General features: G+C 40.8%; 3 protein-coding genes and 1 long non-coding RNA gene across 4 annotated transcripts; 3 read left to right on the top strand and 1 right to left on the bottom strand.

Moving 5' to 3' along the window:
- Positions 1-5091: 5091 nt before the first annotated feature.
- Positions 5092-13113, top strand: LOC120032964 (uncharacterized protein KIAA0754-like). Its single transcript, XM_038979241.1, has 11 exons — positions 5092-5223; positions 5616-5727; positions 5859-5940; positions 6119-6188; positions 6354-6465; positions 9663-11046; positions 11801-12015; positions 12116-12172; positions 12277-12376; positions 12476-12649; positions 12770-13113. Exons 2-10 carry the CDS (start codon positions 5713-5715, stop codon positions 12646-12648), a joined length of 2208 nt encoding a protein of 735 aa, XP_038835169.1. The 5' UTR covers positions 5092-5223; positions 5616-5712; the 3' UTR covers position 12649; positions 12770-13113.
- Positions 13114-13778: 665 nt separating this feature from the next.
- LOC120032970 lies at positions 13779-15900 on the top strand. The gene is made up of 4 exons (XR_005473878.1): positions 13779-14399; positions 14498-14572; positions 15102-15372; positions 15633-15900. It is a non-coding gene; the product is annotated as an uncharacterized LOC120032970 (long non-coding RNA).
- Positions 15901-32752: 16852 nt separating this feature from the next.
- On the bottom strand, positions 32753-41885 carry LOC120032966 (zinc finger protein 502-like; the record flags this gene model as incomplete). The annotated part of the gene is made up of 2 exons (XM_038979243.1): positions 32753-33342; positions 41345-41885. Coding segments are annotated over 2 exons (1131 nt in total), but the record flags the coding sequence as incomplete, so codon positions are not given.
- Positions 41886-56782: 14897 nt separating this feature from the next.
- LOC120032759 (zinc finger protein 2 homolog) lies at positions 56783-57987 on the top strand (the record flags this gene model as incomplete). Its single annotated transcript, XM_038978941.1, has 1 exon — positions 56783-57987. A coding segment is annotated over one exon (996 nt), but the record flags the coding sequence as incomplete, so codon positions are not given.
- Between the last annotated feature and the right edge of the window lie 14102 nt (positions 57988-72089).

The raw sequence follows: 72089 nt of genomic DNA, 5'->3' as shown, positions 1-72089 counted from the left end.
CATCAGACCAGAGAATGTTGTTTCTCAAGGTCAGTCCTTTATGTGCCTTTTGGCAAACACCAAGCAGGCTGTCATGTGCCTTTTACTGAGGAGTGGCTTCCCCATGGCCACTCGATCATAAAGGCCTGATTGGTGGAGTGCTGTATAGATGGTTGTCCTTGTGGAAGGTTCTCCCATCTCCTCAGAGGAACTCTGGAGCTCTGTCATAGTGACCAGCGGGTTCTTGGTCACATCCTTGAACAAGGCCCTTCTCCCCTGATTGCTCTGTTTGAAGAGTCTTGGTGGTTCCAAACGTCTTCCATTTAAGAATGATGGAGGCCACTGTGTTCTTGTGGACCTTCAATACTTCAGCCATTTTTTGGTACCCTTCGCCAGATCTGTGCCTCGACACAGTCCTGTCTCGGAGCTCTAAGGACAATTCCTTCGACCTCATGGCTTGGTTTTTGTTCTGACATGCACTGTCAACTGTGGGACCTTTATATAGACAGGTGTGTGCCTTCCAAATCATGTCCAATCAATTGAATTTACCGCAGGTGGACTCCAATCAAGTTGTAGAAACATCTCAAGGATGATCAATGGAAACAGGATGCAGCTGAGCTCAATTTTGAGTCTCATAGCAAAGGGTCTGAATACTTATGTAAATAAGGTATTTCTGGTTTTCGCTTTGTCCTTATGGGGTATTGTGTGTAGATTAATGAGGAACATAATATTATTTAATACATTTTAGAATAAAGCTGTAACGTAACAAAATGTGGAAAAAGTCAAGGGGTCTGAATACTTTCTAAATGCTCTGAATATGCTGTTGGTTTACTGTTAGAATAAGTCGTATGACTACACCAATACTGTTAAATCAACAATGCATATAGACCTAGAAAATGCATGGCCAACCTTGCTGCTAGAGATCTAGCTACTGGGTGTGCAGGTTTCTGTTCCAGCCCTGCACTAACACCTGCCATTGTGCTGATTATTTGGATTAGACACTATTCAACTATTCAGTCATGTCTTGTTTTGGAGTCAGATGGATGTCTAAACCCACTGCCCATTTCCACAGGTGTTCTTTATGATAGGAAATAAAGGGCTGATTCACAGAATGAACTAGTGTCTTTATGGGTCATTGAACATTTCCTGTTTGCCTGTTTTATTTGGTTGTTACTCTAATTTAGTCTGATGATATTGATGCACAATCACTGTCTGGCTGACAGTCTGTGAACTGAGTCAATCTAGTACCCACAAACGTGGATATCCACGGTCACACTAAGGCCTTCGGTGCAAGATGAGCTGTCATGGTGGGGGGGAATAGTTACAGACCGACTGACTGTCACCACACGATATCATGCAGGCTCAGTTAAAGGACTGAGAATCTTGGAACGAGAATCGAGAATCTTGGAACTGAAAAGTCAAAGGACTAAGCCTAAACCAGCAGAATGTCAACAAGAGTCATACAAAGTCAAACAGTTACTGCAAGAGTGGAACAGGCTCCATGTCTCACCAGATGGATTATTACAAAGGAAAACAGCAGAAAGGAAACAAGTTGTGGTACCAAGTCAGTATAGAACACTGATTTACAAGTACTTACACACTGAAATGGCCCATCTAGGAACAGAAAGAGTGTTGAACTTAGCACGAGAGCGCTTTTATTGGCCGCGCATGCAACATGACATTGAACACTTTATCACCAAAGTGTCTAAGTGTATCAAACAAAAGAAACCCAGTGTAATAACTAGGGCCCCAATGCAACATGTACGAGCTACAGCTCCTTTCCAGATGATTTCAATTGACTATGTGCATTTGGAGAAAAGCAGAGGGGGCTAAGAGTACATTTGAGTTATTTTAGATAACTTTACAAAAATTGCACAAACCTACCCCACTAGAAATAAGTCAGGGAAAACTGCAGCAGAAAAGCTTTTCGATTACTTTTTCCCAAAGTTTGGCTCTGTGTCAAAAATCCATCATGATCATGGAAGAGAGTTTGAAAATCAGTTATTCAGAGCCTTGCAGAACTGTACGGGAATAGCCAATTCCAGAACCTCTCCATATCATCCACAGGGGAATCCGAGATTTAACCGTACACTGTTGTCAATGTTGCGCACACTAGATGAAGAGAAAAAGCCAACTGGGGTAATTATCTGAACAAGGTCATTCATGCATATAAGTGTACCACCAGTGATGCTACTATGTTCTCACCGTATTTCCTGCTATTTGGAAGGGCTCCACTTCTACCTGTTGACCTTGTCTTTGAGTTACAGATAAAGGAACAGGAGAAATCATACCAGGATTATGCTAAGAAGTGGCAGCAACAGATGGCTGAAGCCTATGACATCGCCAGTAGAAACATGGAGAAATCAACAGCAAAGGAAAAAGCCAACTACGATCGGAAGAAAATGAGTTCGGTTCTGGTCTCAGGGGATCGTGTACTGGTGAGGAACATGTCAGAGCGTGGGGGTCGGGAAAGCTAAGATCACACTGGGAGGACCAAATACATGTGGTGGTAACCAGGAAAGGTGATGACAGCCCTGTCTATGAGGTCAAACCCGAGAGGGATACAGGCAGGGCCCGGGTTCTGCATCGCAATATGTTCATATCATGTAATTCTCTACCATTTGAGGAACCTGTTGAAACACTCAGTAGAGGTCTGTGGAGAAGGGATCCACCCCAGCAAAATCAGCAAAATAGGGAGAGCGCTGAGTCTGAGAGCTCAGATGAGGATTCTTATCCAGTATTCATCAATAGGCCACGTAGGGATGAAGAGAGCAGACAGAGTAGCACACAACTAGTATCAGATAATAGTGAGGAACGGCGTCAGACTGATAGAAACTTCACTGTGAAGTAGTGCCGGAGAGGACAGGGGTAAATATGGAAACAGCTGAGGGCTCAGAGACTCAATCATCTCATGATGAAGTGGACACTGATTCATTGGGGTCACCCATGACCTTGCCCCGCCGTTCAGCCCGGCAGAGGAATCCCAAAGACATTCTAACCTATAACACTTTAGGGCTGCCAAGCTCTTATCAGGATACCAACTAGAGATGTTCTGATGTGTATATATTTTCTTGTTTACCTTTACTAATCACAGTGTGATAATGTTTAGTGGGGGTTGCGTCTTTGCCCATAAAGGCAGACTGGACATGTCTAGATAGTTATATGGCTGTTAGGCCAGTTTTCTCCGTTGTTCTCATGACCAGTACTTACATCTTCTGTTTGTTGAGGCCAGTGAAATGTTTGGGACAACATTTCGTTTTTGCAGGGGGGTGTTGTAAGGGGCTTAATACACTTGTATTCCAGCCACTAGGGGGTACTCTGGTGAAGCCCATGGGAAATAAAGAAATATAGTTTAAGTGAATTGGGAAGAGTAAGAATTAAAAACTAAAGAAAGACTGTAAACGGCTGTTACCTGTGCTGACATGATTAAAAGTGAAGTAAACCGTACTTTTCGCGTTGTAGTTTATATGATAAGCTCATTGGAAGGGTAACATATACAGAATGTACATAAATGGGCATAAACACGTGACACAGAAAATACAAATATTGACATTTAGGAATTCAAAATGCATCTAAATATATTTAGTTCTGTCTATGGAATACATCAAAAAAATTGAATTAATACTCATTTCAGTTCTGGTCCCAGAGGGGATCTTAATGCTGTTACACGTAGCCATGATAACCAAGCTACCCTGACTTAATAAAACCTCAATTCAAAAAGATCAAGATGTGCTTGTCATTATTTTATTTTAACTTGTATTATAGTATACCCACATTTCTGTCCACAACTTTTGAATCAGGTAGTAATTAAACAGATACATGTGCTGCCTTTCCAACTGATGTAAAGTTCCAACACAAATATTCATTTGAAAAAGAAATAGACTTTCATATTGTAGGCCTGTTGTTTAAACGATGTAATCATAATATATGCCATTTAGCAGATACTTTCATCCAAAGCGACTTACAGTATTTTACGTATGGGTTGCCCCGGGAATCGAACCCACAACCCTGGTGGTGGGATCGGCATGCTCTACACAGGATCATCATTTATAATGTAATATGTGTTTATAACAGTGAATTACATTGATAATAAGTCTATAGCAGTGTAATAAGTGTTTATAACAATGTACAGCAGCACATCTACCAACGCACCGATGCGTTTCAAGAGCCTAAACTATTTTGTTTCAGAATCCTCAGACCCCTGACAGGGAGTAGCATAGGGGATAGTGCCATCTAGTGGAATGGAAATTAAACTATTATTCCAGATATTATTTAATAAAGACTGAAAACCTAAATTACTTTTCAGAGATCAGAGAAACGAAACAGAACGCATCTTGAAACAGGGAAATATACTACAATTTGTGATGTGTTCAAGTTAACGAAGGACTTTTAATTTGAAGCTTTTTCGATTTGGACCCGTTAATGTTGCTGATTTCATGGAGCTCTCCTGCGCATCAATTACTTCACAAAATCCCGCAAACGTGAAAGCGCCAGAAATAATCATCGCGAGATTGTAAATATGTGTGAGAGTCAGAGATTTGAAAGCAGACGCTTTCATCCAAAACGATGTACAGTAATGCGTACATACATTTTACTTTTGGGTGGCCCAAGGAAATGAGACTTTTTCGAGCTTTTCGAAGCAATTTTTGTATCTCTTTCTTTGTAATACTGTATGTATTCAATCATTTCGAATTGATCCCTTCCCAATGGGCACATACATCAATTCAACTTGTATTCCACATTGGTTCAACGTAATTTCATTGAAATTACATGGAAACAACATTGATGCCCAGTGCGTTTATTGTGTCACAGTGAATTGTATAATCTGCAGTCAATTTAATTATGTTTTCATGTGCCATGATTCTGACATTTCACATATGATTCTCATAGGATTAGGCTACATAATTACAGTGGTGCAGTAAATGTAATCTCAATTCAATACGATGTGTATATACTGTACATATAGCCAATATAGCTATTAAACCCACGTTCAGTGACTGTAATCTGTGACGCAAATGGCCTAATATGTTTGTGACGTTCCATGGAACCCACTGTATTGTTTAAAACTAGATTCTGATTGGCTTGCAGGTCATTCTACAGTGTAAATTATAAACGAAAACGTGCTTTTATATCAGTGTTACAGATTCACAATACCGAGCGTGTCTCAACCCGTACCGCGCATTTATCTGCCTAAAGGTATCTTCACGCATGACTGGATAGGCCTTTTGGATATGCTTGTCCAAGGTAAGGATATGCGTCAAGCTATAGCCTACTTTCAATGTTTTAGGTCCGAACTCAAGTTACTCCAGTCAAGTGATTAATCGTAAAAGTGAGTTGTTTTGACTGAGCAGTCCAATGGCCAATGCTGTTTTTGGACTATGAGACCCTCGGCTATATACTATGATGAGCCAATAACATGCATAGATTATGCATTAGGCATTGCACAAGTCAGTGTCTAGGTCAGAATATAAAGTTGCTATTTCCGTCAACTCAAGTTACTCAAGTCAAGTGATTAATCGTAAGAGTTAGTTGTTTTGACTGTCAAAACAAATAACTTTGATGGAATATTCCAAATTACAATGGCAATTATGCATCACAAATTCACAATATTACTTGTATTTCAATGATTCATCCAGGCCCAAGACATAAAGTCGCCTGAAAGCTGTGTAGCAATCATTCCATTGCTGACCCATAGGATGGTAATCGCATACATGATTGGCTTAATCTAGAATCATGGATACCTTTCATGTGAGTACTCACACACCAGATTGTTTTTTACATACACACTGTCTCATGTACACACTGCACTGTCTCATGTACAATTGTTATTGCTATCTTTGAAATGTCTAACAAAATGTTGACTTGATCGTTTCATCAAGACCCTCTCATCACAAGTTGGAACTAGTGGTCAACATTGGGACAATGCAGCCATAAATAACATGGACCAATATTTTCATGGAGGTAAGCACTACACTTCTGATGGGTTTAAAGATTGTATTACATTATCTAAAAGTGAGAAAGTAAACCCCAGCTGTTATTATTCTTTTCACAGGGGACAATCCCCATTATGCCATGAATGTTTCATTGCCGAACAACTATAGATATTTTTCCTCTAATTTGGCTCCCGTTCCTCCCACAGTGAGCAAGACCTGCCAGCAGAGCTCACTGGAGCAGGGAGACATCCCGTCATCCTTTAGGCACCTGACAAAGTACACTTTTTCCCTTCTAAATAACACTATAGTAACATCTTCTGCACAAAGTTACATTCCTAATAAGATTGGTGTTAAGTGAGAAAGAATCCTAAAGATGGTCCAATGGGCATGGTCTGAAGCCTCTCGTCATCTCAGTATGTTGAACCGCCTGATTTCTTGCAGGCCTGAGATTCAGATCCTGCTGAACGATGTTAAGCAGTCGATTAACCACATGCAGGGGACGCTGAACACCATGCAGGGGCAGTGTATTGAGTTGCAGACTGCCATATCTAAGGTAGTGTCAGATGAGTCTCAGATACAGAAGAATAAGTATATGATGGTATGGTGATAATGATTGAGATGGTGATTATAATAATGATGACTAGCGATACCCCAGCCTACGGGCGGTAAATCATTGGATCTGATTAATTCAATTCAATGCAATTCAATCTTTGAGGACTGCAACCATAGAAATAACATTTATTTACACTAATAATAAGCTATTGTCAACTCCCCGTCTATGCTTATCTTGCTCATTGCTCACTGTCAATTGCTGACTGTTACCCTATGTGTGCAACTATTATTGATTTCTCACAGAAAAATTATTTGGTTGCAAATGTACCTGAGGCCATGTAAATAATTGTTAGGCTACTCATTTTGAATCCACCGATGGCAACTTGTGTGACCATAAAAGTCTGTGCGCGACTGGGCACAGTAAAATAATTTGGTTACTGACCGGCCCTACATTATAGAAGGCCCTTCAAGTCGGAACTAGGAAATTCTGACATTTCTGACTCGCTAACTCGTTATGGAATGATGATTTCAAGTTTCCCACTTGTGAAGTATCAGAATCAACCAGTAGGAAGCTCTACGCTAATTTCTTACATTAATTTTAACTCTGAGGTTCCAAGTTTCCGATGGCATGTGAATGCGTCAATAATTGCCATGGTAATTTTGAATGTTCAGTCAGTGAGCATTATGGGTAATTGCCCTACATACTTACATCAAATGCTGTAGTAACAGTGCCATTCCAAACACAATAAATGTGAAAATTAACAAAGATACAAAATATTGCTAAAGTGAAGAAAATCAGCTCAAAATTGTAGGAGGAAAAGCCCCTGCAGCAGGGAGGCTTACGGTATTATAATATATTGTAGATAACATTAATATAATTTGTGTATTTACAGTATCACAAATGAAAGTATATGCTAGGGATTGATCTACACTGAGTGAACAAAACATTAAGAACACCTTCCTATTGAGTTGCCCCCCCCTCCCTTGGTGGTGGACCATTCTTGATACCCAACAGCATTGCAGTTCTTGACACAAGCCGGTGCTTCTGGCACCTACTACCATACTCTGTTCAAAGGGACTTAAATCTTTGGTCTTGCCCATTCACCCTCTGAATGACACACATACACAATCCATGTCTCAATTGTCTAAAAATCTATCTTTAACCTGTCTCCTCCCCTTCATCTACACTGAGAAGAAGATTTAAACTTCTTCTGGCTGCAAGCCCTAAGTCGGGATCAATATGACAACAGCCACTTCAAGTGCAGGGCGCGAAATTCAAAATATATTTTTTAGAAATATTTAACTTTCACACATTAACAAGTCCAATACAGCAAATGAAAGGTACACATCTTGTGAATCCAGCCAACATGTCCGATTCTTAAAATGTTTTACAGCGAAAACAGCACGTATATTTATGTTAGCTCACCACCAAATACAAAAAAGGACAGACATTTTTCACAGCACAGGTAGCATGCACAAAGCCAACCTAACTAACCAAGAACCAACCAAACTAACCAACAAACAACTTCATCAGATGACAGTCTTATAACATGTTATTCAATAAATCTATGTTTTGTTTGAAAAATGTGCATATTTCAGGTATAAATCATAGTTTACATTGCAGCTACAATCAGAAATTGCACCGAAAGCAGACAGAATAATTACAGACACCAACGTCAAATACCTAATTACTCATCATAAAACATTTCTGAAAAATACATAGTGTACAGCAAATGAAAGACAGGCATCTTGTGATTCCAGCCAATATTTCCGATTTATTAAGTGTTTTACAGCGAAAACACAATATAGCGTTATATTAGCTTACCACAATAGCCAGAAACACAAGCCATTTCCCAGTAGCAAAAGTTAGCGATCGTAACAAACCAGCAAAGGATATATAATTTTTGACTAACCTTGATATGCTTCATCAGATGACAGTCCTATAACATCAGGTTATACATACACTTATGTTTTGTTCGAAAATGTGCATATTTAGAGCTGAAATCAGTGGTTATACATTGTGCTAAGGTAGCATATTTTTCCCACAACGTCCGGATATTTTTCTGACACTTTTTCTGACACACATATTCTGACCAAATAACTATTCATAAACATAACTAAAAAATACATGTTGTATAGGAAATGATAGATACACTAGTTCTTAATGCAATCGCCGTGTTAGAATTCTAAAAATAACTTCATTACGACATACAGCTTCGGTATAGCTAGAGAGTACCCAAAAGCTGGGCGCCAACGACTAGTTCACATGTACGACAGATATATGAAATAGCATCATAAAATGTTTCCTACTTTTGGTGATCTTTCATCAGAATGTTGGACAAGGGGTCCTTTGTCGGGAACAATCGTTGTTTGGATTTAGAACGTCCTTTTTCCCTCTCGATTTAGCAAGCACACTAGCCAAGTGGCACGAATCTCTCCATGTCAACAAACGGAAGAGAACGGAACACGGCAAAACTCCCGAAAAAATTTCAATAATCTGATTAAACTATATTGAAAAAACATACTTTACGATGATATGGTCACATGTATCAAATAAAATCAAAGCCGGAGATAGTAGTCGCCTATAACGACAGCTTTTCATAAGGCAATCCCCGGTTCCTTCTCGCGCCTTCCTGAAAACAGGAAATGGGTGACACGTCATTCCAAGAGGATTTATTCCACTTCAGACCAAGATAAACACTCCATTTCTTCTCTCACTGCCTCTTGACATCCAGGGGAAGGTGTATGACGTGCATGTATACTAATACGTATCATGCCCATTTATAGGCAGGACCTAGAACAGAGCCTCGATTTCAGACTTTCCACTTCCTGGTCAGGAAGTTTGTGCCAAATGAGTTCTGTTTTACTCACAGATATAATTCAAACGGTTTTAGAAACTAGAGAGTGTTTTCTATCCAATAGTAATAATAATATGCATATTGTACGAGCAAGAATTGAGTACGAGGCCGTTTGAAATGGGCACCTTTTATCTGGCTACTCAATACTGCCCCTGCAGCCCAAACAGGTTAACAATTAACATCAATAAGGGATTATAGCTTTCACCTGATTAGTCTATGTCACGGAAAGAGAAGGTGTTCTTAATGTTTAATACACTCAGTGTATGGTGTCAATGATGTTATAGATTCCAAGTGGTTGATTTTTTAGGGAATGACTATATGCTCTATATTATACCTGCAGATCATCACAGCAGCCAAAGTTGCCGTGCAGAGGGAGGAGATCCTCCGAGCATCTGGCCTCATCCCGTCACAGAGGGAGGGATTTCTCTCTGCAGCTAGCATCGCTGCACAGAGGGAGGGGATCCTCCAAACAGCCAGTGTCCCTGCACAGAGGGAGGGGATTCTCCCAGCAGCTAGCATCACTGCGCAAAGGGAGGAGATCCTCCGATCATCAGGCCTCATCCCTGAAGAGAGGGAGGACATCCTCCTCACAGCCAGTGTCCCTGCACAGAGGGAAGGGATCCTCCAAACAGCCAGTGTCCCTGCACAGAGGGAGGAGATCCTCCGAGCATCAGGCCTCATCCCTGCACAGAGGGAGGGGTTCCTTCGTGCATCAGTTCTCAACCCGTCACAGAGGGAGGGGATTCTTCCAGCATCTTCTATCACTGCGCAGAAGAAGAAGATCCTCAGAGCATCAGGCCTCATCCCTGCACAAAAGGAGTTGATCCTCCTGATGGCCAGTGTCACTGCGCAGAGGAAGAGAATCGTGCCAATGGCCAGCGTTCCTGCGCACAGGGAGGGAATTGTCCCAAAGGCTAGTGTCTCTGCTGAGAGGGAGGGGATCCTCCAAACAGCCAGTGTCCCTGCACAGAGGGAGGGGATTCTCCCAGCAGCTAGCATCACTGCGCAGAGGGAGGAGATCCTCCGATCATCAGGCCTCATCCCTGAAGAGAGGGAGGACATCCTCCTCACAGCCAGTGTCCCTGCACAGAGGGAAGGGATCCTCCAAACAGCCAGTGTCCCTGCACAGAGGGAGGAGATCCTCCGAGCATCAGGCCTCATCCCTGCACAGAGGGAGGGGTTCCTCCGTGCATCAGTTCTCAACCCGTCACAGAGGGAGGGGATTCTTCCAGCATCTTCTATCACTGCGCAGAAGAAGAAGATCCTCAGAGCATCAGGCCTCATCCCTGCACAAAAGGAGTTGATCCTCCTGATGGCCAGTGTCACTGCGCAGAGGAAGGGAATCGTCCCAATGGCCAAGGTCCCTGCGCACAGGGAGGGGATTGTCCCAAAGGCTAGTGTCCCTGCTAAAAGGGAGGAGATCCTCCGAGCATCAGGCCTCATCCCTACACAAAGGGAGGGGATCCTCCAAACAGCCAGTGTCCATGCACAGACGGAGGGGGTTCTCCCAGCAGCTAGCATCACTGCGCAGAGGGAGGAGATCCTCCGAGCATCAGGCCTCATCCCTGAAGAGAGGGAGGAGATCCTCCTCACAGCCAGTGTCCCTGGGAAGAATGGAAACAATCATCCACAACCACCTCCCATCATCCCCATGGTGTCACCACTGTGGAAATGGGATGGTGGAGCGTGTACTCCACCTGTGGATTTCTATTCCAAGAGAAGAGGTCACTTAACCTTACCTAATTAGTAAAGAAATTACCATTGTGATAACGTAATTAGTTGTGATAGATCAAATGTATGGCTCATGTGAGTGTATAGCTGTAATACTTTCATGCATTTTCTACATACAACAGGTTTAGCTCCATTTTACTTTTACATTTTAGTCATTTAGCAGACGCTCTTATCCAGAGCGACTTACAGTAGTGAGTGTATACATTTTCATACTCTGATGAATCTCTTCAGGATTTCGCATGGATTTTTTTGATATTAGTTGATAAATATGCTCGATTTTGCAGCGACAATTATGACATTTTGCATAGCAATGTGCAATTGTTTTGTCCAATTTGTTGCAAAAATGTGCTGACAAGGGAAAAAACTGTGTTGACGTGTGGCTTGATTGAACCATATTATGCAGTAAATGTGCGGTGATTGGTTGAAATTTCGAGCCCTCATTTTGTACTGTGGTAATGGGTCAGTTCTATGCGATAATATTGTGATGTGACTATTTTATGCATAAATAGTTTGGTGATTGGTCAAATTTGCAAGCCCTCACATAATATGCAGGGAATTGTTGATTTTGCAACCAAAACAATGCGATGGCAGAGTCCTGGAGTAACCTCCCAGTAATCCCTGTGACTGCGTGTAGGTTAAGATTGGGTTGTAACAGAGTATCAGAGCGAGACATTCCTACCTGTCATCTAGTAATTGTTCTGTGTGGTGACATGAGCAGAGTGGCCTGACTTTTCACACTTATTACAGATGTCCGACTTAGATATGTTGAGCATCTTGCTATGATGTCCATCACCAAGCCGGAACACTCCGAGGCCAACCCTCAGTGCCAGACTGGCAGCCGGCCGGTGGCTGAGCCCGAGACCCCTGCTGTTCACAATAACAGTGGAGGCTGGCTCAGCTGGGTCTTTGGGAGTGGAAGAGTTAATAAGGAGGTTCATCTACCTGAGGACAAAGACAGATCTGTAAGGAACTGGTTCTTAACACTATATTCTATGTAGAGACAATTGAGTTGATTAAAAAAAATTGTGGCTTGCTTCACATTGCTAATATCTTCTTCCTCAGATTGTCTGGGATCCAACTCTGCACAGATGGGTTAACAAAACTGAGCCCAAGGCTGAGGTACACACTTAAATTCAATGAAATTAAAAACAGTGAACAACCATTGTATTTCAACTGTGATAATATTACTAACAATTTGGAAAATGTGTTGATGTGTTTTACAGAACAAGTGTGTACCACCACCTTCACCGAAGGGGACATATGGATATCAGGGGAACACTGGCAATGTCCCCAAAGGAGTGAATCCTTACTCTATGAAAACAGGTGAATATTGCTTTTGAATACATGTGGTTTAACCAAGACTGTGTCAGCCGATCATAGATGTCCCTGGTGGTCTCCTGCTAACACCTTTCCCACTACCAGCAGGTCTATGGGGCAGCAGATACCCTACAATGCATGACAATGATGGGACCAACTCAAAGCCTCCAAGCCATGGGCCTGGACTGCTTCCTAGACAGCTCTCTGGCTTGCTCCCTCCTTCACACTTTGACCTCATGGCACCAATGGTTGTGCCACCTGACACTCTACCCTACTGAGGTATGACTCTGGAAAATCCTTCCAAATTGTATCTATTCATCATTAACTGAGATTTTACTTTAACATAGCAAATGGCTGAAGTAGCGAGGATGTTAACTATTTTTTATTTTTGTCCAACAGGCCATTTGCCCAGAGTGGATTTGCCATACATAGATTTTTTCAGCATTAAAAAACTTCAGCATTAAAAATGTATTAAAAGATGATCTTTTAATTAAATCTCTCCTTTGTGTCCTCATGTTCACATTAATTTGATGTGTTCTACCATCATTTACAATGCTTATTGCTTCTGCATTGCTTTACGTTACAGAGAAGTATATATTATACACATATTTTATTTTAGACATTACAAAAACATATTTTTGAGCATTTTGGATTTCCTACATTTACTTACTTACTGTACTTACTGTATATATTTTATACATATATATATATTTTTTTAACTACATTTTTTAATGTATTCCATAGACAGAACTAAATATATTTAGATGCATTTTGAATTCCTAAATGTCAATATTTTTATTTTCTGTGTCACATGTTTATGCCCATTTATGTACATCCTGTATATGTTACCCTTCCAATGAGCTTATCATATAAACTACAACGCAAAAAGTACGGTTTACTTCCCTTTTAATCATGTCAGCACAGGTAACAGCTGTTTACAGTCTTTCTTTAGTTTTTAATTCTTACTCTTCCCAATTCCCTTAAACTATATTTCTTTATTTCCCATGGGCTTCACCAGAGTACCCCCTAGTGGCTGGAATACAAGTGTATTAAGCCCCTTACAACACCCCACTGCAAAAACGAAATGTTGTCCCAGTTGCAGCCTAGTATCCAAACTGATATGCCATTTTCAGTTTTTTTCAAAACAGCGTTTATAATTTGCGATTCCTGGCTACTGTAGTGTTGTGGTTTCTTGCAGGTAACCTGCTGTTCCTGGCTGTGGTCAGCCATTTTGGGGTGAAGCTGCACCAGCCCAGGCTCATTGCTATGGGCTGTTTACTCATGGCTGTAGGATCCTTCCTCACAGGCCTGCCACACTTCTTCATGGGACGGTGAAACAACTGAAATACTGGTTAAACTTGTACTTGTAGAGATACTCCAATGCGGAGGATAGTTTCACTTTAGAAATAAAGAAATGTACCAAGTTGTTGATTAATCTCAGTTAACTTAGAACTAAAGTCTTGTGTAATTGGTCAGCTGCTTGATTATGTTTTGGGGCCATACATGTTAAGAGAAGGGATTAAAAGATGATATAACTGTGATGTGGTAAAGTTGGACCCAGATGCAGAGAAGAGACCAGAAGATGAAGCAGTGGTTCCAACCAGTGTCTCCACCCCTCAAGGGCCCACTTAACTGCCAAGAGCTCCCGGTTGCCTACATCGTAGTTGCCTTCCGCTGGCGAGAACCACTTGGAGAGAAAGGCGCATGGGTGCAGTTTCTTGTCCTCCTCGTTCCGCTGTGAAAGTTCTGCCCCAGCTCCGGTGTCCGAGGTCGTCCACCTCTACCACAAAGGGGCGAGTAGGATCAGGATGAACGAGGATGGGTCTGGAGTTGAAACGTCCCTTGTGCTCTATGAATGCCCTGTCAGCCTCGGGATTCCTGCAAAAACCTGCTTGAGTGAGGTGGGACAGGGCTGTATGTGTTCCGGAAGGGTTTTTGGAGAAGATCAGGATGTCGTCGAGGTAAACAAAGACGAACCGATTCAACAAATCCCTAAGAGTGTCATTGATCAATGCTTGAATGACTGCCGGTGAGTTCGATATTCCAAAGGTCATGACTAAATACTCAGTGACCACTAGGGGTGTTAAAGGGAGTTTTCCACTCATCTCCCTCCCTGATTCTCACCAGATTTGAAGCGTTGCGGAGGTCCAGTTTGGTGAAGAATTGGGCTCCTAGGGCCAACTCCAAGGCGGCGGACATCGGGTAGGGGGTAACGATTCTTGATCCTAATCCTTTTCAGCCCTCTGTAATCGATGCAAGGACTGAAGTTTGGGTCAGAGACAGAGAAACAAGGGATGCGTTTAGACTGGCAGCACAATTACGATATTTTTCCACTAATTGTTTTTTTGACCAATCACATCAGATATTTTCGCATCAGCTCTTTTTCAGAGCATATCTGATTGGTCAAAAGACCAATTACTCAAAAAATTACTGAATTGGGCTGCCTGTCTCAACGAAGCCATAGAAACCTGGAGATGCTCCAACCGAATGAACTTCCGGCGCCGACAGAGATGGCCGCCTCGCTTCGCGTTCCTAGGAAGCTATGCAGTATTTTGTTATTACTGCATTGTCGGAACTAGAAGCACAAGCATTTCGCTACACTCGCATTAACATCTGCTAACCATGTGTATGTGACAAATAAAATTTGATTTGATTTGAAATGTTCCATCCTGTCAGTATTGATGTTGAATGGCATTAAATACACTTTTTTGTTCTCTCCCATACCCTGTAGATTTGTTGAACATGAGTGGAAATGAAACTCCAGCACACTGGTAGCACTATAGACGTGTGAGTATAACTTTTCCAGGTGAGTTGAACCTGCCTGTGGGTGCGGTGGGGATATTCCTGGGAGGTCTACTGATGAAGAGGTATAAGCTTGGCGTTGTGTCTGGAGCCCAGCTGTCTTTCGTCACCTCCTTCATGGCCGACCTCCTCCTCCCTCTCCATTCTGACACTAAGTGTGACAACGTTCAGGTGGCTGGTCTGACCGTGTCCTACAACGGGTAAATATGACATCTGATTGGTTGGTTGGTTGGTGGGTGGGTGGGTTGATAAAACCAAAAGTTTTGATCAGTGGAATATGAGTGAGAGTTAGACCAAAACACACATGGGCTTGTGCCGGGGCTCCCTCTTGTGGGAATATACAGTATGGTTGTTACTGAGCCAGGATTCCTGGCTGTTTTGTCACTGTGCCTATGTCAATGATAGTTCAGCAACAATTATTTAAACATCATTATTACCAGCCTATTTCTCTGTCCCCCAGGTCCACTGATGTACGATGGCAGCCTGTTGTCAGAGTGTAACAGAGACTGCTCCTGCTTGGATGGGGAGTGGGACACTGTGTTCAGACAATGGCATCACCTACACCTCCCCCTGCCTCGCAGGCTGCTCCAGCTTTACAGGTTACGGCAAGAACACGGTACCAATACTATTAATGTACTGAGTGTACAAAACATTCACAGGGATGCTGAGCCATGTTGACTCCAATGCCTCCCACAGTTGTGTCAAGTTGGCTGTATGTCTTTTGAGTGGTGGACCATTCTTGATACACACGGGAAACTTGAGCGTTAAAAAAAACAGCAGCGTTGCAGTTCTTGACACAAACTGGTACCCCTGGCACCTACTACCATACCCTGTTGAAAGGCACGGAAATATTTTGTCTTGCCCATTCACCCTCTGAATGGCACACATACACAATCCATGTCTCAATTGTCTCAAGCCTTACAATATTTTTTAAAACCTTTCGCCTCCTCTTTATCTACACTGATTTCAGTGGATTTAACTAGTGACATCCATACGGGATTATAGCTTTAACCTGGATTCACCTGGTCAACATATGTCATGGAAAGAGCAGGTGTTCTTAATGTTTATACACTCAGTGTAACTCATTGGCACTGAAATAACTTTATTTTTAAATATATTTTTTTATTAACAAATATCAACAAAGAGGAATAGTCACATGCAAACAAGCATACAAACAAACTATTTACATTGCTGCCAACATACTGACTCAACTCCAGCCACTTTAATAATGGAAATTGATGGAAATTGATGGGAAAATATATCACTAGCCACTTTAAACAATGCTACTTAATATAATGTTTACATACCCTACATTACTCATCTCATATGTATATGTATATACTGTACTCTATATCATCTACTGCGTCTTTATGTAATACATGTATCACTAGAAACTTTAAACTATGCCACTTTGTTTACATACCCTACATTACTCATCTCATATGTATATACTGTACTCTATACCATCTACTGCATCTTGCCTATGCCGTTCTGTACCTTCACTCATTCATATATCTTTATGTACATATTCTTCATCCCTTTACACTTGTGTGTATAAGGTAGCTGTTGTGAAATTGTTAGATTAGATTACTCGTTGGTTATTACTGCACGGTCGGAACTAGAAGCACAAGCATTTCGCTACACTCGCATAACATCTGCTAACCATGTGTATGTGACAAATCAAATTTGATTTGAAAACAAACTAATCATCAAATCAAATCAAATTTTATTTGTCACATACACATGGTTAGCAGATGTTAATGCGAGTGTAGCGAAATGCTTGTGCTTTTAGTTCCGACAATGCAGTAATAACCAACAAGTAATCTAACCTAACAATTCCACAACTACTACCTTATACACACAATATTACACAATATTCATTAATAATACAACAAGTTTGAATTGCCTTTTTGATTTTCATTTTAGTTAAAGTGGTGCCATATTGTTTAAACTAATTTATAAAGTGAAAAAAGTTAGGTTTTGAATTAGATCATTTGCATTTGTGAAAATGAAATTTACCTAGTATTATTAGCAGTTGAATTAAATATACTACATCTTTATCTATGTCAGAATTTCTGAAATAAATCATTATATCAAAACCATTAAATAGTACAACCGGTCCTATTTTTTTGTAACAAAATTCTGTATGTCAATCCAAAACATTTTTCTATAAATACAGGCAAAAAACAAATGCAAAATGGTCTCCTTCTCCATTCCACAGAAATCACAGTTATATTCAATATTCAGCTTGAATCTTTCCAAAACATGTTTCACAGGATACATTCTATGTAACATTTTAAATAAAACTTCCTTTACTTTGTTACTGGTACAATATTTGTTAGCAATTTTCCATGCTTTCCCCCATTGTATATCACCATAGATATCTGACCAAAATAATCTTGCTGAGGGAATTGTAGTATCACAAACAATATTCCTAATCTGTTTATTACTACAATAATCTGTAGTATTGTAGTATCACAAACAATATTTCTAATCTGTTTATTACTACAATATTATGTTTATTACTACAACTTGACCAGCGATAATATAGCAAGCAGGAATGAGTTGATGGAGAATCCATGCATCAGGCGCGACTCTCACTCTCTCGCTGCAGTGTCCCTGAGCAGGGACCAGGTCAGTCAAAAACACACACACTGATACACACACACTGATACACACAGCATGGCTAGCTAAGTAGCTTAGCTAGTAATAGTGACACAACGGCCGGTAGGCTAAACAGTTTGCACGTCTTACGTCTTCGTGGAGGAATTATATCATAGCAATGAGTGCAACATAGCGATCATAATGACATTGAAGGCAATATATTTCAACTAATAGTCAAACCTAGACTATGGACTTGCCGGCATTCGGTCATGACTCATGCCACATAAACTGGGGAAAGTGCACATACACTGTACAGCGAAACAGGCTACAGTAACGTAACCATAATACATCCATGGACGTAACACAGTAGCCTGTGTGACACAGCACAGGCAATGACAAATATCCTTAACACCATTAGTACCAGCATTACAAGTTACAATAATATGCAGCTCTGGGAAAAATTAACAGACTACTCCAAATTAACAGACCATTCTTAATTTTTTCCAGAGCTGTATTAATGTAGCCTACTGCTACACTACTGATAGTATGATAATAGAGTGTTTTCTTTGTAAAGCTGTATTAATGTAGCCTACTGATACACTACTGATAGTATGATAACAGAGTGTTTTCTTTGTAAAGCTGTATTAATGTAGCCTACTGATACACTACTGATAGTATGATAATATAGTATTTTCTTTGTAGAGCTGTATTAATGTAGCCTACTTCTACACTACTGATAGTATGATAATAGAGTATTTTCTTTGTAGAGCTGTATTAATGTAGCCTACTTCTACACTACTGATAGTATGATAATAGAGTATTTTCTTTGTAGAGCTGTATTAATGTAGCCTACTGCGACACTACTGATAGTATGATAACAGAGTATTTTCTTTGTAAAGCTGTATTAATGTAGCCTACTGATACACTAATGATAGTATGATAATAGAGTCTTTTCTTTGTAAAGGTGGAGAAGGAAGCAGCAGCAGCACTAGAGCTTCAGGTGCTCCTGCAGAACTGGAGATGGTGGTCAGTTCAGAGTCAGACTCAGAGCAGGAACCTTCAGGTGCTCCTGCAGAACTGGAGACGGTGGTCAGTTCAGAGTCAGACTCAGAGCAGGAACCTTCAGGTGCTCCTGCAGAACTGGAGATGGTGGTCAGTTCAGAGTCAGACTCAGAGCAGGAACCTTCAGGTGCTCCTGCAGAACTGGAGACGGTGGTCAGTTCAGAGTCAGACTCAGAGCAGGAACCTTCAGGTGCTCCTGCAGAACTGGAGATGGTGGTCAGTTCAGAGTCAGACTCAGAGCAGGAACCTTCAGGTGCTCCTGCAGAACTGGAGATGGTGGTCAGTTCAGAGTCAGACTCAGAGCAGGAACCTTCAGGTGCTCCTGCAGAACTGGAGACGGTGGTCAGTTCAGAGTCAGACTCAGAGCAGGAACCTTCAGGTGCTCCTGCAGAACTGGAGATGGTGGTCAGTTCAGAGTCAGACTCAGAGCAGGAACCTTCAGGTGCTCCTGCAGAACTGGAGATGGTGGTCAGTTCAGAGTCAGACTCAGAGCAGGAACCTTCAGGTACAACTTCACAGCACAAACCTAAACATGGAGGCTATGATTTTAGATTCATAATGATTTTAGATTCATATGTGCTTTATTTATGAGATTATCAGTAGGACTGTAATTGGCGGGAGGCATACAATCGATGACTGCACAAGCAATGCAAGTTTAAATTGCGGTTATTTACAATGTTAATCTCATTCTTGTCATGCCTGCTCCCGCTCTTCCTCTACGCACTCAAGCCACTTTCAGTACGCACACCTGCCTTTCCCCGTCACGCGCATTAGCGCACATTGGACTCATGTGGACTCAATTACTTTACTTATATCTGTCTGTTTTCTAGCTCTGTTCCCTGCTTCGGGATTGTTTGTCATAGTTCTTGTTTGTCCGTGTGCTGACGCTGTTTCTGTCGTGTTCTTTGTCCGTTCCAGAATAAATGTTTGACTCCCCGTACCTGCTTCTCCTGTCCGGTATCGGTTCTTACAATTCTGCAGAGCAACCAGATGTGCATAGAGAGAGAGAGAGAGAGAGAGAGAGAGGTTCAGAGCCCAGTACAGGGAAAATAGAAAGGGACAGCGAATGCACTGAAAATCCATTTTATTATTTTTCCCGTCCTCAGTCCAAGGATTTTGACTTATTTTTTCAGTACCAAAACAACCCCTCAGAGTCATTCCCAATGTATTCCACTCAAAAGATGGAACAAACAGAAAATGGCTGACATACAATGAAGTAACTCACTCCTTGTTCTGCTCAGTATGTCTTGCATTCGCAAAACCTTCAGCCAGTGATAGTGCATTTGTCAAAGGAGGCCTGGAAACATGTCCATCAGAGAGTACAGGAACATGAGAGAAGCAAGACCCATAGAGAAAGTGCAGAAGCCTTTTCCCTCAGAGCCAGCAAAGTAGACATCCGTACCCTTCTGAGTGATAATGTCTGTTCAACGAGACCAGGTTAGAAAGAGGAGGCAGGTCATGGAACGTGTGATTGATGTCGTTAAAGTTATTGGTAAATGTGGGCTTAACTACAGAGGACACAGACACAAAGCTGCATATAACTTGGGAAACATGGCTGTCAATCATAACAAGTTTCTTGAGCTTATATTGTTACTAAGCAAATATGATGTCTGCCTACAAGAGCATGTTAGTGGAGCATTGAGAAGAGCAAGAAGCAGATGGGAAGTAAAGGAAGAGGGTCCTTGGTAACTATGACGTCCAAAACAACAGCAAATAAAGTCATTGAAGTCATCAGAATGTTGATTCAGCAGACAGTTGCTGTTGAAGTGAGAAAGGCAGGGATGTTCTCAATACGAATGGACACAACACAGGATTTAACATCCAAAGACCAGTGTGCAGTAGTTCTGTGATTATGTCACTGATGTTGTCCACCAGAGACTCATTGAGGTCATTGACTGTGAGTCATCGACTGGACAGTACTTTGTGGACCTGGTGAAACAGACCCTTGAGAAGATGGACATAGATATCAAACAGTGTGATGGTAATGCAACAGACAGAGTAGCTAATATGCAGGGACAATACAGGGGCTTCTCTGCATCACTCACAGGAGAGTCTCCTAACCAAGTACACATATGGTGTTACTCACATGTCCTCCTTGTGCTAACTGACACCACTGGGGTTGTTGTGGCAAGTGAATCTCATTTCTCACTACTGAATGACATTGCAGTGTTCAATCGAGATTCCTACAAGCACATGAATCTATGGGAGGAAATCAGTGAGGAGAGGAGACACGGACGGCTTGATGTAATTGGTGAAACACGCCGGTGGGCCAAAGACGAGGCCTTGAGGAAAGTATTTGGAAGCTTTGCAAAGCCTGACCGTGTACTTTACATGGATGTGGTCATCACTATGGAAAGAATTGAAAAGGATGTGACCATAAAACCTGCCATCCGACCAAGAGTACAAGAATGCTCTCCTAAAATATGAAACCATACTTACAGCTGAGGTTTTTCTCAGGAATTTTGAGCAGATGTCCCCTCTCTCTAAATACTTGTAAACAAGTGGCATGGATATCGTAACAGCACAGCACTTGGTGACGGGAACGGAGGATAACCTGAGAAAGTGTGCCGGAGACTTTGAGGGTGTGAAGAGGGCAGCAGACGACTTTGTTGAGTGGGCCAATGGCATTCTGGAGGAGCAGCAGGACTGTGATGCCGAAGCTCAGACTGCTCTGCCAGAGAAGAGAACAACAGAAAAATAAGAGAAAACCAGGTGAGTTGGCAGAAGACGAGCCCATTGCTAATGCAGACATGGACTACAAAATCAAGATCCACAATGTGGTACTGGACACTGTTGTTGAAAGTATTCACCGCCGTTATGCAACAAATGCAGAGCTGTGTGCAGATGTCTCCTGCATGAATCCCAAGCCTTTTCCTGAGATCAGAGAAAGGGCCTTCCAAAGACAGCCATGAAGGTGCTCAGCAAATGCTTAATGGAATTTGATGAACATGCCACTATTGAGGCATTGCAGGCTGAACTGATCAGCCTTGCACAACAGTGGGAAAGACTGAAACAGTCAGCATTGGAGGAGTACAACACCACGGTCACTGCCGCCAGTGATGAATCAGGGGAAGGCTTTGAGGATCCTGATGAAAGTGTGGAGTTGGTGAGCAGAAGTTGTTCATCATGTAAAAACTTCCCGATATGCTGCTATCTTCTCCTGTCTCAGTACAATCTGCTCACGGATGCGTATCACATCATTGATTTGGGCTACAAGTTCCTCCTCAACCTATCCATCACTCAGGTGGCTTGTGAGAGGAGTGTCTCCACCATGAAATTCGTGAAGAACTGCATAAGAACCTCCCTCACTCAAGAGAACCTTGAAGCGTTCCTTTTGATGGCAACAGAGAAGGAGATTCTTATGGGACTTGGCAAAGATGATATCATGTACAAGATGTCAGAGAGCAGTGAGTTACTGCGCCGCCTACTGGTTTACTCGTGGTAATTACTTCCTGGTTACACTGAAGTAGCTATGCTATGACTCTTCCTTAACACTGCCTCTTAGTGTCATTCAAATGTACTTTTTATTATGTTTTATTTAGACTTTTTTTTGTTGACTTTTATCTTTTGACCATCATTCTATCTCTTATCATCTATCACGAGGTAGTCACCTGGAATGCATGTCAATTTACAGGTGTGCCTTGTTAAATGTTAATTTGCTGAATTTCTTTCTTTCTTAATGCATTTGAGCCAATCAGTTGTGTTGTGACAAGGTAGGGGTGGTATACAGAAGATAGCCCTATTTGCTGAAAGACCAAGTCTATATTATGGCAAGAACAGCTCAAATAAGCAAAAAGAAATAACAGTCCATCATTACTTTAACACATGAAGGTCAGTCAATGCGGAAACTTTCAAGAACTTTGAAAGATTCTTCAAGTGCAGTCGCAAAAACCATCCATCGCTATGATGAAGCTGGCTCTCATGAGGATTGCCACAGGAAAGGAAGACCCAGAGTTACCTCTGCTGCAGAAGATAAGTTCAAAAGAGTTAACTGTGAAGACAACACAACTGCCTATGAGATGGTTTGGGATGAATCGGACCGCAGAGTGAAGGAAAAGCAGCCAACAGGTGCTCAGCATATGTGGGAACTCCTTCAAGACTGTTGGAAAAGCATTCCAGGTGAAGCTGGTTGAGAGAATGCAAAGAGTGTGCAAAGCTGTCATCAAGGCAAAGGGTGGCTACTTTGAAGAATTTCAAATATAAAATATATTTTGATTTGTTTAACACTTTTTTGGTTACTACATGAATCCATATGAGTTATTTCATAGTTGTGTTATCTTCACTATTATTCTACAATGTAGACAATAGTTAAAATAAAGAAAAAACATTGAATTTCTCTGGTAAGAAGAAGGGAGGGGGTGTATGCCTTATGATTAACGAGACTTGGTGTGATCATAACAACATACAGGAACTCAAGTCCTTTTGTTCACCTGACATAGAACTCCTTACATTCAAATGCCGACCGCATTACCTACCAAGAGAATTCTCTTCGATTATAATCACAGTTGTGTATATCCCCCCCAAGCAGACACATCGATGGCCCTGAAAGAACTTCATTGGACTCTATGTAAACTGTAAACTACATATCCTGAGGCTGCATTTATTGTAGCTGGGGATTTTAACCAGGCTAATCTGAAAACAAGGATCCCTAAATTTTATCAGCATATCGAATGCGCGACCCGGGCTGGCCAAACCCTGGATCATTGTTATTCTAACTTCCGCGACACATACAAAGCCCTCCCCCGCCCTCCTTTCGGAAAAGCTGACCACGACTCCATTTTGTTGCTCCCAGCCCATAGACAGAAACTAAAACAGGAAACGCCCATGCTCAGGTCTGTTCAACGCTGGTCCGACCACTCGGATCCCACGCTTCAAGATTGCTTCGATCACGTGGACTGGGATATGTTCCACATAGCGTCGGACAATAACATTGATGAATACGCTGATTCAGTGAGCGAGTTTATTAGCAAGTGCATAGGTGATGGTGTAGCCACAGCAACTATTAAAACCTTCCCCAACCAGAAACCGTGGATCGATGGCTGCATTCGTGCAAAACTGAAAGCGCGAACCACTGCTTTTAAGCAGGGCAAGGCAACTGGAAACAATAACATAGACCTACTGTAGATCACCAGATAATTTTGTGAATAATCCCACTAGGCTACTCTGTAATGTGTTGTCATTCTAAATGTCCTGAATAAAGGAAAATAGCTCTGTGTGTTGTACAATAGCCTATCCATCAAGGAACAGTTCTCTACACATTATGAGCTAAGTATCTCTGTGTCCAAACAGACTAATGAGACCCTACAGTAAATCAAGCAGACAATAACATTATAAACATCAATTTGTTAGGGATGTTGGATCCAACGTGGAGCACGGCATAACTGTCTTTACCAGAGTAATGAATGAAGAAGCACTTTGGTTGTTGTTGCATGTCGTGATGTTTGTCATTTGACTGTCATTCAGAAAATTATTTCCTGGATCAGCTGATGATAGTTGAACATGTGACTGTAACTAAACAGCTACAGTATTAAGAATTATGTGTAATTATTGAAGAACCACATTCATGACAGTATCCATTTGGGTGTTGTGAATCAACTTAAGGTGACTCTCGGTTAGAACCACTGGATTTAGCAAACTCTGAAATTATTTAGGATTTCTGTGCCCATGAAAACTGTTTTCCCAGCGTAACATAAGGAGACACTAAATGTTATGTAGTTAGAGTGAATTTCAGAATAGAAAAAAACTGTCCCACTTACATAACACACTCCCCTTTATGTAAATGATTAATACCCTTTAGCCTTGGCCACCCTTATCTTTTTGCTTAGTTTCCATTCTCTGATTGGCTCAGACATTCGGGCATAGATTCTATTGGTGGCGTGACCATTGCAATGACACAAAAATAAACAGACATACACACTCCTATTGCAGGTGCCTATAACTGATTAACTAATGTTCCTGTCCAAAGGCCTTCACAAGTCCAAGCCTATGGTGCTTACAAATGATTAACCAATGTTCCTGTCCAAAGGCCTTCACAAGACCTAGAATGCCCAGGTGTGTTGATCCAGCTTTGCACAATCACATGGATTCTGCTTCCATATGTTTAATGGTTAACCCTATATTGATTCTGCTTACTACTTCTAAGAAAACAGTACAGATACTGGAAAATTCTAAAGGTACTGGAAAATGTCCAATAAACTCCAGAAATGTAAAATAGGAATGGGGTTGCCCTAACGCCGGGGGAATACCAGTAAGGTTAATTCACTGGAAGTTATGCATGCCAACGTTAGTCAATGTTGGGCTCCCATGTGGCGCAGCAGTCTAAAGCACTGCATCTCAGCGCTTGAGGCGTCACTACAGACACCCTGGTTTGATTGCAGGCTGTATCACAACCGGCCGTAATTGGGAGTTCCATAGGGCGTTGCACAATTGGACCAGCGTCGTCCGGGGTAGGCCATTAGTGTAAATAAGAATTTGTGTTTAACTGACTTGTCTAGTTAAATAAAGGTTCAATTTTAAACAAATTAAAATAGTGTTTTATGATAAACCGTTTTTTACAAAACCGTCAAGGCACTAACTTTGAGAAGGTTTTAAAACAAACGTTTCAAACCAATTCTTGGAATTAAACAAAGAATGAATGTTATTGAATCTAGGTATGTTTCACTTTTAATGTAAATGGTATGAATAAATTTAGCTGAAAATTATATAATGACTTATAAACAGCTCTAACAATTTGGCCCACACAGGAAATCTACACTGGCAGTTATAGAATATACTTTATAGCCTAGAAACCTGGTTAAACTATCATTATGACATCATGGATTAATTCTAGAATATACTATATAGCCTAGAAACCTGGTTAAACTATCATTATGACCTCATGGATGAATTCTAGAATATACTATATATCCTAGAAACCTGGTTAAACTTTCATTATGACATCATGGATGGCCAGTCCTTGTATTCATAGTGTAGTGAATTCAGGGGGTAGCCCTGAGCTGAACTCAAACCTGGGTCCACTGACTGTCAAACCAACACCTTATAACTGTTACGCCAAGATGGCCGAACCTTTTGACGAGATCGCTAGGTTTTGGGTTACGGTTGCTACAATAGCTTTCTCTATGAATTTGAGAATGGTAACATTTCTCCAGCCCCCATCCCTCAGCTGTTTACCAAACCAAGTCTCTGGGCAGCCATTTTGTTGTTGTTTAAACCAAATCATAGGTTGTCCCTTTAAAAAAGCCACATCAATCAATCTGCAGTTCAAACAATAACAAAGCTGTAATTCCACCACTGTTTTGGTAATAAGATGATGGACGGGGCTGGAGAAATGTAACTACTCTCAAATTCATAGACAGACCTATGGAGGCAAGGACTGACCATCCATGATATCAACATTATAGTTTTAACTATGTTGAGGCTATACACTGTTAGTTAACATTGTTTCTAAACATTGGAGTAAGAAAAGCTTATTTGGGGTACTGATGGGGTACAACAGTTGAACTAAGCTCATGAGGCATGTGTTATATTCTTCAAGAATCAATGGCTATAAATAAATAATTTAAAAAGTCTAAATATGGATGAAGCTATTGCATATTTCCCCTTTAACACCACACATCAGTTCAACAATTGCAGAGTTTGTGCCTCTGTTTTTAAGACAGTACTTACAAGAGTTAACCAGGGCCCGTTCATCCTTAGAACCATTAGATGCCTTAACATGCCTTTGGGAAACCGAGCCCAGATATCCAGTTTCATCCTCTTCTTCCTCCTCCCTTTTCACCCCCAAAACTGCATCCCCCTCTTTCTCTGCATCCTCCTCTTTCACTCTGAACGCGTCTTCCTCTTCTTTCACTTCAACGTCTTTCTCTTCTTCTTTCACGGTAACAGCCTCACCCTCTACTTGTTTTTGTAGTGTGACATCTTTCTCTTCCTCCTCCTCTTTGACGAGAGCTTCTTTCTCCGTCCAGCAGACCCTCTCTTCTTTAGCAGGAGGAGAGTAGTGAACTCATGGTCGGGGATGTTAGCTACCTAGGCTAATGCTAACTTAACCAGCCCGCTAGTTGACTAATAGCAACAACACCGTAAATATGAAATTAAATCGTATAACTAACTAGACGACAGAAGTGGGTTTTAAACACAGTGGCTAATATAGACGAAAGCGTCTAAAGAGCTTTATTGGATCGGCTATTTTGTCTAGCAAGCTACTGAGGTGTCTGACTAACTGTTGCTGCTGCTGAAAGAAGCGTTCCGTCTACTAGATTATACGTCACACCAACCGCCCTCTGCTGACTGGAGTGGGTAACGCAGTTGAGTAAAATGTATATTTTAATTTTCAGACAAGTTAAAGGGTAGGAAGCATGAGTTTTTACTCACCAGTGTAACAACACAGTGTGGTTAAAGACTTAGTAACTGAGTTGTATCCATGATCTGGTTCCCTATAAGGACAAACAGTTATGTTTTAATGTTATTACATATTTATTATATAACATAATATACCCTACTGGTCAAAAGTTTTAGAACACCTACTCAAGGGTTTTTCGTTATTTTTACTATTTTCTACATTGTAGAATAATAATGAAGACATCAACACCATGAAATAACACATATAGAATCATGTAGTAACCAAAAAAGTGTTAAACAAATCAAAATATATTTGAGATTTGAGATTTTTCAAAAAGCCACGCTTTGCCTTATTGACAGCTTTGCACACTCTTGGCAATCTCTTAACCAGCTTCACCTGGAATTCTTTTCCAGCAGTCTTGAAGGAGTGTCCACATATGTTGAGCACTTGTTGGCTGCTTTTTCTTCACTCTGTGGTCTGATTCGGGGAGCCGTCAGTTGGACTCATTTCTCAATGTGTCCACCTGACCCGTCAAACAGTCATTCAAGTCATTTGCAATGTCAGGTGGTTTTGGTAATGAATGTTACAATGGGTAGGAATTCAAACATGTCTGCCACTTGTGTTGAATCAAAGCTGTCCATAGATGTTTTCCATCAGCCTTGATTTAGTGATAATATCCTTTCTTTTGACCTTATTACCTATTACCTATTTATCTACAATAACTGGTCTAGCTTGGTCACTAGATGTATTCATCTACAATAACTGGTCTAGCTTGGTCACTAGATGTATTCATCTACAATAACTGGTCTAGCTTGGTCACTAGATGTATTCATCTACAATAACTGGTCTAGCTTGGTCACTAGATGTATTCATCTATAATAACTGGTCTAGCTTGGTCACTAGATGTATTCATCTACAATAACTGGTCTAGCTTGGTCACTAGATGTATTCATCTACAATAACTGGTCTAGCTTGGTCACTAGATGTATTCATTTACAATAACTGGTCTAGCTTGGTCACTAGATGTATTCATTTACAATAACTGGTCTAGCTTGGTCACTAGAAGTATTCATTTACAATAACTGGTCTAGCTTGGTCACTAGATGTATTCATTTACAATAACTGGTCTAGTTTGGTCACTAGATGTATTCATTTACAATAACTGGTCTAGCTTGGTCACTAGATGTATTTATCTACAATAACTGGTCTAGCTTGGTCACTAGATGTATTCATCAACAATAACTGGTCTAGCTTGGTCACTAGATGTATTCATTTACAATAACTGGTCTAGCTTGGTCACTAGATGTATTCATCTACAATAACTGGTTTAGCTTGGTCACTAGATGTATTCATTTACAATAACTGGTCTAGCTTGGTCACTAGATGTATTCATCTACAATAACTGGTTTAGCTTGGTCACTAGATGTATTCATCTACAATAACTGGTCTAGCTTGGTCACTAGATGTATTCATCTATAATAACTGGTCTAGCTTGGTCACTAGATGTATTCATCTACAATAACTGGTCTAGCTTGGTCACTAGATGTATTCATTTACAATAACTGGTCTAGCTTGGTCACTAGATGTATTCATTTACAATAACTGGTCTAGCTTGGTCACTAGAAGTATTCATTTACAATAACTGGTCTAGCTTGGTCACTAGATGTATTCATTTACAATAACTGGTCTAGTTTGGTCACTAGATGTATTCATTTACAATAACTGGTCTAGCTTGGTCACTAGATGTATTTATCTACAATAACTGGTCTAGCTTGGTCACTAGATGTATTCATCAACAATAACTGGTCTAGCTTGGTCACTAGATGTATTCATTTACAATAACTGGTCTAGCTTGGTCACTAGATGTATTCATCTACAATAACTGGTTTAGCTTGGTCACTAGATGTATTCATTTACAATAACTGGTCTAGCTTGGTCACTAGATGTATTCATCTACAATAACTGGTTTAGCTTGGTCACTAGATGTATTCATTTACAATAACTGGTCTAGCTTGGTCACTAGATGTATTCATTTACAATAACTGGTCTAGCTTGGTCACTAGAAGTATTCATTTACAATAACTGGTCTAGCTTGGTCACTAGATGTATTAATTTACAATAACTGGTCTAGCTTGGTCACTAGATGTATTCATCTATAATAACTGGTCTAGCATGGTCATTAGATGTATTCATTTACAATAACTGGTCTAGCATGGTCACTAGATGTATTCATTTACAATAACTGGTCTAGCTTGGTCAATAGATGTATTCATCTTCAATAACTTTGCTCATCAGACAGATCTGTCCGCTACCTTTTTGGTTTCATTACGTTGAACCGTTACATTTCAGGATAAACCTCACTACACACTTCCAGCCATCGCACATTCTTAACCTCATCCACAAATGAGTCCTGACTGAACCTCTTGTAGGGCCTTGGGAAGGTTACTTTAGGATCAGTCTTTGGTATATGAGTCCTGACTGAACGTCTTGTAGGGCCTTGGGTAGGTTACTTTAGGATCAGTCTTTGGTATATGAGTCCTGACTGAACGTCTTGTAGGGCCTTGGGTAGGTTACTTTAGGATCTTTGGTATTTGTGTTTTTCTCTTGAGTGTCACCAAGTTATGATCACCACTGCTACAGCTTCAGAATAATGTTCAGCCATGTTGGTAAAAATATGATCAATACAGGTTGATGATGTGGTATCAGACTTAGTGAACATTCTGGTTGGTAGTGTCACCTTGGGGTTTGTTACAACCATTGGCCACAGAAAGAAGCTTTTTCCTCAGTGGACAGTTGGTGATAAACCAGTCAATATTGAAATCACCCCAAAAATAAATTTCCCTGTTTTCATCAGATACATTATCCAACATTTGACAGATTCCATCAAGATGTTTCCCATCAGCACAAGGAGGCCTGTAGCAGCAGCCAACTAGTATATGTTTCATATGTGGTAAATGTACCTGGAACCTCTTTTTCATTCAGCACTAAAGGGGGGCCCCGTGTGGCTCAGTTGGTAGAGCATGGCGCTTGCAACGCCAGGTTTGTGGGTTCGATTCCCACGGGGGGCCAGTACAAAAAAAGTATGAATGTATGTACTTGTAAGTCGCTCTGGATAAGAGCGTCTGCTAAATGACTTAAATGTAAATGTAAATGTAAAGGTGCTACATGTAGAATGTCTCCCCCTGTGGAAGTTAGGTGAACTGCAACAACTAGTCTGTATTCCAAACTCCCCCCATCACACTTCCTTGTAACATGGTGAACTGCAACAACTAGTCTGCATTCCAAACTCCCCCCATCACACTTCCCTGTAACATGGTGAACTGCATCAACTAGTCTGTAACATGGTGGAGAGGTCAGTGGGGTAGGAAGTCTGAAGGATCCCAGATAGCACAGACCATGGTGGAGAGTTCAGTGGGGTAGGAAGTCTGAAGGATCCCAGATAGCACAGACCATGGTGGAGAGTTCAGTGGGGTAGGAAGTCTGAAGGATCCCAGATAGCACAGACCATGGTGGAGAGGTCAGTGGGGTAGGAAGTCTGAAGGATCCCAGATAGCACATACCATGGTGGAGAGGTCAGTGGGGTAGGAAAGTGTGAAGGATCCCAGATAGCACAGACCATGGTGGAGAGGTCAGTGGGGGGTAGGGACGTCTGAAGGATCCCAGATAGCACAGACCATGGTGGAGAGGTCAGTGGGGTAGGAAGTCTGAAGGACCCCAGATAGCACAGACCATGGTGGAGACTATTTTACTTTGTTTCATCCACAAACTTCAAACAGCTGCAAAAACGACTTTTTTATTGAAAATATATTTCACGGCGATTTAGATGGTATAATGATTCCCTCACTATTCAGTACTTGTTTTCTCACATAAACTGAAATTGATTGAAGAGTGTAGATTTCTACATTGACTGCTTGTCCCAGTCGGCCATTGTTGGTTGAGAAGGAGATGACCACGGCTTTTGGTGACACCGATGGCAGAGAGGGAGGGTTTCCCATCTTGACAAGAGAAGCCAGTCTGGCTTTTGCTGTCAAACAGAAAGAGATTATGACACAAAATAAAATAAAAATGTGAAGTTATATTGTGAAACACGATCATTCCAATATTAATGCAGATATTATGGACATTTAAAAAATGTTATTAAAATATAATTGTAGCTCCTTTAATTTTGACCCAAAATGTATTTGCTATAATGTGTGCCATTGCCCGGCTATTAAAAGGGACAGGCGACTATTTGAGACTCAGCCTTTAAATGAAATTTTATGGAATGTTAACTTTGATTGTCTTCAATGAAAATTATAGACCTTTCAAACATGGAATGCTGTTCCCAACATTATTGTCAACTGACTTGATGTCTACGGTACCAAAGAGATTTATAGTTGGGAGTGTTGGGAGTGTCGAGTGTGTTGATATAACGGTAATAATGTCAAAATTCCACTTTTAACAACCATCAAAATTGGTTAAAAAAAAGGTTATGCCCGAGTGGCGCAGCGGTCTAAGGTACTAGATCACAGTGCTAGAGGCGTCACTATAGACCCGAGTGGTGCAGCGGTCTAAGGTACTGTATCACAGTGCTAGAGTTGTCACTATAGACCCGAGTGGTGCAGCGGTCTAAGGTACTGTATCACAGTGCTAGAGTTGTCACTATAGACCCGAGTGGTGCAGCGGTCTAAGGTACTGTATCACAGTGCTAGAGGCGTCACTATAGACCCGAGTGGTGCAGCGGTCTATGGTACTGTATCCCAGTGCTAGAGGCGTCACTATAGACCCGAGTGGTGCAGTGGTCTATGGTACTGTATCCCAGTGCTAGAGGCGTCACTATAGACCCGAGTGGTGCAGCGGTCTAAGGTACTGCATTGCCGTGCTAGAGGCGTCACTATAGACCCGGGTTCGATCCCGGGGTGTACCACAACCTGCCGTGATCGGGAGTCCCATAGGGCGGCACACAATTGAGCAAGCGTTGCCCGGGTTAGGGGAGGGTTTGGCCGGGGGGGGGGCTTTACTACTCTAGCGACTCCTTGTGGCGCCTGCAGTCTGACCTCGGGCGTCAGGTGAACAGTGTTTCATCCTACACATTGGTGCAGCTTCCGGGTTAAGAAGGGAGGTGTTAAGAAGCGCGGATGGCGGGTCATGTTTCAGAGGACGTATGACTTGACCTTCACTTCTCAGTGTCTCTACTGCAGTGGTAGATGACAGTTGCAGCTATGAGACAAGATCGAAATGGGGGAGAAAAAAAAGGGATAAAATGATACAAAATATATTTTTTAAATATAATAAAAAAAGGTGGCATCCCAACGTGACAATAAACAAAGTGACAAAATTAACTCAAAAGTTTTACCATTGGAACACTAATTAAACCAAACGTTTTGCTAGAAACACAAGCATTTCGCTACACCCGCAATAACATCTGCTAAACAAGTGTACGTGAAAAATAAAATGTGATTTGATGTATAGAGGTCTGGTGTTGGAGATCATTCTACACTCTGTGTTCTACTACCCAGGTCTGGTGTTGGAGATCATTCCACACTCTGTGTTCTACTACCCAGGTCTGGTGTTGGATCTTCTGCATGTATTTTCTGATGTTTAATCAGACCACTTGAATGAGAGTATCTCTTGTCACATTGATCACAGCTATAAGGCTTCTCTCCTGTGTGTGTTCTCTGGTGTTGTGTCAGGTTTCCTAGGGAAGCAAAGCTCTTCCCACAGTCAGAGCAGTGGTAAGGTTTGTCTCCTGTGTGTGTTCTCTGGTGTTGTGTCATGTTTCTTAGGTAAGTAAAGCTCTTCCCACCGCCAGAGCAGTGGTAAGGTTTGTCTCCTGGGTGTCTTTGCTTATGTTCAGTCAGATAATAAGTTCTGCCAAAGCTTTTCCCACATTGATCACAGCTATAAGGTTTCTCTCCTGTGTGTGTTCTCTGGTGTGATACCAGGTTGGTTGACCGAGTAAAGCCCTTGCCACACTGATTACAGCTATATGGCTGCTCTCCTGTGTGTGTTCTCTGGTGTGATACCAGGTTGCTTGACTGAGTAAAACTCTTGCCACACTGTTTACAGCTATAAGGCTTCTCTCCTGTGTGTGTTCTCTGGTGTGATACCAGGTTGCTTAACTGAGTAAAACTCTTGCCACACTGATCACAGATGTAAGGCTTCTCTCCTGTGTGTGTTCTCTGGTGTATTTTAAGTTTTGATGAAGATGTGCAATGTTTCCCACAGTCAGAGCAGCAGTGAGGTTTCTTTCCTGTGGTTCTCTGCAGGTGTTTCTTGAGGAGTTCTGATCTGGAGAGACTCTTCTCTGCCTCGTCAGCATCATGAAGTTGTTGAGGCTCCCCAGAAGATCCACGATGGTCCCGTCGCTCTCCTGTGTGAACAAAAAGTCAGACAGTGAATGTAGTGAATGTTTAAATGTTTTTACAAACATTGACAAATGTCTTCTAAGTCTTGTTTTAGTTTGATTTTGGTCCACCAGCCAGTGTGGTAGGCAGATGAAAGAATATACCAGCCACTGTAGCAGGCAGATGAAAAAATATACCAGCCACTGTAGCAGGCAGATGAAAGAATATACCAGCCACTGTAGCAGACAGATGAAAGAATATACCAGCCACTGTAGCAGGCAGATGAAAGAATATACCAGCCACTGTAGCAGGCAGATGAAAGAAAATACCATCCACTGTAGCAGGCAGATGAAAGAATATACCAGCCAGTGTAGCAGGCAGATTAATGAATATACCAGCCAGTGTAGCAGGCCGATGAAAGAATATACCAGCCACTGTAGCAGGCAGATGAAAGAATATACCAGCCTGTGTAGCAGGCAGATGAAAGAAAATACCAGCCACTGTAGCAGGCAGATGAAAGAATATACCAGCCAGTGTAGCAGGCAGATGAAAGAAAATACATCTAGTGACCAAGATAGACCATTCTGATTTTTAACCAGCACCAATATTTTTCATTCCGATTGGCTGGGCCTGGCTCCCCAGCGGGTGGGCCTATGGCAGCTGTCATGGTAATTTCCTGTATTACTCAATAAAGAGAGAGAGAGAGAGCCAACCACACACAAGTCAGAGTTAAATTATATATTCCATCTTTAATATATATACAAGCTTCACCAAAGCCCTTTAATGACTCTCAGATCAATTCAGTGTCTATAAATGAATTCTCTGAGAGTGCTTACAAAACAATTCTTAGTTTCATTTATAGCCAAGATACACCCCTCTCAACTTACAAAGAATCCTTTACCCGAAAGAGGAGTATCCTATCGCTAGACAGCATCAGCTATAAATCATCGTTCAGTTTGATCTCCCAAGACAAGGTTTAAATCTCATGCTTGATACTTCACTGTCTACCAACCATTACCTCATCCAATGGCATATATCAATTGTCATTTCTAGATATTCTCAAACCTGGACAAACTCAAAATCAGACAGTGAGCCCCTTAGGTCAAATACTAGGTCAAGATAAGGGCAACCTCAGAGGGGACATACAATGGTTCCAAACACGGCCAAACTCCTTCCCCCTATGAGAAAAGTAGGGAGTGACTGGCGTACAGACATTGTATGAGATAACTAACTGGTTCCCCAATTAATAACTCCATCCCTTCACATGGTTTAGGAATAGTTACAAACAACGTTCCCATAAGAAACCAACGTTCCACTCTGTCCTCCTCCCCTTCTAATATTCTACTTAGCACCACATGGTTTAACAGATACATTGACTTATGAAGACAAGCCTGACCTCTCCTCTCTCTGGCCCCAAGTTACCAATCCCTAGCTCAGAAGATTCTAATGACAAGTATCTCACAAGCATATGATGAAAATAACATCTTATCTATCTATGTTACCTTGCTAAATCTGATTCTGCCACGACACAGCGCGCCTGCCCAGTCTTGAAATCCATAGAGTAGGGCCAAAATAATTTATTTCAATTTACTTCTATGAACTGTAACTCAGTAAAATCTTTGAAATTGTTGCCTGTTGCGTTTATATTTTTGTTCAGTATAGTTAGGAGCTGGGCAATTCCACAGTAACAGAATTACACGAGACTCTGATTTTTTTTTTTTTTAAATGTATGCAAAACAAAAACAATAGCTGCTTTAAAACCACGTTTGTGTACATCACTTCAACAACTGCAGAGTTTGTGCCCCGTTATTAAATATTAGTATTTACTGGTATTAATCTGACCTGTATCCTCCTCCTCTTTCTCTTCCTTCTCTTCTTTCACAGTAACACCCTCCTCCTCTTTCACTCTGAACGCGTCTTCCTCTTCTTTCACTGAAACGTCTTTCTCTTCTTCTTTCACTGTAACAGCCTCACCCTCTACTTCTATTTTTACTGTGACATCCTCATCTTCCTTCACGACAACCAGAGCTTCTTTCTCTGTCCAGCAGACTACCTCTTCTTTAGCAGGAGGGGAGTAGTTTAGGGAGCTCATGGTCGGGGATAATAGCTAGCTAGCATTAGCGTAGTGCTAGGCTAATTTATCAAGACAATAAGTTAGCTGACTAACAACAACTTAAATATGAAATGAAAAGTAGATACATATAATTGTGTTGATTACACAGTGGCACATCGCCATCTGCTGACTGGAGTTGGTATCGCAGTTGAGAAAATACTTTCAGACAAAAAGCTAAAAAGCGACTGCCTCTAAAAACCAACGATACCCTTTGAAAACGCACGATGTGGCATCAGAAACATTTATTATAGTGTACAAATGTATTACAAAGTGTAGCTAAATAGAATAACTTTGGTCATACCCAGTCAGCACGTGACGTCCAAGGACGTCGAATTATGGGCGATATCAGGTCTGTCTGTTGTGGTCGCTATTTCGCCCCAAAATAGTAATCCCAAATTGGGCTGTGAATAACTATGGAAATGTCTCTCGGACAAGGTGACTTTTATCAATATACACTCTAAAAAGTAAAGGTTCCTTGAGTATCCTTTAGGGGTTCTTCAAATTGAAACTGTGGGGGAACCCCTAAAAGTTATTTGAAGAACCCCTTATCATGGTTCCTCTAAGAACCTTTTGGGGTTCATTTTTTTAACTCCCTGTCCACCCTCCCTCCATTATAAAAACATATTTTAATAATAACAATATTGACAATATTGATTTAATTAAGTCATTGTTTATTTAGTGGCACCACAAATGTAAATTAATATTTACAAAACAATTTACCAAACAAAACACATTACAAAATTGCAACATTTCTGCAGACATGTCAGAGCATAATAAATAATACATTTACTTTGTATAGTGCTTTTCATGACATAAAAAAATAACAATAATGATGTACAATAAAAACAACATACATTAAAAATGAATCATAGGTAAACTAACAATATTGTAGACTTGATGCTAAATACAGATTTTTCAGCTTTAGTGTGTATATCATATCCACTTAGTTATGTTAGGAAGTTTGCCATCTTTATGACCGGCCCTGGTAACTTCACCCCGACTTCTCTTATCCCCAGAACACAGTAACTTAAGAACATAAGTGTTTTTCTGACATTTTAGGGAAATTTAAGGGAAAATAAAAAATACAGCCCTAGCAGAGCCCCAAGTCCCATGGGGACGTCCTCGAGGGCGTGGATGTTCTCCCCATCAAAGGCCAGCAGGATTTCATTCTCATAGTGAAATGGATTTCCGCCGATGTGCAGTAAAGGAGTGAAGAGCGGTGAAATCTGTGTCAACAAAAGTAAGAAAAGATGATTACACATACAATTAACAAAGAACATAACAAATGTTCAGCTGTAGTTTTATATAAGCATGCACACCTATGTTTATGAAGAAACAGATGATTGGTGCATAGGCATACCTTGTCACGGACATAAAGGCCACTCGGGTCCTTATTGAAGAGGTTGGGCAAGAGCAGAATCGCTGCTGTGGTCTCCAGTCCTAGTAAAGTAAAGCAATTATATTACTACACTTGCTAATTTTATAACAAAATACATTAGAGAAAGGGAAGGAATAAGAGCAAATACCTCTTCTGTATTGTCCTTCAGGGACTGTCAAAATAGCAGGATGATGTCCTCACCCCTGCCTCGCCTCTCTACCTCTGATAGTCCTTGAATTATCTTTCTTCTCTGTATCCATTCCATGGACTTGATTCATTTCTGAGAAGATCTGAAAAGATCATTTGCACACATTTGTATGCTAATAGATGTCAGTTTTATATTGACTGCTATGTAGGTTAAATGCACACATCAAATGCAGCTGTCCTTCAACATATCTGTACCTTCTTCTTGATCCCAATTGCATTGTGTCCATGTTTTGTCCTATAAGAATTTAAGAGGAAGAGAAAATGTGTCAAAGAATAGGCTTACAAGCATTAAAAGATATATATATATAACCTTTTTAACTGTTGTCGCATCCAAACTTGTCACCATCGTTTTCAGTTGTAATTGCGAAGTTCCCGGAAGAAGTCCAGCAACAACGGAGGTTCCTCGATGAACCCACCTTCTAACAAGTCCTTTGAAGAACCTTTTGGGGCTGTTTTTCACTGACCAAGAACCCTACGGTTCTTAGGGGATCCGAGAACAACTCCAGTTGAACCCTTCATTTTTAGAGTGTAGTCGGCTCTATTTACTCTCAGATTCAAACATGCTGATTAACATCAACGATCAAGTCAGCTGCTGCTGCTCCAATACAGTATGAGGTGAGACGGTGAACTGACGTTGAACTGGGCAGTCAGCTGCTGCTGCTCCAATACAGTATGAGGTGAGACGGTGAACTGACGTTGAACTGGGCAGTCAGCTGCTGCTGCTCCAATACAGTATGAGGTGAGACGGTGAACTGACGTTGAACTGGGCAGTCAGCTGCTGCTGCTCCAATACAGTATGAGGGGAGACGGTAAACTGATGTTGAACTGGGCAGTCAGCTGCTGCTGCTCCAATACATTATGAGGTGAGACGGTGAACTGACGTTGAACTGGGCAGTCAGCTGCTGCTGCTCCAATACAGTATGAGGGGAGACGGTAAACAATGTAGAACTGGGCAGTCAGCTGCTGCTGCTCCAATACAGTATGAGGTGAGACGGTGAACTGACGTTGAACTGGGCAGTCAGCTGCTGCTGCTCCAATACAGTATGAGGGGAGACGGTAAACAATGTTGAACTGGGCAGTCAGCTGCTGCTGCTCCAATACAGTATGAGGTGAGACGGTAAACAATGTTGAACTGGGCAGTCAGCTGCTGCTGCTCCAATACAGTATGAACACACAACACTATGTGTGGAGACCAAAAGGCACAGCACACCAACATCAAAACCTCATCCCAACTGTAAAGTCTGGTGGAGGGAGCGTCATGGTTTGGGGCTGCTTTGCTGCCTCAGGGTCTGGACAGCTTGCTGTCATCGACGGAAAAATGAATTCCCAAGTATATCAAGACATTTTTCAGGAGAATGTAAGGCTGTCTGTCCGCCAATTGAAGCTCAACAGAAGTTGGATGATGCAACAGGACAACGACTCAAAACACAGAAGTAAATCAACCTTAGTCTATCATTGTTGGTATTGAAAAAGCCTATTGCACATTGCGGTGGAAATTCTAACCAATCGGGAGAGACTTTTCTTCAAACAATCAACCTCTTTTTGATAAGAATTGCAGTAATGTGGCTGGTCAGCCCTAAACTCTGAGGTGGAAGGCCGAGAGCTCGATGACACAAGGAGTTCAGAAGCCTTATATAGTCAAACTATCTTGTGCATATAGAAAACACGTGATCTTGGTATGTGTCCGTGTGTGGAGAATGAGACACAGACTAACTGTGAATTGGTCGTCTCGTTTTGTAGCAACAGCTAGTTTTTCTAGTTTTCCAGTGAGGTGTCAAAACAGGAAATCACTCTAGACACAGTTCCTCTGCAGTAGATCAACGGTTCCCTTAATTGGGGCAAGCATCTGATCAGATGACAGAAGTCACATTTAGGTGCCAGGTGTAACTGAGGCTGTAGATGCTCCATATCCATTACTTTGAGTGTTTTATATAAAATGACTAAATGTTTTTCTGTGTTGCAGGGGCAGTCAAGAAATGGAACAGCAAGGCCACAGAACATGACATAAGCAGAGCTGTGGGAGACCACCTCAAGCCCCTGGTAGTGGGGGTGGTGTTTACCACTCTACCACACCTTCAGCAGGCTTGAAAAGTGGGATTGATACTGTTTTTCATACTAAAAGGGACCAAGAGTTTGTTGATTGGTCAGTCATTGGGTTAATTTGTTGAAATCAAATCAAGCTTTATTTATACAGCACATTTCAGACATGGATGCAACACAATGGCTTCACAGGAAAAAACAATGAAAATAAACAGAAATATTTAGTACACAAACATAAGATAAAAAAACAATAACTTAAAGACTAATGAGCATCCTAAGGAAATGCCATTGATTAAAAAGTTAAAATATCCAACCCAAAATATAAGCTTGTTTTTTAGGATGGGCTCTGAAAGACACTATGGGGGTGTCCAATGAAAGTTGACTAGTAACAACAACTGGGACCTACAAGACACCCACCATGAGACCCACTAAATCTGCCCAAGAAGAGGCAAACTAAAGAAAAACCCACAACAAACTTAAAGACAGGAAGCAAACCAAAAAGGTGGATCAACTAAAGGTGTTGACTCTCCACATCTATCAAGACAACTGGAGCACTGGGCCAGACACTCTTAAATAGAACCTGGACCAGCTCAGGTGAAACACCTTCCCACTAACGAGATGGACAAGCCAGCACAGGTGTAACACATACTGACTAACGAGGTGACACCAATCAGTGCATTCTACGTGCTGACGAGCTATAAGAGCGAAAGTCCAACCTCAAAACATAAATGGAAAAACCAAAGCCTGTAACACCTCCCCCCTTAAGACAAATATATCCTATATTTTTGTTGGACAAGTTTGCTCACCCCCAATAGAAAACAACTTCCATTTCACATAATCAACTACAATACTTCTACAATATAAACCTAGTGTCTGCTGGCTGTCAACAATTAAAACCAAGAAAAAACAAGTATTTCTAAATAATAATATACAATCGTATTATTTTTTAAATCCTTTTTCTTTCAATAGAATCCTAAAACTAACTAGCTTCTAGAACTCTCATCCCCTTGGAACGAGCCCCCAAAAAACTAGTCTCCAATACGAAAAACGTGTAGTCAAAATAAATTGTGATCCATGGCAACGCACTGGCTAAACGCAAAACTTGTTAACTGCCCACCCTTGAGACAATCAGCAACCAACTCCTGCAATATCCGTAGTAACTTTCCACCTTACTTCTCTCTCTCTTTTCAGGGTTCACTCGATAGGCATGTTGTTGGATCGGGCCCAGTCCCCAATGTCATGCATTTGGGTTAGCACATCTGAGAATGAATCCTGATATTCTAAAAGCAGGGCAACATTGTCAATATAATTGTACCCAAAATGGTCAGCTGGTTGCATAAATAATTATGAATACTAAATGTTACATAAATTGTAAATATGAAAATCAAATGTTCACCCCTTTGTTAATGTGTTGGGTGAGGCATGGAATAATAAAACATATTTTGTCAGGCTGACTGTTTGAAATATGAGGTGATTTGAGTCATGCTTCTTCAGTAGTGGAATAAAGACAATTAGCATTTGAATGTTGTCAAGAAATACTGGAGTGATGTCAGATTGTTAATAAAATTGATTATAGACCAATTTATTATACTGCTTTCATGTGTGTATATACACAAACATCTGCAACAATTATCATATTACATGTATTTTTTTTAAACAAGCTGCTTTTTCAACTTGTAGAAAACAGCTAGCTACATTTTGAAGTGCTACATTTTGATTAAAGTGGGTCACCAACGCAGTAAGTGTAACACAGCTCTTTTTTTGTTAGTCACTTTTTGTTAAATTCAGAGCCTGGATTTTCCCCTGAGGCTAATATCCATATCATGCTCCAATCAATTGAACAGGGCAAAGGATAAGGCAGAACATCATTAAAATACTCCTACTACAATGTTAAAACATTCTACATTGTGACATCATTAAAATACTCCTACTACAATGTTAAAACATTCTACATTGTGATATCATTAAAAAACTCCTTATACAATGTTAAAACATTCTACATTGTGACATTAAAATACTCCTACTACCATGTTAAAACATTCTACATTGTGACATTATTTCATTGATATCATGAAACAACTTCTTCATGTATGCATTTTCTGATGTTTGATCAGAGATCTTTTATCAGAGTATCTCTTGTCACATTGATCACAGCTATGAGGTTTCTCTCCTGTGTGTGTTCTCTGGTGTGAAGTCAGCTGGCTAGATGAAGGAAAACTCTTCCCACATTGATCACAGATATAAGGCTTCTCTCCTGTGTGTGTTCTCTGGTGTCGAATCAGATGGCTTGATGTAGTAAAACTCACCCCACATTGATCACAGCTATAAGGTTTATCTCCAGTGTGTGTTCTCTGGTGTGAAGTCAGCTGGCTAGATATAGTAAAACTCATCCCACATTGATCACAGCTACAAGATTTCTCTCCTGTGTGTGTTCTCTGGTGTCGAATCAGATTGCTTGATGTAGGATAACTTTTCTCACGTTGATCACAGCTATAAGATTTCTCTCCTGTGTGTGCTCTCTGGTGTGAAGTTAGCTGGCTAGATGTAGGAAAACTCTTCCCACATTGATCACAGTTACAAGGTTTCTCTCCTGTGTGTGTTCTCTGGTGTCGAATCAGATGGCTTGATGTAGTAAAACTCATCCCACATTGATCACAGCTATAAGATTTCTCTCCTGTGTGTGTTCTCTGGTGTATTTTAAGTTCTGATGAAGATTTGCAACCTTTCCCACAGTCAGAGCAGCAATGAGATTTCTTCCCTGTGGGTCTCTGCTGGTGTTTCGATGTGGAGAGACTCTTCTCTGCCTCGTCAGCATCATGAGGTTGTTGAGGCCCCCCAGAGGATCCACAATAGTCACGTCTCTCTCCTGTGTGAACAACAAGTCAGACAGGTGGTTAAAGGCCCACAACAGCAAAAATCTACTGTAAAAAGGTGATGCCAACAGCGTAGCCATTATGTTGTACAAACATTGATTATTTGACATTTGTCTTAAGACAGTCACGTGAACAACAATAGTCATATTTTGTCTTGTTTTTCCTTTAGTAGTAACATCGACGATTGTATGCTAGAAATACTTTTTTAAAGTTGTTGAAATCCTAAGCAGTGTGCCAGACAACTTTTGGTCTCCAATATAGGCACCTTTCTGTAGGTCTGTGTTGTTGTTAGGTGAAGTAATGGGTCCTACAGTAGGTCTATGTTGTTGTTAGGTGAAGTTATGTGTCTTACAGTAGGTCTATGTTGTTGTTAGGTGAAGTTATGGGTCATACAGTAGGTCTATGTTGTTGTTAGGTGAAGTTATGGGTCCTACAGTAGGTCTATGTTGTTCTTAGGTGAAGTTATGGGTCCTACAGTAGGTCTATGTTGTTGTTAGGTGAAGTTATGGGTCCTACAGTAGGTCTATGGTATTGGTATAACTAGGCATTTCCGCATTAGCATGGAGGAGTTTCTGCAACCGAATTGCGTTTTAGCAAACAGAGGGCAGAGAGTGATGCAGAGAGCGATGCAGAGAGCGATGCACCTATTTGGGGATGTCTGATAGTATTTACGCACCACCACTAATGATTTGTGGAGCTTCTCAAAGTAATTTTTTCTTCACCTCAAACAGCAAGTAAACAAAGTCTTTCTAAAATCAATTGGCGAATGACAATAGTTCCTCAAAGTATTTGTAAAATATTTCCAGCTCTCAGTCTTGATAACCATTCAACATGAAAGGGAAAAATGTAATGCTCTGATCCAGTGGAAATGTCATAAAATACCTGATTACTTCTTATCCCTTACACAAATAGCCTACAGCTGTGTCTGTCCCAAACTCACTGGCGCGGGAAACTCTCAAGGCCCAGAATATTTCATATCAAGTTTCGGACCAACCTAGGTGATAGAGCTTGAAACATTGTATCAACTATGTAGACAGGCAATGAGCAGCCAATGTGATTTATTTTTATCTGGATATGTTCTAGCTGTTTTTATTTGTTGGCTTTATGTAGGCTATTTTTACATAGTTGGCAATGGCAATAAAAGTTATTTAGATTTGTATAATTTTAATTTAGATAGAATTTAGATTAATCATAGAAAATGATTTTGAGATACAAAGACTATTATAATTATTATTACTATTGAAACTGTTCCAGTAAAATGTGAATATGAAAATCATAACTGGCACCAGATCAGTAGAAATGGTCAGATAAATTGGCACTACAAATGGAAAAGGTTGCCGACTGCTGTTGTAGCCTATTACTGGAAACTTCAGGAGCATAACGTCAGAATGTACGAAGGCCAGCAGCAGCGGGAGGAGAATGCTAAGGAAGAGTTTTTTTCTTATGGTTAGGCTATCTTGATCTCTGGTTCCCTCAAGTCATTTGTGTGTCTCAAATATTTAATAAAACTGGGGATTCCTATGTTGATGTAAAGAATATTTGCTGCTCTGTGGTATGTAATGAGGAGCAACCAGACGCTGCACGCATTTATGAAATTGCTTATTCCAGTTACTAATAAGCATGCACTCATTAAGAAAATGACTGTAAAAGCTGTTAAATCCCAGTGGATTGATGAGGAGTTGAAAAATGGTATGGTTGAGAAGGATGAGGTAAAAGGAATGGCAAATTAATCTGGCTGCACAACCGATTGGCAAACATCCTGCAAATTGAGAAATCATGTGACTAAACTGAATAAAAAGAAAAAAACGACACAATGAAACAAAGATAAACGACATAAAGAATGATAGTAAAAAGCTTTGGAGAACCTTACATACAATTTTGGGAAAAAATGTACTGAATCAGATTGCTAATTCATCACAAAGCCCATTACTTTTATGATCTTTTCATTGGCAAGATTAGCAAATTTAGGCATGACATACCAGCAACAAACGCTGACAATACACATCCAAGTATATCTGACCAAATTATGAAAGACAAGCATTGTAATTTAGAATTCCGTAAAGTCAGTGTGGAAGAGGTGAAACAATTATTGTTGTCTATCAACAATGACAAGCCATCGGGGTCTGACAATCTAGATGGAAAATTACTGAGGATAATAGCGGACTATATTGCCACTCCTATTTTCCGTATCTTTAATTTAAGCCTACTAGAGAGCGTGTGCCCTCAGGCCTGGAGGGAAGCTAAAGTCATTCGACATGCACTATGCTCTGCATAGTTAGCTCCAGGTAAAATGTTGCACTTATTCAGCCATTCTGTGACCAAAAAAAGCTACATATGGACAGTACCAAAATAAACTGACTCTGGAAATGTCAAAGCGCCTCGTAACCTTGCTGGAAATGGGACAAACGGACCCCTTCTGTGGTAACAGACTGGGGCGATTTGTAATCAAATCTAATTCCCAGGAACGGGGTTCAAATGAACCACAGAGACTGTGTGGGATAATAACATGGCCGTGTCCAACCCTGCTTGTTCCCTCGACTCCGCTACTAACCACCAATCTCCAACAGGGCCCTTAACCTGTATCACTAGACACTTCATAGTGAGCTACAGGTAGGAATCAGCAATGAATCCCAATAATGAGCCACCTATGGGAGGGGTACCCCTTTGTGGACAAATCTCTCAACGTATTACTGCTACCCTGGGGAGATTGATATACCCCTTGAACACCGGCTCCGACCCTCATCGGATGTGGCAGAGCTTGCCACAGACTACAAAGGGAAGCACAGCCGATAGCTGCCCAGTGACACGAGCCTACCAGACGAGCTAAATTACTTCTATGCTCGCTTCGAGGAAAGTAACACTGATACATGCATGACAGCATTAGCTGTTCCGGACGACTTTGTGATCACGCTCTCCGCAATCGATGTGAGTAAGACCTTTAAACAGGTTAACATTCACAAGGCCACAGGGCCAAACTGATTACCAGGACGTCTACTCCAAACATGCGCTGACCAACTGGCAAGGGTCTTCACTGACATTTTCATCCCCTGTCTGAGTCTGTAATACCAAGATGTTTCAAGCAGACCACCATGGTCCCTGTGCCCAAGAACACTAAGGTAACCTGCCTAAATGACTACCGACCCGTAGCACTCACGTCTGTAGCCATGAAGTGCTTTGAAAAGCTGGTCGTGGCTCACATCAACACCATTATCTCAGAAACCCTAGACCCACACCAATTTGCATACCGCCCCAACAGATCCACAGATGATGCAATCTCTATTGCACTCCACACTGCACTTTCCCACCTGGACAAAAGGAACGCCCATGTGAGAATGCTATTCATCGACTACAGCTCAGCGTTCAACACCATAGTACCCTCAAAGCTCATCACTAAGCTAAGGACCCTGGGACTAAACACTGAGCAAGCCCCCATTCTCATCAAAGGGGTTGTAGTGGAGCAGTTGAAAGCTTCAAGTTCCTTGGTATCCACATCCTTGGTGTCCACATTATAGGCTTAGTTAACTGGTGAACTGTTGAAATCATGGAAACATAATGACGACTCTCATTCTAGATTTGGAATAGAATGTGCAGCACCTTGAATATATTGTTGTTTGACTACCAATTAATAAACTAGGGAGGAACTACTGACAGAGTAGGAGCATGGTGGAGACATCCAAGAGAGGGAAATCAGGAAGGAAAATGACAGCAAGTAGTGCAGACAAAAGGGAAAACAAGTTGGTGAAGCAACAGATGTGCTGGAATGAGAACAATATAGATGGAATGAGAACAATATAGATGGTATGAGAACAATATAGATGGAATGAGAACAACATAGATGCTATTTTGAGAACACAAACTCTCACATCTTTCACAGCACAGAGCGAGGGAGTCCAGGGGATGACTGGAGGAGCAATGGAGGAAGCATTGTGGGATTCTCTTGGCGTGAGTACAGTTGTTGAGACTGAGTGGATGATGGTGAAGAACAGTGGAGTGAAAAGAGCTAAAGTTGGTAATGAACAGCAGTTTAGGGTCGGAGTGGGAATCATCAGCAAAGATGTTTTTGTGGGTGACCTGTTAACGGTCTCAAAGACGGTGAAGGATGAATTGGGTCAAGTGGAATCGGTTCGAGTGACCAGGAGCGGTATGATACTGATTGTGTGTCAACAGCGCAAAAGGAGAAAGCTTTGTGTGGTTTAGGTTATACATTTCAGGTAGACGCATGTTGATTAAAATTAATGATAGACAGAAGGTTTTACTGTGGTTTGGTGAAGTGGTTCTCCCATCTTATGTAAAACCTGGGTAAGTGAGATATACAGAAGCCGCTGCAGTGTTACAATTGTAAAAAAGTTTGGACACGTGGCAAGTGTTTGTCGAAGGAATAAATATATCGTAGTCAGATGAAGCATGTTGTAATTGTGATGGGAATCACGTTCCCAAGTTCCTGGAGTGCCCTGTACGGAAGAAGGATGTCACAGCAGCTAGGATCAGGCCCATCCAGCAGGTGTCCTATGTGGAGGGAGTGAAAATAGCTGAAGGAGTGAGTAGAGAGGAGAAGGTAGTTCATATCCCACAGTCTGCAGTGAAGCCATGCAGGAGAAGGATCCCAACACACTAATAGTGTAGAAGGTGGACATTGTTGTGTTTATAGAGCAAGTGATAAATTGCATTAATAAATTATTAGTAACCTTCGTCCAAAACTAGCAGTTTCCGCATTAGCTTGGAGGAGTTTCTACAACAAAGTTGCGTTTGCATTGCCCTCACTGCAGCAGTGATAAATTGCATTAATAATAAACTAATAAAACATCTAAGAAGCTAGACATCATTGTGAAGGCGGCAAATAGATTTCTGGATCTCCAGGACTTCAGACTAAATGTTACAGGGAGTACTGAATGAAGACGTTCCCCCTCTCCCGGGTTCCTGAACCTGTGTAGGGATCTGAATAGTACCATTTTTGTTTGAAATTCAGGGTAGTGGAGTGAATTTGGTTCGTGTTTATTTTACGTAATTAGTATGATTTGTTATTCCCAATTTTTTTGTGTTTTCATTATTTTTTACAACCCCGTACAGTAGGTGGCAGCAATACACCTGATGAGTGTAGTCTGACAATAAACCTCAGAGAAGAAGACATGGTAGGAACCAAAGTGTTGGTCAGTGTTTCCAGTTGACCCTAATTAGATGTTACATTACATGTTGTTTTCTTACTTCATGTAGCCGGCTAGCTAGCCAACATATTCATACTTCGCTTACTCCTCTCTGATAAGATACCGCTGCACAAACATGCTTATCTAGGCCTACACTAGCACTGGTAACAGGCAGTATTAGCTAGCTACGTTTGCTCGGACTCTTAATACATTTAGCAAGCTAGCTAGCCCGCTAACTAGCAATTAGCAGCTAAGATTATTTGAGCAACACCTTGCTAAGAAAATACAATATTTCGCATTTAATGTAATGGCATGAAAAGAATTGCCAGAATATTATACAATGACTTATCAACAGCTCTAACAATTTGACCCCAACAGGAAATCTACGCTGGCAGTTATAGAAAGACCCATTTACTATAACCATTGATTATTTCAATATTTTCAATATTTCAATATTTTATTTGATATTTTATAAACAATGCAAAACATACACATACAAACAACATCATAGAAACATTAACTACATCACACCTGCCCAGACCCACTGGAACACACCTCCATCTCCATTAACTACATCACACCTGCCCAGACCCACTAGAACACACCTCCATCTCCATTAACTACATCACACCTGCCCAGACCCACTAGAACACACCTCCATCTCCATTAACTACATCACACCTGCCCAGACCCACTAGAACACACCTCCATCTCCATTAACTACATCACACCTGCCCAGACACACTGGAACACAGCCAGCGCATTCATCAGCACCATTTTTTTTTTCTCCGTCACTTTCAACTTTTAGATATTAAGCATTTTACCTTTCTATTGAATTAACAACAGAGGATTGGTTGATTTCCAGGTTTAATTAAGTATAATATTTAAGATGATTTATGAGAAAAGTATCATCCAACCATCGGGTATCTCACTGCACCCTTAAATGCCATGTCTTGAAATTTACAGACAGACAGATTAAAAGTAATTTTACATTGTATAATTGTACTTCTGACAGCCAACTTTCTAACTCCTCTCATAACTTTATGACATCATAACATTCACAGAAGGATTATTGAGTCATTGTTAGTTTTACACTTAAGACATGACTCTGCCGTTGTGCTGTAGAATTTGTGAATTTTGTCTCTTGTATAATAAGGGACTATCATTTGTCCCAACTTCACAGGCCACAGACTTTGATGCAGTTAAAGACTTCCAAAAGTTTTTCTGCAGTTTAAGATCAACTGAGTTTTTTTTAATGGGGTTTCTCCCTGTGCACCTGCCAATGTAAATCCTTTGAACGAAAGACAAGTTACCAGACAGGACATATTGCTAATGTTCTTCCCATTAATAACCTCAATGACAATTAACTTGTGGGCGGTTGTGGTGCTGACGTCCTATTCGATGACGTCGTCCATCGGGATTCCCCAAAAAAGAAGACGCTCTGGATTGATCACTGGAGTCAGATGTGAAGGAGGAGGTTGATCATCAGGAGTCAGATGTGAAGGAGGAGGTTGATCATCAGGAGTCAGATGTGAAGGAGGAGGTTGATCATCAGGAGTCAGATGTGAAGGAGGAGGTTGATCATCAGGAGTCAGATGTGAAGGAGGAGGTTGTTCATCAGTGAACCTCGAGGCTTGTGGCTGGGCTGGCGTTTCCACTTCCAGCTTGGTCATATATTTTGATACATTGAATGTTGATACTGTGAAACTATGTTATATATTTGTACCTCCTGTTTCATGAAGTGATGTCACTAAGTACTGCCCCTATATATACAATGCATTCGGGAAGCATTCAGACCCCTTCACTCTTTCCACATTTTGTTACCTTACAGCCTTATTCTAAAAAGGCTTAAATCATTTTTTCCCTCATCAATCTACACAATACCCAGTAATGACATCACAATACCCCATAATGACATCACAATACCCCATAATGACAAAGCAAAAACAGGTAAATATATATATATATATTTTTTCTTTAAAAAACAAGGACATTTCTAAGTGACCCCAAACTTTTGAATGGTAGTGTACATCTACATGATGTATTGTTACACCATGTAGGAGCAGTATAGACCTAGTCTGTTCATTATATACATCTACATGAAGTATTGTTACACCATGTAGGAGCAGTATAGACCTAGTCTGTTCATTATATACATCTACATGATGTATTGTTACACCATGTAGGAGCAGTACAGACCTAGTCTGTTCATTGTATACATCTACATGGTGTATTGTTACACCATGTAGGAGCAGTATAGACCTAGTCTGTTCATTATATACATCTACATGATGTATTGTTACACCATGTAGGAGCAGTATAGACCTAGTCTGTTCATTATATACATCTCATGATGTATTGTTACACCATGTAGGAGCAGTATAGACCTAGTCTGTTCATTATATACATCTACATGATGTGTTGTTACACCATGTAGGAGCAGTATAGACCTAGTCTGTTCATTATATACATCTACATGATGTATTGTTACACCATGTAGGAGCAGTATAGACCTAGTCTGTTCATTATATACATCTACATGATGTATTGTTACACCATGTAGGAGCAGTATAGACCTAGTCTGTTCATTATATACATCTCATGATGTATTGTTACACCATGTAGGAGCAGTATAGACCTAGTCTGTTCATTATATACATCTACATGATGTGTTGTTACACCATGTAGGAGCAGTATAGACCTAGTCTGTTCATTATATACATCTACATGATGTATTGTTACACCATGTAGGAGCAGTATAGACCTAGTCTGTTCATTATATACATCTACATGGGGTATTGATTCACCAAAAATAAAGGGAAATTATATTATTTTATACTAATACAATTGCTCAGAGGAAGAGATTTAGTTTAACATGTAATTCTCAAAAGGTAGGGGTCTGAATTATTGCCACCCATGTTTTCAATACTCCAGCACCTTCCCCTTGGGAGGATAACGACACTGAAATGTTTTATGAGATTAGAGAACACATTGGGTGGGATCTCAGACCATTCCTCCATACAGAATCTCTCCAGGTCCTCGATTTATTTTGTCTGCCCATATGGACTGCCCTGTTCAATTCAAACCACAGGTTTTCAATGGAGTTCAAGTCCGAAGACTGAGATGGCCATTGAAAATGTTGATTTTGTGCCCAATTAAAAATGTCTTTGTGGATGTTGATGTGTCTTTCTGGAAGATCCACTTATGCCCCAAGTTTCAGCCTCCTAGCAGAGAGGTAACCAGGTTTTGGGCTAAAATATCCTGTTAGTGGGTAAAGTTTATTTATTTATTTCATACAGTAATTTTTGCTCATCTTTATCAAGGGTATCAATAACTAGGTGATAATTTTGATATCTAGTTATTTGACTGAATCAGAAACACAGATGTGGAGTTGATGTAGAGTTTGTTTTAAAATCTCATAAAAAATCTGAACTAATCCAACAACACTTGTTGCTCTTTGTACGTGTTGATATAATATTCTTATTCAATGGAGAAGAAAAAAACGTTTCCCTAAACTGCTTTATAACATTATAATTCAATGAAGGAAGAAAAAAGGTTTCCCTCCTCAACTGCGTTTCCTCCCTCCAGACAGCAGATGGCGATATGTGTCTTTCAGGTGATGTTTCTAGTGTGACGTATAATCTAGTGGACGGAACGCTTCTTCAACAACTGCAGCTACCTCGGTAGCTCGCTGGCCAACAAAGTCGGAACATTCAAGTTATTTAGACAATTTCGTGGTTTATTTGCAACTATGATTGAAACATACTCACGTGGAAACAACTAGCTACCGCATTTAATGTATTATTTACGTTGTAAGTCAACTAGCTGGCTGGTTAAGTTAGCACTAGTCTAGTCGCTAATGCTAACTAGCTATTATCCCCGACCATGAGTTCACTAAGCTACTCTCCTCCTGCTAAAGAAGAGAAGGTCTGCTGGACGGAGAAAGAAGCTCTCGTGAAAGAGGAGGAGGAAGAGGAGGATATCACAGTAAAACAAGAAGAGGTTGAGGCTGTTACAGTTAAAGAAGAAGATAAAGACGTTACAGTGAAAAAAGAGGAAGACGCGTTCAGAGTGAAAGAGGAGGAGGATGTTACAGTAAAAGTAGAGGAGGAAGAGAAAAAGGAGGATGCAGTTTTTGGAGTGAAAGAGGAGGAGGAGGAGATGACTGTCACATCCAAAATGGAGGAGGAATTAGAGGAGGAAACTGGATTTCTGGGCCCGGTTTCCCAAACGCATCTTAAGGCATCTAATTGTTCTAACGATGAATTTAGCCATACGGTGGTTTTGGGAAAGCGAGCCCTGATTAACACTAGTAAGTACTGTCTTAAATACAGAGGCACAAGCTCTGCAGTTGTTGAACTGATGTTTGGTGTTAAAGGGGAAATCTGCAATTGCTACATCCATATTTTGACTTTTAAATTATTTATTTATAGCCATTGATTCTTGAAGAGTATAACACATGCCTCATGAGCTTAGTTCAACTGTTGTACCTCATCAGAACCCAGAATAAGCTTTTTTTACTCCAATGTTTAGAAACAATGTAAATCAACACTGTATTGCCTCAACATGGTTAAAACTATAATGTTGATATCATGGATGGTCAGTCCTTGCATCCATAGGTCTGTCTATGAATTTGAAGGTAGTTACATTTCTCCATCCCCATCATCTTATTACCAAAACAGTGGTGGAATGACAGATTTGTTATTGTTTGAACTGCAGATTGCTGGGTTGTGTGGGTTTTTTAAACAGCAACAAAATGGCTGCCCAGAGACTTGGTTTGGTAAACAGCTGAGGGATGGGGGCTGGAGAAATGTAACCACTCTCAAATTCATAGAGAAAGCTATTGTAGCAACCGTAATCCAAAACCTAGCGACCTCGTCAAGAAGTTCAGACATCTTGGCGGAACAGTTATAAGGTGTTGGCTTGACAGTCGCTGGACCCGGGTTTGAGTCCAGCTCAGGGATACCCCCTGAATTCACTACACTATGAATACAAGGACTGGCCATGCATGATGTCATAATGATAGTTTAACCAGGTTTCTAGGCTATATAGTATATTCTAGAATTACCAGTGTAGATTTCCTGTCGGGGTCAAATTGTTAGAGCTGTTGATAAGTCATTGTATAATATTCACCCAATTTATTTTCATGCCATTACATCAATAACGCCCAACCAGAAGAGACAAAACTCTTCCCGATCCACCTCCTCCTGCTGGCCATCATACATTCTGACGTTGCTGGTAATCGGCTACACAAGCAGTCAGCAACCTACATTTGGAGTGCAAATGTATCTTACCATTTCTACTGATCTGGTGCCAGTTATGATTTTCATATGTTCATTTTACTGGAACAGTCATTTAATTTATAATAGTATCTCAAAATCATTGTCTGTGATTAATCTACATTCTATCTAAATGAAAATTATACAAATCTAAAAGTAACTTTTATTGCCATTGCCAACTATGTAAAAACTAGCCTACATAAAGCCAACAAATAAAAACATTGCAAATAAATGTCCTATAAATCGCATGGCCTGTCTAAAATGAACTTGAAACATTGTATAAAATACACTGCTCAAAAAAATAAAGGGAACACTTAAACAACACAATGTAACTCCAAGTCAATCACACTTCTATGAAATCAAACTGTCCACTTAGGAAGCAACACTGATTGACAATAAATTTCAAATGCTGTTGTGCAAATGGAATAGACAAAAGGTGGAAATTATAGGCAATTAGCAAGACACCCCCAAAAAAGGAGTGATTCTGCAGGTGGTGACCACAGACCACTTCTCAGTTCCTATGCTTCCTGGCTGATGTTTTGGTCACTTTTGAATGCTGGCGGTGCTCTCACTCTAGTGGTAGCATGAGACGGAGTCTACAACCCACACAAGTGGCTCAGGTAGTGCAGTTCATCCAGGATGGCACATCAATGCGAGCTGTGGCAAAAAGGTTTGCTGTGTCTGTCAGCGTAGTGTCCAGAGCATGGAGGCGCTACCAGGAGACAGGCCAGTACATCAGGAGACGTGGAGGAGGCCGTAGGAGGGCAACAACCCAGCAGCAGGACCGCTACCTCCGCCTTTGTGCAAGGAGGTGCACTGCCAGAGCCCTGCAAAATGACCTCCAGCAGGCCACAAATGTGCATGTGTCAGCATATGGTCTCACAAGGGGTCTGAGGATCTCATCTCGGTACCTAATGGCAGTCAGGCTACCTCTGGCGAGCACATGGAGGGCTGTGCAGCCCCACAAAGAAATGCCACCCCACACCATGACTGACCCACCGCCAAACCGGTCATGCTGGAGGATGTTGCAGGCAGCAGAACGTTCTCCACGGCGTCTCCAGACTCTGTCACGTCTGTCACATGTGCTCATGTGCTCAGTGTGAACCTGCTTTCATCTGTGAAGAGCACAGGGCGCCAGTGGCGAATTTGCCAATCTTGGTGTTCTCTGGCAAATGCCAAACGTCCTGCACGGTGCTGGGCTGTAAGCACAACCCCCACCTGTGGACGTCGGGCCCTCATACCACCCTCATGGAGTCTGTTTCTGACCGTTTGAGCAGACACATGCACATTTGTGGCCTGCTGGAGGTCATTTTGCAGGGCTCTGGCAGTGCACCTCCTTGCACTAAGGCGGAGGTAGCGGTCCTGCTGCTGGGTTGTTGCCCTCCTATGGCCTCCTCCACGTCTCCTGATGTACTGGCCTGTCTCCTGGTAGCGCCTCCATGCTCTGGACACTACGCTGACAGACACAACAAACCTTTTTGCCACAGCTCGCATTGATGTGCCATCCTGGATGAACTGCACTACCTGAGCCACTTGTGTGGGTTGTAGACTCCGTCTCATGCTACCACTAGAGTGAGAGCACCGCCAGCATTCAAAAGTGACCAAAACATCAGCCAGGAAGCATAGGAACTGAGAAGTTGTCTGTGGTCACCACCTGCAGAATCACTCCTTTTTTGGGGGTGTCTTGCTAATTGCCTATAATTTCCACCTTTTGTCTATTCCATTTGCACAACAGCATTTGAAATGTATTGTCAATCAGTGTTGCTTCCTAATTGGACAGTTTGATTTCACAGAAGTGTGATTGACTTGGAGTTACATTGTGTTGTTTAAGTGTTCCCTTTATTTTTTTGAGCAGTGTATTCTGGGCCCTCGGTTTCCCGTGCCTGTGAGTTCTCGACCGACACAGCTTTAGGCTATTTGTGAAAGGGATAAGAAGTAATCAAAATGTTCCCTTTTGTGCCGAGTGGTTATCGAAAGGAATAGAGCTGGAAATATTTTTTATAGTTATTCTCATTTGCAATTGATTTTGATTAGACTTTGTTTACTTGCTGTTTGAGGTGAAAAAACAATGTGCTTTGAGAAGCTCCACAACTTATTAGTGGTGGTGCGTTAAGACAATCAGAAATACTATCAGACATCCGCAAATGGGCACATTTATAGGCCTACATTTGCACTCAGGACAGGTAGACTAGTCCTACTTCTATATGTGTAACCAGGTAGACTAGTCCTACTTCTATATGTGTAACCAGGTAGACTAGTTCTACTACTATATGAGTAATCAGGTGTGCATCCTTACTCAACGCATTGACAGGAGTGTTTCAAACAAAAGACAATGAATACATTTACAAAACTGACGCATCTTGTAGGGTCAGGTCTGGGTGCTCTGCCAGGGGCCGTTTCATGTATTATCCGTTTGAGTCGGCTTTGGGGAATGATTGTATTTCCCCATAGTATGTTGTACCTCAAGTTGACCGACTGAAAGGGAGCATAACTTTATGACTATAATTACTGTTCCCTGAAGGAGGGATACGAGGTACAACACCTGTTTGGCCCCGCTCCTTCCTGGGTCGGTGAAGAGCGATATTGAATTGAATATGACCTAAGGCTCGTATTTCTGTGTTTATTATAATTAAGTCTATGATTTGATATTCAATAGAGCAGTCTGACTGAGCGGTGACTGAGTGGTGGTAGGCAGCAGCAGGCTCGTAAGCATTCATTCAAACATTCATTCAAGCAGCACTTTCCTGCGTTTGCCAGCAGCTCTTCGTAATGCTTGAAGCACAGCTCTGTTTATGACTTCAAGCCTATCAACTCCCAAGATTAGGTTGGCAATACTATAATGCCTACATGAACATCCAATAGTCAAAGGTATATGAAATACAAATGGTATAGAGGGAAATAGTTCTATAATTCCAATAATAACTACAACCTAAAACTTCTTATCTGGGAATATTGAAGACTCATGTTAAAAGGAACCACCAGCTTTCATATGTTCTCATGTTCTGAGCAAGGAATTTAAAGTTAGCATTTTTACATGGCTCATATTGCACTTTTACTTTCTTCTCCAACACTGTGTTTCTGCATGAAAACAAATGGAACATGTTTCATTATTTATTTGAGACTAAATTGATTTTATTGATGTATTATATTAAGTTAAAATAAGTGTTCATTCAGTATTGTTGTAATTGTCATTATTACAAATATATATATAAAATCGTCCGATTTAATCGGTATCAGCTTTTTTGGTCCTCCAATAATCGGTATTGGCGTTGAAAAATCATAATCGGTCGACCTCTACTATGTTATTGTTTGGTGAAGTTATGTGCCAATTTGTTAAACACTTAGTGTAACAAACAGTGTACAAACCCTCATTGTCAGGCTGATGGAAAAGCTAGCCAAAGAGCATTTTACTGGTTGAAGTGTTTTTTAAGTATAAAGCAGTTGATTTGTGACAATAACACAAACATATTAAGCAGGAGATTCAAACGAGCCTTACAATTATATTCCAAAAGTAATGTGAAATGCACTCATAAGCAACCTGGAAATGGAGGCTATTTTTGCGGTCAGCCTATGAGAACTCCCCTGAGTTTTCCCACACGGTGGTGAATTAGTAAATAGACAGAGAGCTTAATGTGAGTTTCCTTCAGTAGCACTCCTGATCTTGCGCTGTAATATTCAGAATACATTGTGAAAAATTCAAATCTTCGCTCACCATTTTTTGCTCCAGGCAGATATACTACATCCATAACTAGTGGTTTCCTCATTACCAGATATACTACATCCATAACTAGTGGTTTCCTTATTAGCAGGGAGGAGTTTCTGCAATCAAATTGTGTGTGCTTTGCCCTCGTGCCGCAATTTTAGCAAACACAGAAAGGGGCCTATATTGGAGACCAAAAGTCGTCTGGCACACTGCTTAGGATTTCAACAACTTTAATAACTTATTTCTAGTTACAACTAATGTGAAAACAAGACGAAATATGACTTTCGTTGCTAACTTGACTGTCTTAATTGTCAAATTTAACAGATGTCAATTGTTTTACAGCTTCATGGGTGTGCTCTGGGAATCACCTTGTACCTCAAACAGTGGATTTCTGCTGTTGTCGGCCTTTAACCATCTGACTTTGTCGTTCACACAGGAGAGAGACGGGATTATCGTGGATCCTCTGGGGATCCTCAACAACAACATGATGCTGACGAGGCAGAGAAAAGTCTCTCCAGATCAGAACTCCTCAAGAAACACCAGCAGAGATCCACAGGGAAGAAATCTTACTGCAAATCTACATCAGAACTTAAAATACACCAGAGAATACACACAGTAGAGAAATCTTATGTCTGTGATCAATGTGGGAAGAGTTTTACTGAGTCACGCATCCTGAAATCACACCAGAGAACACACACAGGAGAGAAATCTTATGGCTGTGATCAATGTGGGAAGAGATTTACTCAACCAGACAGCCTGATAGTGCACCAGAGAATACACACAGGAGAGAAACCTTATAGCTGTTATCAATGTGGGAAGAGTTTTACTACATCTAGCCATCTAATTGTACACCAGAGAACACACACAGGAGAGAAACCTTATGGCTGTGATGAATGTGGGAAGAAATTTACTGCGTCAAACTCCTTGATAGTGCACCAGAGAGTACACACAGGAGAGAAGCCTTATAGCTGTAGTCAATGTGGGAAGAGTTTTACTCAACCAGACAGCCTGATAGTGCACCAAAGAACACACACAGGAGAGAAACCTTATATCTGTTATCAATGTGGGAAGAGCTGTACTACATCTAGCCATCTAATTGTACACCAGAGAACACACACAGGAGAGAAAGCTTTTAGCTGTGATCAATGTGGGAAGAGTTTTGGTACATCTAGCCATCTAATTGTACACCAGAGAACACACACAGGAAAGAAACCTTATAGCTGTGGGCAATGTGGGAAGAGTTTTGGTCAATCTGGCCATCTGACAGTGCACCAGAGAAGACACACAGGAGAGAAACCTTATAGCTGTGGGCAATGTGGGAAGAGTTTTGGTCAATCTGGCCATCTGACAGTGCACCAGAGAAGACACACAGGAGAGAAACCTTATAGCTGTTATCAATGTGGGAAGAGTTGTACTACATCTAGCCAGCTAATTGTACACCAGAGAACACACACAGGGGAGAAACTTTGTAGCTGTGATCAATGTGACAAGAGATTCTCCGATAAAAGACATCTGATCAAACATCAGAAAATACATTCATGAAGGAATTGTTTCATGATATCAGTGAAATATCCCACCTAGCAAAATGTAATTGAAAAGACGTTGAAAAAAAGACTATGCTCGAAGTCCAATATTCGTTCCGTGTTTGTTGAAAGTTGAAAATATGTATTTTCAGGTCGTTTTTTTCAATGACTTGAAAACAACTTAATTTCAACGTACTTGCAGCCTAAACACATGGATGCAGTATAATAAATTGGTTTATAATCAATTTTATTAACAATCTGACATCACTCTAGTATTTCCTGACAACATTCAAATGCTAATTGTCTTTATTCCACTACCGAAGAAGCATAACTCAAATCACCTTATATATCAAACATCCAGCCTGACAAAAGATACATGTTTTATTATTCCATGCCTCACCATTAAGTTAATTGTTGCCACTAGATATTAACAAAGGGGTGTACATTTGGTTTTGATATTTCATATTTACAATTATGTAACATTTAGTAATCATAATTATTTATGCAACCAACTGACAATTTATGGGTACAATTATATTGACATTGAAATTGTTATCCTGCTTTCATAATGTCAGGGTTCATTCTCAGATGTGCCAACCCAAATGTACTAGATGTACATTGGGGACTGGACCCCGATCCAACAACATGCCTATTGAGTGAACCCTGAAAAAGAGAGACAAGCTACACAGTGAGGTGGAAAGTTACTACAGATATCGCAGGAGTTTCCTCTTGAAATCAAATGTCTGTGTAAGACAACTTGGTTGCTGATTGTCTCAAGGTTTGGCAGTCAAAAAGATTTGTGTTTTGTATTTAGCCAGTGTGTTACCATGGATTCCAAATTATTTTGACATGTTTTTCTGTGTCGGAGATTAGTTTTATCTCTTATTCTTTTCTGTATTTTTTGGAAACTGCATTGTTGGTTAGGGGCTCGTAAGTAAGAGTTCCAGTGTTGTCTCCGGCACATGTGACTAATACAATTTGATTTGAGTTTTGTTTGGGCTCGTTCCAAGGAGACGAGAGTTCTAGAAGCTAGTGAGTTTTAGGAAGACGAAAGTTCTAGAAGACAGTGAGTTTTCTATAACAAAAATAAATAATACGATTGTATATTATTATTTAGAAATTTGTTTTTTCTTGTTTTTAATTGTTGACAGCTAGTTAACAATATTTTTATATTGTAGAAGGTGAAGCATTGTAGTTGATTATGTGAAATGGAAGTTGTTTTTTATTGGTGGTGAGCAAACTTGTCCAACAAAAATATAGGATATATTGGTTGTCTTAAAGGGGAAGGTGTTACATACAGGCTTTGGTTTTTCCATTTATATTTTGAGGTTAGAGCGTAGGAAATGGGGATACCTAGTCAGTTGTACAACTGAATGCATTCAACTGAAATGTGTCTTGGGTGCACTGATTGGAGTCACCTCGTTAGTCAGTATGTGTTACACCTGTGCTGGCTTATCCATCTCGTTAGTGGGAAGGGGTTTCACCTGAGCTGGTCCGGGTTCTATTTAAGAGTGTCTGGCCCAGTGCTCCAGTTGTCTTGATAGATGTGGAGAGTCAACACCTTTAGTTGCTCCACCTTTTTGGTTTGCTTCCTGTCTTTAAGTTTGTTGTGGGTTGTTTTCCTCTTCTTGGGCAGATTTAGTGGGTCTCATGGTGGGGGTCTTTTAGGTCCCAGTTGTTGTTACTAGTCAACTTTCATTGGACACCCCCATAGTGTCTTTCAGAACCCTTTATATTTTGGGATGGATATTGCATCCAATTAATATTTTAATCAATTGCATTTCCTTTAGGTGCTCAGTTGTCAGTCTTCTGTTTTTAATCCTCAATATTTATTTTTATTAGTTTTTTCCATTGTGTTGTATCCTGTCTGAAATGTGCTGTATAAATAAAGCTTGATTTGAACAAATGAACCCAATGAACAATCAACAGACTCTTGGTATGAAAAACAGCATCACTTTTCCAGCCTGCTGAAGGCGTGGTGGAGTGGTAAACACCACCCCCGGCTCTACCAGGGGCTTGAGGTGGTCTCCCACAGCTCTGCTTATGTCATGTTCTGTGGCCTTGCCGTTCCATTTATTGACTGCCCCTGCAACACAGAAATGCATTTAGTCATATTATATAAAACACTCAAAGTAATGTATATGGAGCATCTATGGCCTCAGTTACACCTGGCACCTAAATGTGACTTCTGTCATCTGATCACGACAAGCTGCATTAGGTTCAGATCTACCAGGATGGGCCTTTGACATAGTCTGGATGCAGTCAGGCCACTGAATATGCATAAGCAATGTAAAGAGATGGGGTGAATGAGTGGGGAAAAGTACATTTGACACAAATTACCTTCATAATATCAAAGAACAAATGTGTGTGCCTGAGGGAAAATTAACTTTCATACAGCCAAAAGGGGTGAGAAATTACACCAATATCAGTGGACAATTTGCACTAATGTAAATAAACATAGATGATGGAACATATTCCCTTTTGCTGACGTGATGAACCACTAAGGGGACATAAATATTTACCATCTAAACCATGTGTGACCTCTCTGGCTGTAGAAGTGTTCTTCCTAACCAGTCCCTCAACAGCTCTCTGACTGAGCTCCACCCTCACTGGGTCTTCAGAGGAGAGGAAGGCTGAGGAGGGATGGAAGGATGAATGGATCAGTCAGTCAATAAAGTGTAGAGCTGCTGTCTGACTAAATCACTATTTTAGTAGTTCATTAAAGTAAATAAGGCTTTATGACTGCTGAATACCAACTATCAATCACTTTGATTGTGTATTTTCAGGTAGCGATACATCCTTGGGACGTCCCTAGCCCATTGAAGTTGACATTTAAAATGGTTAAGGTAGGGTTTAGGGTAGGGATGTCCCAAGGATCCCAGATAACATTGACCATTGTGCATTCTTCCGTCTCTTTTACGTAGCAGGTGTAAAAGAAACACAGACAAGACAAGTAGGCGCTCAGGTCATTATGGTCATTGTAGTTTAAAAAATGCATCTAATTATGCGTAACTGTATGTGGGGTTGTTAGAGAAGAATGTGATTGTCAGCCCTAACAACCCATTCTAGCACCTCATCAGGCTCTGTAAAATTCTTCATTGATGACGTGTTCCTTCTATTCCAGGGGACAGCAGAGGAACTTCATCGATTCCACTCCTTCATCAATACAAGCAGTAAACATCTGAAATTCACCCTCACCTTTGATGCGCATGAAACAAGTTACCGGATGGTTGGACTATACTGTTCTCGTCAATCATCTTAAATACTTCAACTGGAAATCAACTAATCCTCCATTGTTAACGCAGTGGAAAGGTCAAATGCTTTATTATCTAAAAATTGAAAGTGAGTGATGGAGAGTAATAAAATAGTTAAGTTATGGTAAAGTTTATAAATGTTCAAATGAAATATTTTTCCCAAAAGATGTTTTAAGTCCCATTGCAAAGTTACACCTCACTGTTTTATTTTTGGAGTTATTACATTAAACCAATCAGAATTCAGAAGAATGCCAAAGTCAGGTGTGATGTAATATGGAGGACCAGCCTATTCCCTATGATGTAAACTACAACAGCAATAACTTCAACTTAACTTCAACTTAAACCAATCATTTGAACTCATGACCAACGTTTTGGAAATACATAACGCCATCTAACCAAATATGAAAGAATGTTAGCTATATGCAGTTATCTTAGCCAGCCAGCTAACATGAGCTATATGCAGTTATCTTAGCCAGCCAGCTAACGTTAGCTAAATGCAGTTATCTTAGCCAGCCAGCTAACATTAGCTATATGCAGTTATCTTAGCCAGCCAGCTAACATTAGCTATATTCAGTTATCTTAGACAGCTAATGTTAGCTATTTAGCCAACTAGCTATTAGCCTAACCAGCGTAGCCAACCAGCACGGTTATGGTCAGCGAGACCAACTACCGGAGAAAAAGTTACAAAACTCCCGTAGTCTAATTCACAGAAAACATGCTGAAAAGTAGTGATGGGGAAACAAAGCTTCCTGAATCATTGGCTCTTTCCAGCCAACTGTGTCCAAAATAGGTTCATTATTCAAGGCTTTGAGCGACAGAATTTAGAACAGCCACATTTTTATAGATGTAGTCACACGCCGTATGCAGCGTAGCCATATGTCATATATTAAACCACTGGCCGTGTTCGAGAGCATCAAATACATGCTGCATTGTGGGTAAACGGTGACTGGCTGACTGATTTATAAATAATAATGAGTAGTTATTTATGATGCAAGGTGATTTGTAACTTAGTCAGTCAGCAGTCAGCAGCCACCTGCACTGTCGGCTGCAATGTCGAACGAGCCCAATACCAAACCAATCAGGTGTTAGACGAAATTATTCTTCAGACGTCATTGATCACGTGCTGCTGATAAAGCGACACTGCTTGGAATTATACCGTTTAGCGACTTCAGGACATGCCTCATAGCTCCAGTCTCAAACTTAACCCCGTTCCTGCTGAAGAAGAAAAGGTCTGTTGGATGGAGAAAGAAGTTCTCGTGAAAGAGGAGGAGGAAGAGGAGCCTGTTACAATACAAAAACAAGTAGAGAGTGAGGCTGTTACCGTGAAAGAAGAAGAGAAAGACGTTACAGAGAAAGAAGAGGAAGACGCGTTCAGAGTGAAAGAGGAGGAAGAGAAAGATGTCACACTACAACAAGAAGTAGATGGTGAGGCTGTTACAGTGAAAGAAGAAGAGGAAGACGCATTCAGAGTGAAAGAGGATGACGAAGTTTCAGTGAAAGAAGAGGAGACTAACGATGAACGGGCCCTGATTAACCCTAGTAAGTACTGTCTTAAAAACAGAGGAACAAACTCTGCGGTTGTTGAACTGATGTGTGGTGTTAAAGGGGATATGTGCAATTGCTACATCCATATTTTGACTTTTAAATTATTTATTTATAGCCATTGATTCTTGAAGAATATAACACATGCCTCATGAGCTTAGTTCAACTGTTGTACCCCATCAGAACCCCAAATAAGCTTTTTTTACTCCAATGTTTAGAAACGATGTAAATCAACACTGTATTGCCTCAACATGGTTAAAACTATAATGTTGAAATCATGGATGGTCAGTCCTTGCATCCATAGGTCTGTCTATGCATTTGAGAGTAGTTACATTTCTCCAGCCCCATCCATCATCTTATTGATGATCTGAGAAAAACTCCAGTTGAACCCTTCATTTTTAGAGTTGTAGTCGGCTCTATTTACTCTCAGATTCAAACATGCTGATTAGCATCAACAATCAAGTCAGCTGCTGCTGCTCCAATACAGTATGAGGTGAGACGGTGAACTGACGTTGAACTGGGCAGTCAATCATTTATTCTGTACTATGAGTCTGGTCTATCATTGTTACTGCACGTTGTGGTGGAAATTCTAACCAATCAGGAGAGACTTTGCCATTTCTTCAAACAATCAACCTTTATTTGATAAGAATTGCAATAATGTAGCTGGTCAGCCCTAAACTCTGAGGTGGAAGGCCGAGAGCTCGATGACACAAGGAGTTCAGAAGCCTTATATAGTCAAACTATCTTGTGCATATAGAAAACACGTGATCTTGGTATGTGTACGTGTGTGGAGAATGAGACACAGACTAACTGTTAATTGGTCGTCTCGTTCTGTAGCAACAGCTAGTTATTCTAGTTTTCCAGGTGTCAAAACAACAGGAAATCAGGTGTCAAAACAACAGGAAATCACTAGACACAGTTCCTCTGAAGTAGATCACTGGTTCCCTGAATTGGTCCGAGCGCCTTTGGTTACAGACCCACACAAATATACACATAAACTTCTCAACCTTAAAGATCCTTCAACACATTAGAAGTCATATAAACTTAGAGGTTAACATAGATTTTTCCCTCACAACACAGAGATAAATCAGACCCAGCCTGAACAGGGTGATGTAGTAGAGAGTTGTATATTTCCCCACTCACATGTCTTTACATTGCTTATGCATATTCGGTGGCCAGACTGCATCAAAGGCCCATCCTGGTAGATCTGAACCTAATGCAGCTTGGAGTGATCAGATGACAGATGTCACATTTAGGTGCCAGGTGTAACTGAGGTCGTAGATGCATCAAATCCATTCATTTTAATGTTTTATATAATATGACTGAATGTGTTTCTGTGTTGCAGGGGCAGTCAAGAAATGTAACGGCAAGGCCACAGAACATGACATAAGCAGAGCAGTGGGAGACCACCTCAAGCCCCTGGTAGAGCCGGGGGTGGTGTTTACCACTCCACCAGGCCTTCAGCAGGCTGGAAAAGTGATGCTGTTTTTCATACTAAGAGGGACCAAGAGTCTGTTGATTGGTCATTGGGTTCATTTGTTGAAATCAAATCAAGCTTTATTTAAACAGCACATGTCAGACATGGATGCAACACAATGGCTTCACAGGAAAAAACAATGAAAATAAAGAGATATTTAGTACAAACTTAAGAGAAAAAAACAGAAGAAAAACAACTGAAAGACTAATGAGCATTGTAAAGAAATGCCATTGATTAAAATATTAACAATATGATGCTATATCCAACCCAAAATATAAGCTTGTTTTTTAGGAGGGGCTCTGAAAGACACTATGGAGGTGTCCACTGAAAATTGACTAGTAACAACAACTGGGACCTAAAAGACACCCACCATGAGACCCACTAAATCTGCCCAAGAAGAGGCAAACAAAATTAAAACCCACACCAAACTTAAAGACAGGAAGCAAACCAAACAGGTGGCGCAACTAAAGGTGTTGACTCTCCACATCTATCAAGACAACTGGAGCACTGGGCCAGACACTCTTAAATAGAACCTGGACCAGCTCAGTTGAAACACCTTCCCACTAACGAGATGGACAAGCCTGCACAGGTGTAACACATACTAACGAAGTGACACCAATCAGTGCGTCCTACGTGCTAACGAGCTATACGTGCTAACGAGCTATACGTGCTAACGAGCTATACGTGCTAACGAGCTATACGTGCTAACGAGCTATACGTGCTAACGAGCTATACGTGCTAACGAGCTATACGTGCTAACGAGCTATACGTGCTAACGAGCTATACGTGCTAACGAGCTATACGTGCTAACGAGCTATACGTGCTAACGAGCTATACGTGCTAACGAGCTATACGTGCTAACGAGCTATACGTGCTAACGAGCTATACGTGCTAACGAGCTATACGTGCTAACGAGCTATACGTGCTAACGAGCTATACGTGCTAAAGTCCAACCTCAAAACATAAATGGAAAAACCAAAGCCTGTAACACCTTCCCCCTTTAGACAACAAATATATCCTATATTTTTGTTGGACAAGTATGCTCACCCCCAACAGAAAACAACTTCCATTTCACGTAATCAACTACAATGCTTCTACAATATAAACATAGTGTCTACTGGCTGTCAACAATTAAAAACAAGAATAAATGCGTATTTCTAAATAGTAATATACAATCGTATTATTTTTTAAATCCTTTTTCTTTCAATAGAATCCTAAAACTAACTAGCTTCTAGAACTCTCATCCCCTTGGAACGAGCCCCAAAACAACTAGTCTCCAATACGGAAAAACGTGCAGTCAAAATAAATTGTGATCCATGGCAACGCACTGGCTAAACGCAAAACGTGTTGACTGCCCACCCTTGAGACAATCAGCAACCAACTCCTGCAATATCCGTAGTAACTTTCCACCTTACTTCTCTCTCTCTTTTCAGGGTTCACTCGATAGGCATGTTGTTGGATCGGGCCCAGTCCCCAATGTCATGCATTTGGGTTAGCACATCTGAGAATGAATCCTGATATTCTAAAAGCAGGGCAACATTGTCAATATAATTGTACCCAAAAATGGTCAGCTGGTTGCATAAATAAATATGATTACTAAATGTTACATGAATTGTAAATATCAAAACCAAATGTAAACCCCTTTGTTAATATGTATTGGCAATACTTCACTTAAGGGTGAGGCATGGAATAATAAAACATGTATCTTTTGTCAGGCTGAATGTTTGAAATATGAGTAGGTGATTTGAGTCATGCTTCTTCAGTAGTGGAATAAAGACAATTAGCACTTGAATGTTGTCAAGAAATACTGGAGTGATGTCAGATTGTTAATAAAATTGATTATAGACCAATTTATTATACTGCTTTCATGTGTGTATATACACAAACATCTGCAACAATTATCATATTACATGTATTTTTTTAAACAAGCAGCTTTTTCAACTTGTAGAAAACAGCTAGCTACATTTTGAAGTGCCGCATTTTGATTAAAGTGGGTCACCAACGCAGTAAGTGTAACACAGCTCTTTTTTTGTTAGTCACTTTTTGTTAAATAATACTCTTTCAATTCAGAGCCTGGATTTTCCCCTGAGGCTAATATCCATATCATGCTGCAATCAATTGAACAGGGCAAACGATAAGGTAGAACATCATTAAAATACTCCTACTACAATGTTAAAACATTCTACATTGTGATATCATTAAAAAACTCCTTATACAATGTTAAAACATTCTACATTGTGACATTAAAATACTCCTACCATGTTAAAACATTCTACATTGTGACATTTCATTGATATCATGAAACAACTTCTTCATGTATGCATTTTCTGATGTTTAATCAGAGATCTTTTATCAGAGTATCTCTTGTCACATTGATCACAGCTATGAGGTTTCTCTCCTGTGTGTGTTCTCTGGTGTGAAGTCAGCTTTCTAGATGAAGGAAAACTCTTCCCACATTGATCACAGCTATAAGGCTTCTCTCCTGTGTGTGTTCTCTGGTGTGAAGTCAGATTGCTTGATGTAGTAAAACTCTTCCCACATTGAGCACAGCTATAAGGCTTCTCTCCTGTGTGTGTTCTCTGGTGTATTTTAAGGTCTGATGAAGATGTGCAACCTTTCCCACAGTCAGAGCAGCAATGAGATTTCTTCCCTGTGGGTCTCTGCTGGTGTTTCTGGAGGAGTTCTGATGTGGAGAGACTCTTCTCTGCCTCGTCAGCATCATGAGGTTGTTGAGGCTCCACGATAGTCACGTCTCTCTCCTGTGTGAACAAAAAGTCGGACAGATGGTTTAAGGCCCACAACAGCAAAAATCTACTGTAAAAAGGTGATGCCAACAGCGTAGCCATGATGTTGTACAAACAATGACGTCTGTAATGAATGTTCATTATTTGACATTTGTCTTAAGACAGTCAAGTGAACAACAATAGTCATATTTTGTCTTGTTTTCACATTAGTAGTAACATCGACGATTGTATGCTAGAAAAACGTTTTTAAAGTTGTTGAAATCCTAAGCAGTGTGCCAGACAACTTTTGGTCTCCAATATAGGCACCTTTCTGTAGGTCTATGTTGTTGTTAGGTGAAGTTATGGGTCCTACAGTAGGTCTATGTTATTGTTAGGTGAAGTTATTGGTCCTACAGTAGGTCTATGGTATAACTAGCGGTTTCCGCATTAGCTTGGAGGAGTTTCTGCAACCAAATTGCGTTTTAGCAAACACAAAGGGCAGAGAGCGATGCACCTATTTGGGGATGTCTGATAGTATTTACACACCACCACTAATGATTTGTGGAGCTTCTCAAAGTAATTATCTCTTCACCTCAAACAGCAAGTAAACAAAGTCTTACTAAAATCAATTGGTGAATGACAATAGTCTTTGTAAAGTATTTGTAAAATATTTCCAGCTCTCACTCTTAATAAACACTTGACATGAAAGGGAAAAATGTAATGCTCTGATCAAGTGGAAATGTCATAAAATACCTGATTAATTCTTATCCATTTCACAAATAGCCTACAGCGGTGTCTGTCACAAACTCACTGCAGCGGGAAACTGAGGGCCCAGAATATTTTGTATCAAGTTTCGGACCGACCTAGGTGATAGAACTTGAAACATTGTATCAACTATGCAGACGGGCCATGCGCAGCCAATGTGATTTATTTTTATCTGGATATTTTCTAGCTGTTTTTATTTGTTGGCTTTATGTAGGCTATTTTTACATAGTTGGCAATGGCAATAAAAGTTATTTAGATTTGTATAATTTTAATTTAGATAGAATTTAGATTAATCATAGAAAATTATTTTGAGATAAAGACTATTATAATTATTATTACTATTATAAATTAAATGAAACTGTTCCAGTAAAATGTGAATATTAAAATCATAACTGGCACCAGATCAGTAGAAAAGGTCAGATAAATTGGCACTGCAAATGGAAAATGTTGCCGACTGCTGTTGTAGCCTATTACTGGAAACTTCAGGAGCATAACGTCCGAATTTACGAAGGCCAGCAGCAGCGGGAGAATGCTACGGAATAGTTTTTTTCTTATGGTTAGGCTATCTTGATCTCTGGTTCCCTAGAGTCATTTGTGTGTCTCAATTATTTAATAAAACGGCTAACTCCTATGTTGATGATGTAAAGAATATATGAAATTGCTTATTCCAGTTACTAATAAGCATGCACCCATTAAGAAAATGACTGTAAAAGCTGTTAAATTCCAGTGGATTGATAAGGAATTGAAAAATGGTATGGTTGAGAGGGATGAGGGATAAGGAATGGAAAATAAGTCTGGCTGTACAACCGATTGGCAAACGTCCTGCAAATTGAGAAATCATGTGACTAAACTGAAGAAAAAAAAGACAATGAAACAAAGATAAATTACAAAGAATGATAGTAAAAAGCTTTGGAGAACCTTGCATACAATTTTGGGAAAAAAGGCAAACTCCGCTCCATCATTAACTGAATCAGATGGCTCATTCATCACAAAGCCCACTACTGTTATGATTTTTTCAGTGGCAAGATTAGCAAACTTAGGCATGACATACCAGCAGCAAACGCTGACACTACACATCCAAGTATATCTGACCAAATTATGAAAGACAAGCATTGTAATTTAGAATTCCGTAAAGTCAGTGTGGAAGAGGTGAAAATTATTGTTGTCTATCAACAATGACAAGCCACCGGGGTCTGACAATCTAGATGGAAAATTACTGAGGATAATAGCGGACTATATTGGCACTCCTATTTTCCGTATCTTTAATTTTAAGCCTACTAGAGAGCATGTGCCCTCAGGCCTGGAGGGAAGCTAAAGTCATTCGACATGTGCTATGCTCTGCATAGTTAGCTCCAGGTAAAATGTTGCACTTATTCAGCCATTCTGTGACCAAAAACAAGCTACATATGGACAGTACCAAAATAAACTGACTCTGGAAATGACTAAGTGCCTCGTAATTTTGCTGGAAATGGGACAAACGGACGACTTCTGTGGTAAGACTGGGACGATTTGTAATCAAATCTAATTCCCAGGAACGGGGTTCAAATGAACCACAGAGACTGTGTGGGATAATAACATGGCCGTGTCCAACCCTGCTTGTTCCCTCGACTCCACTACCAACCACCAATCTCCAACAGGGCCCTTAACCTGTATCACTAGACACTTCATAGTGAGCTAAAGGTAGGGATCAGCAATGAATCCACAATAATGAGCCACCTATGGGAGGGGTAACCCTTTGTGGACAAATCTCTCAACGTATTACTGCTACCCTGGGGAGATTGATATACCCCTTGAACATCGGCTCCAACCCTCGTCGGATGTGGCAGGGCTTGCAAACTATTACAGACTACAAAGGGAAGCACAGCCGATAGCTGCCCAGTGACACGAGCCTACCAGACCAGCTAAATTACTTAGTGGGGCAAAAAAGTATTTAGTCAGCCACCAATTGTGCAAGTTCTCCCACTTAAAAAGATGAGAGGCCTGTAATTTTCATCATAGGTACACTTCAACTATGACAGACAAAATGAGAAAAAAAAATCCAGAAAATCACATTGTAGGATTTTTAATGAATTTATTTGCAAATTATGGTGGAAAATAAGTATTTGGTCAATAAAAAGTTTCTCAATACTTTGATATATACCCTTTGTTGGCAATGACAGAGGTCAAACGTTTTCTGTCAGTCTTCACAAGGTTTTCACACACTGTTGCTGGTATTTTGGCCCATTCCTCCATGCAGATCTCCTCTAGAGCAGTGATGTTTTGGGGCTGTTGCTGGGCAACACGGACTTTCAACTCCCTCCAAAGATTTTCTATGGGGTTGAGATCTGGAGACTGGCTAGGCCACTCCAGGACCTTGAAATGCTTCTTACGAAGCCACTCCTTCGTTGCCCGGGCGGTGTGTTTGGGATCATTGTCATGCTGAAAGACCCAGCCACGTTTCATCTTCAATGCCCTTGCTGATGGAAGGAGGTTTTCACTCAAAATCTCACGATACATGGCCCCATTCATTCTTTCCTTTACACGGATCAGTCGTCCTGGTCCCTTTGCAGAAAAACAGCCCCAAAGCATGATGTTTCCACCCCCATGCTTCACAGTAGGTATGGTGTTCTTTGGATGCAACTCAGCATTCTTTGTCCTCCAAACACGACGAGTTGAGTTTACCAAAAAGTTCTATTTTGGTTTCATCTGACCATATGACATTCTCCCAATCTTCTTCTGGATCATCCAAATGCTCTCTAGCAAACTTCAGACGGGCCTGGACATGTACTGGCTTAAGCAGGGGGACACGTCTGGCACTGCAGGATTTGAGTCCCTGGCGGCGTAGTGTGTTACTGATGGTAGGCTTTGTTACTTTGGTCCCAGCTCTCTGCAGGTCATTCACTAGGTCCCCCCGTGTGGTTCTGGGATTTTGCCCATCGTTTTTGATCACCATTGTGATCATTTTGACCCCACGGGGTGAGATCTTGCGTGGAGCCCCAGATCGAGGGAGATTATCAGTGGTCTTGTATGTCTTCCATTTCCTAATAATTGCTCCCACAGTTGATTTCTTCAAACCAAGCTGCTTACCTATTGCAGATTCAGTCTTCCCAGCCTGGTGCAGGTCTACAATTTTGTTTCTGGTGTCCTTTGACAGCTCTTTGGTCTTGGCCATAGTGGAGTTTGGAGTGTGACTGTTTGAGGTTGTGGACAGGTGTCTTTTATACTGATAACAAGTTCAAACAGGTGCCATTAATACAGGTAACGAGTGGAGGACAGAGGAGCCTCTTAAAGAAGAAGTTACAGGTCTGTGAGAGCCAGAAATCTTGCTTGTTTGTAGGTGACCAAATACTTATTTTCCACCATAATTTGCAAATAAATTCATAAAAAATCCTACAATGTGATTTTCTGGATTTTTTTCTTCTCATTTTGTCTGTCATAGTTGAAGTGTACCTATGATGAAAATTACAAGCACCTCTCATCTTTTTAAGTGGGAGAACTTGCACAATTGGTGGCTGACTAAATACTTTTTTGCCCCACTGTATATGCTCACTCCGAGGAAAGTAACACTGAAACATGCATTACATTTACATTTAAGTCATTTAGCAGACGCTCTTATCCAGAGCGACTTACAAGTTGCATGACAGCATCAGCTGTTCCGGACGACTTTGTGATCACGCTCTACACAGCCGATGTGAGTAAGACCTTTAAACAGGTTAACATTCACAAGGCCACAGGGCCAAACTGATTACCAGGACGTCTACTCCAAGCATGCGCTGACCAACTGGCAAGGGTCTTCACTGACATTTTCATCCCCTGTCTGTGTGTGTAATACCAAGTTGTTTAAAGCAGACTACCAGAGTCCCTGAGCCCAAGAACACTCACGTCTGTAGCCATGAAGTGCTTTGAAAGGCTGGTCGTGGCTCACATCAACACCATTATCCCAGAAACCCTAGACCCACTCCAATTTGCATAACGCCCCAACAGATCCACAGATGATGCAATCTCTATTGCACTCCACACTGCCCTTTCCCACCTGGACAAAAGGAACACCCATGTGAGAATGCTATTCATCGACTACAGCTCAGCGTTCAACACCATAGTACCCTCAAAGCTCATCACTAAGCTAAGGACCCTGGGACTAAAAACACTGAGCACGCCCCCATTCTCATCGAAGGGGTTGTAGCGGAGCAGGTTGAGAGCTTCAAGTTCCTTGGTATCCACATCCTTGGTGTCCACGTTATAGGTTTAGTTAACTGGTGAACTGTTGAAATCATGGAAACATAATGACGATTCTAATTCTAGATTTGGAATAGAATGTGCAGCACCTTGAATATATTGTTGTTTGACTACCAATTAATAAACCAGGGAGGAATTACTGACAGAGTAGGAGCGTGGTGGAGACATCCAAGAGAGGGAAATCAGGAAGAGAAATGACAGCAAGTAGACGAAAGGGATAACAAGTTGGTGAAGCAACAGATGTGCTGGAATGAGAACAATATAGATGGAATGAGAACAATATAGATGGAATGAGAACAATATAGATGCTACTTTGAGAACACAAACTCTCACATCTTTCACAGCACAGAGCGA

This window comes from Salvelinus namaycush, chromosome 39 (genome assembly GCF_016432855.1).
Source record: "Salvelinus namaycush isolate Seneca chromosome 39, SaNama_1.0, whole genome shotgun sequence".
Lineage (NCBI taxonomy): Eukaryota > Metazoa > Chordata > Actinopteri > Salmoniformes > Salmonidae > Salvelinus > Salvelinus namaycush.
The sequence above is the reverse complement of the archived record's forward strand: the minus strand, read 5'-3'. Positions and strand labels throughout refer to the sequence as shown.

Excerpts from the sequence above, each read along its gene's own strand:
- LOC120032964 (XM_038979241.1), top strand. Across the intron at positions 11,047-11,800 it reads TTTCTATTCCAAGAGAAGAG|ATGTCCGACTTAGATATGTT; the intron begins GTCACTTAACCT and ends CACTTATTACAG. Across the intron at positions 12,377-12,475 it reads TCCTTACTCTATGAAAACAG|CAGGTCTATGGGGCAGCAGA; the intron begins GTGAATATTGCT and ends TCCCACTACCAG.